We start from the raw sequence: 71095 nt of genomic DNA on the forward strand, positions 1-71095 counted from the left end.
ATAATATTTATTTTTCCATGACTTGTTTTGTTGTTAGATATATTTTTATAGTAATTTTATTATTATTTGTAAAAAAAATAATAATAAGATAAACAGTCAGATATGAATCATAACAGTTCAATAGATTTATATATTTGTGGGATGGGGCGGAGTTTTGGAAGTTTGGAATTCTGCCGGCGGGGCGTGGCGTGGCGGAGTACGCCTGTCGTCTCGTGGCAATGGCATGCAGATGGCAGTACGTGTGTGTGCCACGCGGTGCACCGTGCACGTACTCGTACTCGTAGGCACGCGCCGCTGGCGCTGGTCGCTAGTAGTACACTGTACAATATGCCGCAGACCTGAGAGAGTTTTTTTTTTTGGCTTGTACTGTAGCACGCTGGCTGGAAGCTAGCAAAGGGATCATCGAGTGATACAGCGACGCGACGCGACGCAACGCGCGACTGTGTACATTTGTCTGGCGTGTGTTCTGCTGTACTGTACAGTACGTACCTCGTCGTATACACGCGTACTACTACTCCTATCTATTGTACCGTACGTACGTACTGTGCAGAAGATGACAACACGAGGGGACGAGATGGACCATGGACCGTGCGTGCCTGCTGCAAGTGCATGCAGCGCTTGCATCGGATGCATGTATAGCGTGCCTGTTTGTTACTGTAGAGATGAGGTGATGCGACTATCAAGTGAACATCCCCGCTCAGCTGCCGCGCTTTACCCATTACAGTTTACCATCATCATCATCGTCGTCGTCGTGTATAAATCATGACAAAATGTATTGTTTACGAGTAAAAAGTCATGACAAAATGTATTGTTTGTGAGTAAAAACTAGCAGATTCGGTTGATAGGGTGGAGCGAATTCAATTCGATTCCATGCCGTTGCCGAGAGGACGAGTGTCTTGCTTGCTCGTGTGATGAGTGTTGACTAGACGACGTGCTTGCTATGCATGCATGTGATCGTGATAGAGCTCGGGCCGATCATCATCTCCTTCCTCTTCCATCGTCAGGTTGGTTGGTTGGTTGGCTACCTTCCTTTCACGCACTAGACAGCGTAATTGGCCCATCCAGTGTTGACAGTTACTGCTAGGTCTGCATGCATGGCGATGGCGAGACGAGACGAGAGCCGAATCGGGGAAAAAGGCCGTTTATTAGGACAGGTCAGGGAGCAGTGATTTTGACCGTGCATGCGTGGCGCTTTTACGGCTACACAGCAGCAGCAGTAGTAGTAGCTTGCGGCATGGGCGAGCTCTGCTCTGCTCGGCCTGTAGGAGAGGAGTACGTGCATGCGCGACCTGCCGCTGCCGGACGGCGACCGACGACGGGTCACGGGCGGCAGTGGAGCTGAGGCTGGCCGCGCCGGCCGCCTTGCTTCGCCAGCTGCTGGCTGCTGCGAGCAGTTCAAAGCAGAGCACGGGAAATCCTACTGCTGCGGCCTGCTGCTACTGTACCATACTGCCTCCATCCACAGAGTCAAAACAATTTCAATTTTTTTGATTGAATTTGTATAAAGAAAAAACTATTAACATTCATGACACAGAATAAGTACCATCAAATTAGTTATATAATTTATTTTTATAACAAATTTATTTAGAGCCATATAAATGTTGATACTATTTGCTGTAGTCAAGCTAGTTTGACGGGCACGTTTTCTACGATTATAATTCTTTTTTTTTTCCGACGAAATGATGAGTAGTACTGCCGGAGTAGCCGCAGCCGTGAAGACTACCGTAGGGGCACGCATGCATGCAAAGCTGAAAATCCACTGCTAGCTCTGCATTCTGCTGCTTCGTAACAGCCTCCATACATTACATCCATTCTGCCGCCCGCCCCCTCCACAGCTGCATCAGTGACCCCAGCCTTCAAGGCTACCCACACTAATTGCTTTTCCTGTTCAATGCTGTCATTGATCAGTTTTTAATTTTCGGCATTGTTTAGTTTATCCAAAAACCAAAAACTTTTTAAAATTTTCTGAATCTTGTGGCATATACATTAAGTATTAAATATAAACAAAAATAAAAATTAATTACACAGTTTATCTATAAATTATGAGATAAATCTTTTGAGCCTAGTTAGTCTATAATTGAACAATGTTTGTTAAATAAAAATAAAAATGCTACAGTTCCGAAATCCTAAATCTTTTTGAAACTAAACAAGACCTTCGTCAGATTGATTTTGGCGGGACACTAACGGAAATATAAAATCTATTTGGAACTAAACAAGACCTTCGTCAAATTGATTTTGGCGGGACACTAATACTTTAGGTCTTGTTCAGTTCACGAAAAATTATACAAATTTTTTTTGATTCACTGTCACATCAAATTTTGCGTCACATGTATAAAGCATTAGATATAGATAAAAAATAACTAATTGTACAGATTGTCTATAATTTGCGAGACAAATTTTTTAAATCTAGTTAGTCCATGATTGGATAATAATAATCAAATACAAACGAAAATGCTAGAGCAGCCTAACCCAAAAAAATGTCACCACACTACTTAAATTGTCCGCCAACTAGATACTCTTTCCATACTTAGGCCTTGTTTAGTTCACCCTGAAAACCAAAAAGTTTTCAAAATTCTCCATCACATCGAATCTTGTGGCACATGTATCAAACATTAAATATAGACGAAAACAAAAACTAATTACACAGTTTAGCTGTGAATCACGAGACGAATCTTTTGATTCTAGTTAATCCATGATTGGACAATATTTGTCACAAACAAACGAAAGTGCTACAGTACCGAAAACTTTTCACTTTTCGGAACTAAACAAGGCCTTAAAAAAGTCATTTAGAAAAGTAACATAGTCTCTAAAATCTAATATTGACTCCTTATTTTAATATATATATATATATATATATATATGTATGTATATTTTTAGGAAAGTATATTTTTCAAGATAAATCTATTCATATGGTTATTACATTTTCAAACTCAACAACTTAAAAGTTATTCAAGATTTATATTTCCAATATTCAACCCAAACCTTATTCAAAATGACTTTCTTTGTGAGTATGGAGTAGGGATGAAAGTGGTGTGGATAATCCTCCACTCCGATCCGATCCAAAACCGAATGTTGAGGATGTGCTGAAGAATTTTTAATATCTATGAGGATATGAATAATCTAAATCCGACTGTGTGCGGATATAGAGTAGGATATAAAATCGGCAAATCCGCGGAATATGAATTATCCACAAACTCTAAGTGGATTATCCGATGTTTATAATAGGATATCCAATTTTTTTGTTACTTGAGAACTCTTATTTTGAGATGTAGATTGTTTGATGTTATAAATTTTGAATTGAAATCTTGGTTACTGTATTATTACATATTGACTAATAACTTATCATTTACGAGTAAAGATAATTTGTTAAGTATTAATTGTGTTGGTGTTATAGGCAAAACATAGAATGGAATGAAGGGTATTGTCTATTACGTGTTATTGATTCTTAAAAAATATTTTTTGACAAGCATGCAATTCTCTAATTACGCACATATGACTCCACTATTTAAATCCGTAGCTGATCCGATTCCGCTCCAAATCCTTAGCACTTTTGACATCGAAAAAATCCATATTCGCATCCAATGCTCTCCTCTCCAAATCCGACAAAGAAAAGTGGATTAGGATAAGAAAAAAAACATTATCCGCTCCGATCCGATCTGTTATGAGTGGAGTAGTAGAAGAGGCTATGCGCGAGAGCAAAATCTCGGATTTAAATCGCACCGGCTACGTACTGCACGATTTTACGCGAAAAAATACGTGACTTCCGTTTTCTACTTTCTATAGGCGGTTCTTACTTAACCGCCAGTGTAAAGATTTGTTTCTACTGGCCCCTAGCGCTGACAGTTATGAAAAATGTTTTTATAAATATGTTTGGAACCGCTTGTACAGAGTTTATTCTCCTAGTGCTAATTATACGGTTTACCCTTAAATTAATGAGTTTTGTATTATAAATTTTCAATTGGAACATGGATTCCTCTCACTCCTAAATGTCCCACCTTGAGCTCCTGACTTAGGGCTTATTTAGTTTACCCTAAAAATAAAAGAACTTTTCAAAATTCTCTATCTCATCGAATCTTACGGCATATGCATGAAGCATTAAATATAGATAAAAACAAAAACTATTTGCATAGTTTGCATACTGTAGTGTTGTAAAAAAAATTGATACTGTAGTGTACTACGTGCGTGTGCACTGCATGGCATCGCTTTCGCTTCTCAGGCATGTGGCAGCTGCATGCATTGCCCTAGCTGGGCTACCTGTAGCTGTGGCTACGGCGTGTGTGTATGTGTGCATCGGCCGGCCGCGGGCGACAGCGCGCACCGCAGCGCACGCCATGAAAAGCCGGCCAGCCTCCCTCTTTCAGCTCTTCTCTCTGTGAAGACCAAAGACTGACAGTAGTAAGGCCTTGTTTAGTTCCGAAAACTGAAAAGTTTTCGGAACTGTAGCACTTTCGTTTTTATTTGACAAATATTATTCAATCATGGATTAACTAGACTTAAAAGATTTATCTCGTGATTTACAGTTAAACTGTGTAATTAGTTTTTATTTTTGTCTATATTTAATACTCCATACATGTGACGTAAGATTCGATGTGACGGAGAATCTTGAAAAGATTTTGGTTTTTGGGTGAACTAAACAAGGCCTAATTGTTACCGCTACTACCATGCAACTATGCAAGCAATGCAAATGCAATGCAATGGTACTTTCAGTGGCGTTTAATTGGTTCTGGGGGCACAAAAGATTTGCATTGCATTGCATGATCTGAATGGCGTTTTTATGTATGGGATTCCAATTCCAAGCTAGTAATAAAATGCTAGTCAAATTCAGGCTGGCCCGGTGCTGTCGCAGCACGCAGAGAATTCAACAAGGACCACTTTGGCATGCATCATGCATGGGCATGGCAGGGCAAAGGGAATATTTGGATATATACGGGGCATCAACATCATGCGCCTTTCCTGTGGGCCTCTGCTTGCCCTTGCCCGTTTCGTCCACTCCATTATCAGTTGCTCCTCATGTTCGTTTGAGCTTTTCAGTATTTCTCTCGTAACAATTCAACAAACAATACTCTACTCCTACCGGCTTGTTGTGTTCCGTTGACAGGGGCCGGAATCCATCCATGGCGTCCAAGTCCAATCCAAGCCTTCAAATTCTTACCAGGATACATATGGAAAAAGGAGACCCCTGATCGGTGAGCTTTTCAGAGTCCCCAATGGGGCTAATTAGTGGGAACCTGCTACTGCTAGGGATATCATATTCATATCATCATAGTTTTATCACCACACTGACACTGTCTGTGTGACACTGTGTGCTGTGGTAGACGCCGGCAGTGGCACGGTGGCACCGCGCCCATCGAGCTGCCTCTGCCTGCCTGCTGCCCTCGCGTTAGGGGCAGCAGCAGGCAACGCGTGCGTGCGTGCATCAGGCCGATGAGCTCAAGATAAACAACTCCTGTGATGGCGACCAATTTAATTAAGTAATGGAAGGTTAGCATCTGACTCTTTTTTTTTGTTTTAGAACTTTTTAATATGTTGGGCTTTGCTTGGTGATGCGGCTGGCTACCATCCTTTCACCAAAGGGTTGGATGCCACTAGCTCCACATTTGCAGGCTTTACTTCACTGTCTTCAGCTCAAAATGTGCCTCATATTCAGGTAGAAAAAAAGGAGCAAGATTTCGGCGACGAAATGCGTAGGAACTTAAAGAAATATGCAGATTGTTTGCACGTGGATGAAAATGATATGTCATCCAACCGTCCTACAGGAGGTTAATTTATATGTTATGGGAAATCTTTACTCTGAAAGTACTGATTCTTCGCAGGATTTCGAGCAGTGTTTTCTTTTTTTAAAAAATAGAGCTCTGGAGAATGATTTCGACAATTCAAATTCATGGTGTGTCGATGAAATGTGCAAGATGTATGCTACAGATCCTGTAAACGTGTCGTCTCTGTCACCGGATGCATGTATGCAAAAACTGAGACACGTTCAATTCGGATCTGAAAACGTCCTGCTATTTCTGCCCAGACAAGGAGTTCATGGTTTATGCAGCAGTTGCAACTGTCCATCAGGCATCACCTCCGTGCCCATATCTATCCACCAGTTGTGATAGGAATACTTTTAATTTGCAAGATCTATCATTTATTTCACCAGCAACAGCAAGGATCTGAGATGAACAGCCACAAGGAAAGGAAACAGCCCAAGATCAATTCAGGTTTCCAAACCCACGTATACTTCTCGCAGCTTTCAATCAATTTCCTTACAAGCTACCAAACGTATCTGCAGGCCAAGATTTGTCCACAGCGAAGCTTTGCACTTGCACTGCATGCTGTTGAGATTTCAGAGAGGGACGCATGCAGGCGAAATGTATGGAGTAAGGTCTTGTTTAGTTCCCAAAAAATTTTACAAAATTTTTCAGATTCCCCGTCATATCGAATCTTTAGAGGTATGCATGAAGTATTAAATATAGACGAAAATAAAAACTAATTACACAGTTTGGTCGGAATTGACGAGATGAATCTTTTGAGCCTAGTTAGTTCATGATTGGACAATATTTGTCAAATACAAACGAAATTGGTACTATTCACATTTTGCCAAAAATTTTGGAACTAAACAAGGCCTAACCCCCCTCCCCTGCTGCCTCATTTCAGAACGGCAGGTCAGGCGGGCAGGTCGGTGGATGCAATGCAAGGTCCTGCCATACATTGAAGCATCTGGCGCAGGTCAATGGAGGTGCTCATGGTGGATGGTCAGATGGAGAAGGAGCAGCTCTCAGCTCTGCGTCTGCGTTGGTTTTGAAATGGCAAGTTCGTTCGACCTCTCTGTCTCTCTGTCATTGCTGATGCAAAGGCTGAGATCGACAGACAGAGCGCATTGCATAGAGAGCACTGTGCTTGGAGATGAATGCGCTGCTTGTTGTTTATACGGAGTACTACTATACACTTGTTTTATTAAGTGCTGACCTGGCCAATCACATGTGATTTGGAGTCGAGTTCAGGGTAATACACTAAACCCTGTTCATGATGATGAAGGGATGCAGTGATGCAGGCCACTGACTTCATTCAGCTCAATCAACTGCTTGACCACCAATAGGTTGTTCACTTGTTTGCTTGCAGCCAAGCCACGTCCACAGCTCAGACATCACATGGAGATGGAGTTGGGTTCAGAGCTCATGAGTTGCTACTTTCTGATGGCCAGTTTTTGCTTGAGGGAGAGCAGTCAGTAGTGGCAACACAGAAAGAAGTGACTTTTGGCCGCGCGTGTGTCATGAAAAAAAAAGGGTGTCATTACAAACAAAAACACCCTTTCAAGATCATGCAGCCAAATGGGCACCACATTCATTTCAGCATTTGTTTGCTGGTCATGGAATATCTCATCTGGTTAGTGTAGTGGTGTACAACAGACAATCACAACCTTAACCCCTAGAACACCCCACCCTGCATGTTGGTCCTGAAAGCCACTTTCTTGGCATGAAGAGAGAGATGGGCACCACCAACCATCACTTTCCAATAAAATTCTTTCACTCCTCTCTCTCTCTCTCCCACTCACTTTAACCCTTTCACTCCTTTTTGTTTTTCTCATTTGGGTGACATTTCAGAGTGGCTGTCCACCCATCTCCCTTCACTTCCAAGATTGTCACTTCCTTTATCCAGATGAGAGAGAGAGAGAGGAATTGAACAAAAGCACCATGCCACTTTCTACATTCTTGATGGCAATTTTAGTTTTGTCTAAGGTTGACATATACCCATAGCAAGCAAGCAAGCATGCATGCATGCATGGCAGTATCTCCTTTATTTTTTGTGCTTTTTTCTTTTCGATCATGAGTCCCATAGCCGCCCATGCGTTCCTGCAGGCATTTTCTTTGTCAATTGTCAGCTGAGGGCAATCATACATGCTGCTACTGCCAGTACTAGACTAGACATATGTATATATGTCGAACTCCCTCCATACCAAAATAATTATTATTTTGGATTTTTCATATCACAATTTTTGTTTGTTCCTCTTACTAAATTTTAGCTAACTAAGCTTTAATCACTTTAGTAGCTAAGCTTCTAACACACTAACTAAAAAGAAGTTAAAATAATTTAGTTTCACTAGTCATCTAAAAATAGCTAAAATATTTTTAGCTGGCTAAAATTTAGTAAGGAAACCAAACAAGCCTTATTAAAAATACGTGCAACATTTGTATTTTCATATAAATTTATTAAAAACTAGATTCAAAGATCTTTTCGATGATGCTAATTATATATCATAACTATTAATATTTTTAAATATGTATTTAATTAAAGTTATTCTTTTGAAGCGAGAACGATATCTATTTTGGAACGGAGGAAGTACATGCTTGCAACCGAGAATCAAAGTAAGTAGTAGCAGAGCAAACAAACAAAAAAAGAACCAAAGCCGCCACAAAGAACACTAGAGAATGGTACCACTTAATTTGGACTAATTATGGACTAACTAGGCTTAAAAGATTCGTCTCGCGATTTTCAGCCAAACTGTATAATTAGTTTATTTTTTATCTACATTTAGTATTCCATGCATGTGTCCAAAGATTCGATGGGATGGATGAAAATTTTTTAGGTAGGGAACTAAACAGGGCCTTATAAATACAACAAGAACATAGAAGGAAGGCTCAAGCTTATAAATGCAACAAGAACCTTAGCTTCTCTCGTAGTACAAGAGCCGAAAAATATTGTTCGCTGATTTGTTATGAGAGAAAAATATAAGTTCAGGCGAATAAGTTTGTAGCAGCTACCATAAACTAAGGGCCTATTTGACAGAGTTTCTCTCCGGCTTCGGCTCTGGCTCCTCCAGAGGAGCTCTGCCAAATGTTTTTCTAGAGAAGTCATTTTTTATAAAAAGCAGAGGAGCCGGAGCCGTTTTGGCGAAGCCATAATTTATAGCTTCACCAAAACAGCTCTGCCTCCTCTAGAGGAGCCGCCCGTGAGGAGCTCTACCAAACAGGCCTTGTAACAGCAAATGAATGAATGGGTTTTAGCGAAGCCATAATTTATAGCTTCACCAAAACAACTCTGCCTCCTCTAGAGAAGCCTCTCGTGAAGAGCTCTACCAAACAGGCCTTGTAACAGCAAAATGAATGAGTGGGGCACGATGGATCTTGATTCTTGAGAGAGAGAGAGGTCAATGCATGTGCCAACTCTTAGTCGTAGTAGTACTCTACATTAGAGTGCAATGCAATTTGCAATGTGATGCATGCTTGTCCCTTGTCTACACTGTCTATTGTGTGTGCCCCTGCTTTGCCTTGCCCCCTTGCGAAGGCAATGCCATGATGACAAGCAAGGGCTTATGCCACTTTTCACATGCCTATAAATAGACCAGGGCCTTGTTTCCTAAAAAATTTTGCAAAATTTTTCAGATTTCCCGTCACATCGAATCTTTAGACGCATGCATGAAGTATTAAATATATGCGGAAATAAAAATTAATTGCACAGTTTGGTCGAAATTGATGAGACGAATCTTTTGAGCCTAGTTAGTCCATAATTAGATAATATTTGTCAAATACAAACGAAAGTGCTACTATTTCTATTTTGCAAAAAATTTTGGAAGTAAACAAGGCCCAGAGCAACCGCATGGCAAATACCAAACAAGAAACAAAAAAAAAAATAAAAGGATTTTTTTAGATGAAAAAAAGAGAAAAAATGGATTGGAGAGACGCATCGACGCATGGTGCGGCAGCAGCACTCTTGGAGATTGGAGATGGGGGTCATCAGTCATGGCCCCCCGGTTTTGTAGTGCAAGCAAAGCATGTCAAGAGACGAGCTTTCACTGTTCCTCGATCGGGGAGCTCAACTTGTCTCCTCTTTTTTATATCACACTTGCCTTTGGGATGTCTGCTTGCCTGCCTGCTGCCTATCTTAACGCTGAACCGACCTCAGCAGAAAAGCTACGACTGAACATATTATTTCCTAATTTATATTAAAAGAAAAATACTTCTAAATAACCGATAGATTCGGTAGATAAAGTTAAACGAACAAGCTGTCAGAAACAGACAGTCTGCTCTTGATTGATTTGGAGAAGGAAGCTTCCAATGAATCAATCTCTGCTCTGCGTTGCGTTGGCGTTGCGTTGCATGCATAGATGATGGCAACCAATCTACGTGAGAGTCGTATGCATGTATGCAGGGCCAATTTGCATATATATGAATTCCTATATATATGCAATGCATCATGGCGTCAGGCCGTCACTCGTGTGCTAACTGCTAACCATGTGTTAGTATAGTGCTGGCAGCTTGTGGTTTAAGCTACGAGTACGGTAATCTCTAATTGCACTTTTGTTAAGAAAAAGGACCTGATCTGATATATGATCACGGCAGAGTACGTCCTTGCTGTCTAATCTGAGATAATCACGGAGTACTAGGCCCTTTTCATGTCTGAATGAATCGGAGTTTTACTGAGGGCCTGTTTGGTTCCACCAACTAAATTTTAACTAGCTAAAATTATTTTAGCTACTCTTGAGTGACTAATGGAACTAAACTATTTTAGCCTCTTTTAGTCAATGTGTTTGGAACTTTAGCTACTAAAGTGACTAAAGTTTAGCTAGCTAAAATTTAGTTGGTGGAACCAAACATGGCCTGAATTCGGAGTTTCGGAAACATTGCAGGGTTTCATAAAAACACTGCGCATGCATGTGCTGGAGATTTTACTGAATTTCTTCGAGACACTGAAAACTTGAGAACCCTATATCGTCTCTCTGTTTCGGCTCAATGTTTGTAATAAGGTGTTAGTACTTTGCGCCGATCATGCTCTGGTCTGTAACGTGTTCTAAATACATGTCTTTTGATGAAAACCTTTGATTTGTTGATTGAAAGACAGGAGCTTGGCCCTATTACTACTAAAAAAAACTTCAGAATCATCCACGAACTGAAGAGACATTTTTTTTTTTTTAAAAAAAAAACTGAAGAGATTGAGGTCTGTGCAGAAGCAGCACAACAGGGCTCATCCCGACCGTCCATTCTGTTCAGCCGAGACTCCCTCAGCCGCTCGATACCAGCACCTCCCCTACCGCCGCCGTCGGGTTTGGGATTCCGGCATCCGGGCTGCGCGGCCGCGGCGCAGATCAACCAACCACGCAGGCAGACCGCCGCCGCCTCCTCGTCCCTCGGCTCCGCGGCGTCGGATCGACCAAGAGACCCACGCGATGCTGCGCAACTTCCCGCAGGCCCGGAGGCTGCTCAGGTCGGCGCCTTCCCCGCCGCCGGTACCTCGGCGGCGTGCCCATCCGCTTTCCCTCGCGCTCGCACTCGCACTCGCCGTTGCCTACGGACTACGGTTTTCTGATTGTGAGTGATTGGCGGTGGTGGGCGCAGGCGGATGGGGTTCGAGAAGGAGGACGCCTACTTCTGGAAGCAGATGGGCAAGGCCACGCTCTGCACCTACACGCTCTTCGGCGTCGCATGGCTCTGGAACGAGACGTCGCCGCTCGGGTGGTGGACGCTCAAGCCGCGCCCCAAGGTTCCTCCTCCACTTCCTCCTGTGCCCCGTCTTCTCTTGTTCGTTCGTTCGTTCGTTCGTTGGGCTGTGCTGTAACGTAATAGCGTGGAAATTCCCTATTTTGTTGGAAGTTGATTAGAGATAATATATACAGGTTGTGCAGTTGTCACCTGCAATCCTCTTTGTTGGTTTAGATTACGTTTTAAGCCTCCTCCCCCCTTGGAATTTGAATATTGTAGGGCTTACATGATTGAAAATGTATCCCCAAATTAGCTTAACCTGAATTTTATGGCCCTCTTCTAACTCCACACGAAGTAATTCCCTTGCCTCATTGCCAGTATTGATCCTGAGATGAACTTTTTTCCTCATGTGCAAATAAAAGGTGAAACTTTGTACAGTAATGTCAATCCGTGCTATGTGAAAGCAGATACCAAAATGGCTATATCTTGGAATACTTCCAGCCTTTCCATATTACTCCTACTTCAATGTAGAACCAGATGCAGAAATGAACCTAAGGACCTTAAGCACCAGTACTGATTTTGGCAAGGCTTTTCATGGCATGCCTACACATAAAATTTATGCCAGATTTGGACCTCATCGCGTTGCGTTAATATAGATTATTCAGATATGGGATATGCTCCCACTACAGATATGGTAACTATTTTCCATTGTGCTGACAAGAATGCATCTCAAGTATAAATTTTGGATGGAGGCTACGCTTGAAAACATGTTGTCTTTATACAGTGTGCCAAAAGTAACATTGCTGTTAAGTTTTCTTGGCTTTCGAAATGCATAGGAAGTATATGACAAACCTCTCATTTGCTGCATTGTATCATCTTATAGACATAAATGATCAGTGTGAGTGCTTGTCCATTTAAGCCCGCTAGTTTCTGGTCTCCCAGATAAGACAATATATTCCCAACATCTTGCAGGAAGAAAAAGAAATGGCTCACCTTTATGAGCGCAGGAAGTTCCCGTACCCTGGTGATGAGGAGGCAATTGAGGAGTTCATAAAGAGTGGAGGTGCTCTAGGAACCACGATTGGACCCAAGGGTTTCGCTGATGCCAATATGGATTCTGAAAACATGCAGAAGCAGTTGCAGTCTAAAAAGTTTGAGCAGGAAGCACAGAAACTATGGCTTCGGATGAGGAATGAGGTCGTGCAGGAGCTCCAGGAGAAGGGATTTGATATTGAGTGAGGATGTTTAAACCGCTTGCCATCTAAATTGGAGAACTATAACTTAGGAATAAAAGAATTTGTAGCTATCTTTTTAACTGTCTGGAACATTCTCAGAGCTGCTCGATTGTACTGTAAATAAATTTCTCGTCTTGTGGAGAACCAAATATCTCATTTGATCCTCTTTTAACGCTTCTTATTGCCTGATCATCAAGAAGTTGCACTTTTGGAAAGTACTCAAATTTTGATGTTGGTACAAGCAACCTATATGTGCACCATTGAGGATGCGTTGGTACTTGCAATGTATGCTAGTCCATGATTAGCTCAAATTTGTATTCCAAATTGATGATTAGTTCAGATCTATATTCCACATGGCATCACAAGCATTCATGTGCATGGTCTCCCAAATTGTGACCTGGATACTATTTTATATGAGTAAAATATCTTCCTTAACCTATATTATTGTGTCGCCCACTCCCCTTTAACTCTGAAATGGAATTTAGATGTAAATGCAATTGGATGTTGGCGATGTAAGAAAGTAGTAACAAGAGACATTTTAAAGAAAACACATCAGGATTATATGAACTGTTTTGTGGAAAAGCTTTCGAAACATTGTCAGGAGTGTGTGCACCCATATTTGTGACTTCGAGAACATCAACGTTGTTAAGTTGCAGCGACATATGTCAAAGCAGGATGCAGTTGACTTTCAACTTTTCAAGTCCAGTATAGAGCATAGAGATTCTGCAACAGTTGATCTTCTTGGTAATCGTGCTGACAGTATTTCAATGCTCTCGAGAAAAGGCATTCTCGGCGTTCATGTGATGGCCGATGCCAACATGATGAAGTTGCCAAGCCCAAAATGTTCTTCAGGTCATACTCATAGCATCTGGCAATCATCATGCAATTCAACGGACAACAGATAAACGCAAACATCATATATGTCAGGAAGCCAATCCAAAGACAAACCCAAACATACACTGCAGGACAACCGCGAGAAAAAGATCTCTGAATGATCTCCATGTCCAAGCAACTGTGACCTGTGAGGGTATCATTTTTGCAGTGGATGGTTGAAATGTATGCAGAGGAAGCAAAGCTATATTCAGATGAAGTGGTCACATGTCCTACATTAGGGTTTATTGTCATCGACATACACATAGTTAGCGATTATCCTTCGCACTGCAAATGATGACGCAGGACAGCAGGTTATGAAAACCACTCCCAAGCCTCCAAGGATAGAAAACAATGGGGCCATATATGCTACACAGTTAACTTATGAAGCGCTAACTGAAACTAACTATTTCTTATTCAGATCTTGTGGCAGAGATGGATCAATCAGTTCCTATGCATCATGACATTATACCTTTGTTATTTAGTATAGTAGTAGCTTGTGGTTTAAGCTACAAGTACGGTACGATGCCAGGCGTGGCTTTTGTTAAGGGCCTGATATGATTAGTGCTTGCTGTCTAAGGTAATCACCTGGGCCATCTATGTCTGAATCTGAATAAATTGTATTCAAAGTCTCAGATTCATTGTGATAGAAATTTTCTGAATTTTTGACACTGAAACTTCAGAACAGTCCGTGAACAGTTTCATCTCTTGCAGTTGAACTTGCTGAGGATGCTCAGAGGTGTAGTTTTCTGAAACCATATCCTAGAGATTTGCTTAAATAAATTCTATCTCTAATGATTAGTTTTCAGAGGGGTTACACCTTTTGAAGCATAGATTGACGAAGACAATGCATGCAGCATGCTTGGTTCAGGTTCTTCAAGAACCTTACGCTGGAGACCCAGTTTTTTTTTTAATCCATCCATTGTTGTTCAGGGCGTTTACCAACTAGATAGAGGATTGCTAAAAAACAAAGAAAAAGTACCAAAGATGTTTTGGATATGATTTTTTTTTCGCTAGACAGGTGCTATATCTGTGCAGAACCGAGCAAAGATCCTTTTTTTCAAAAAAAAAAAAGCATTTTCCTGAATGCCCAATGCTGTCTGTATGTGCAGACTGCAGAGATGCAGGTCGTTCAGAGTCACTGATCAATGAAGAAAGTTCCAAGTTCAGGTCTAGATGCAGGGACGTTATGCGTTTATGCCCTTTTTTCTGTTATTGTTTTCTTTCTGGTCTTTCCAAGCAAAAAAGTAAGATACGCTCGTGTGAGAAAGGGTGCAAAATACGCTTTGGAGTTCTCGAGAAAGCACATTCTGCAACACTCGATAAAGTACACTCTTCTTGGTAATCGTTGGCAATATTTCAATGCCCTCGAGAAAAGCATGTAAAACGTTCATGTGATGGCCAATGACAGAATGATGCAGTTGCCAAACCCAAATGTTCTTCAAGGCTATGCTCATGGCATCTTTCGTTCAAAAATGCTCATGGCATCTGGCAATCATCACGCGATTCAATGGACAACAGATGGACGAAAACATCATACATGCCAGGAGACCAATCCGAAGACAAACCAAAAACATGCATTGCTGCAGGATGCAGGACAAGCGCAAAATGATCTCTGAATCTCTGACCAATTGTGAGGGTATCATTTTGAAGCAGAGGAAACAAAACAAAGCTAGATTCAGATGAGGTGGTCACATGTCCTACATTAGGGTTTATTGTCATCAACATACACATAGCCAGCTAGGAGTATTATAATTTGCCCCACGAATGATGATGCAGGACAGTAGGGTTATGAACTCCACTACCAAATCTCCAAGTCCAAGCAAAGCAAAAAAAATAAGCCAATATGCTACACACTTAACTTTCTTAAGCGCTGACCGAAGCTATCCAGGGGAAGGGGCACAATAATACTAAAATTGTACAGAAAGGTGAATAAACAGAGGACCAGACCAATACTCCAAAACCTGTCGACTCATCTATGTTTTTTCTATGGAACATGTCCTACAACAACCGACTGACACCATCCCGCTGCTGCCCGCTAGCACTTACTGTACAAAACTGATGCCACATCTAGCGTCAGGGGCTAAAATCTCTTCGGTTGTGAGTTCTGAATCATCATTCACGACTGCCTGCCTGATTAGCTGATGATGCACCGTTGGGAGACGGAGGGGTTGACGGTTGGCCATTGTTGGGCGCAACTCCGTTCTGTTTCTCTTTGTGACTTGAGTCGGAGTTCTCTTCCTTGTCGTCTGACTTTGAATTGAGAAACCGACCTCCAGCTCCCCTGGCCCTTTTCAAGGCATGCTGATGCCGTGACTCATGAAGATAGGGCTGTGCAGCACAGATGTAATCGAGTCAGTTTTTTTTTAAAAAAATTCAGATGACTTAACAATTCACCCACAGAAAGATAAAGGAAATGAACAATCAAGTTGTTTTTATTTCAGATGATATCAACAAGTAAGAAACATTTGTGATCAACTTGCAGCGAGATCATCTGAGCTTGGCAGAACTTTATAGGATTTTCTGAGTAGGTAACTGCATCTTTATATCAGTCTTCCAGTTTTGAGAAATAATCATCATGATACTAACAAATTCAACTCTCTCTAGCTTAAAATCTTGCAGATAAAAACAGAAAGCATTTCTGCAACTTTGTCAATGTGTGGCACCCAATTTACATTCCTAAATCCTTTATGATAAGCAACACCCATGAAGGCATTAAAAACGTGGTATGTTGAAATTTCAGATATCAGGCAAGATTGAAATTAATATAACATTCACCAGAAGATTTATAGTACAACGTGAGGCAGATCGATCTTGAAGTGGAAGTAGGGAAGGTAGATTGGAGAAATTTGCTTGATCATTTGCTCTAGCATCATGGGCAGAAAAAGCTAATTAAAAATTCCAATTCATATGGCAATGCAGAATATGGTTACAAAGATTTACCTTACGGCCCTTGACAAGCTTCCGTTCTGATTCAGCTTTAGCCCGGGATTGACGCCTTCTTAATATGGCATTGTATTGTTTTGCATTTACATACACAGGCTCTTCGATTGCATCAGTAGGCAAAGGTAAGCCAGCCGGATGCATTCCGACTAACGGTGGATGCATCTGAAGGATTATCAATTTTATTAACTCCGAGACATCAGTTTAAATAAAAAATTGTAATAGTACAGAAAGGTCCATGATCATACAAATTATCCATTTCTTACTGTCTGTAAATTCAAATAAACAATACTAGCAAAATTGGCCTACCCTGTCAAGACACACTAGCATGTTTAGCTATATACTTTGTACTGCCTCTGACTGAAACCAGGATTGGTTTGAGGTTTGGGCATACAAAAGGAGTCAAATTAAATGAACTCGGTGCTCTTCAATAATTTCCTAAATAGGTAAATCATAAATGTTCGACAAAGTGGAAACAACCTAGTATTTGGGGAAAATCTAATTGGATTACAATACTTGTATTTGCTAATGGAGAGAGTGCATAAAAGCTTACCAATGGCTGTCCACCGTAAGCCGCATAAAGGCTTCCATAGTATGGATCAATATTTGGATAAGCATATTGACCCTGCCAGACACAAAATATGAAATTAGAAAACATAGGTTGCACCATACTCCTCGAAATTAATGAACCTTGATGGAAAATTGTAGAAAAGAGGAAACAGAAAGGATAAAAATAAAATAAAATAAAATACTGCAACAATCACTCCAGTGAAGGTCTAAAAAATGGTGAAACTAGAAGATCGTTAGCTTAAAAATAATTAGTGAACATTCACAATAAAAAAGGTATACGCAAAACACATGTGAGGTGTAACAATTTAGACTAATAAAGTTGGAAAAAATATGCATTTGAGACAAAAAAAAAGGACATTGGTACCAACTACCAACCAGGTGTTCAGAGTCACGACGAAGAAGCTTTACTATTTTAATTTAGATGTGATGATAGTCAACCATTTAGTGACAATAAGGGATGGAAATAGCATAAGTTTTGAGATGACACTTAACTTCCCTGATTAGCAACAAACAGTCTGGAATCTGGATTAAAAGAGGAATGGGGTTTTTTTTCACCTCAGCCAACAGGGAAATGGTGTATAACTGTACTCATCACTTTATAGTTTTGGTATGAATATGTTGTGTTATTATTACTTTTCAAGTAGAGTTTGAAGTAGGGAAGGAGATTTGACACCACATATGCTATCACTTAGACATCACACTACGACCAAACCTCCACCTTTTCCTAGACATAACTCAAATGAAAAGAACCCTATTTATCAATAAGTAACAAGTGAAAGTTACAAGTGTGGTACCATTGCATGGCTCATGTCATGAGGGGCATAGGGTGCCACATAATCTGTTGATGGTGTGCCCACTGTTGGTTGGCTATCTGAACTAGTAACTGGTGCTTCTTGCTGGTCCCCAGGTTCAGCTTGCTTCTTCTGATGGTGTTGATCCTCAGCCCTGTGGTCACCTGCCCATGAAGGGACATGAATGATCAAGATTGACTTAGATGTCCTCAAAAAGGCACACTCACACGTGTTAAAAAAAACAAATAGCCACATTAATGCATGCCACCACTGTTCATAAACCAACAAGTAACAAAATTCTTAAATTCACAATATAACATTTTATACAGTAGAAATTAATTTAAATGACAGAGAGCACTCAAAAAATTTCCACCAGCTATAAATATATTTGGTAGCAGCAGGGTGTAACTACTATATAACATATAATGACATGTATGCACATGAGAACGTTAGATACAAAACTACATAAGATATCCTGGTTTACTCAAAGAAAACTGTTTATGTTGTTTTCGGAATCCAAAGCGGAGATCATGCATTAAACTCTGCTTTGAGCCCAACAGTCTCAGCTGCCAGCACAAAGCACTTTTCTTTCAGCGACACAGATACAGTGGAAGGGCTTACTCAAAGCACAAAATTGGTGGCGCGAAATGCAACTGACTGCTTACCAATCTGTCTTTGCAACACATACATAATGAAATATTCTCTATAGTAATTCACAGTACAGAACAGGGTGGCATGTGTTTCGAACACAGTACACCATGCACATGCAGTACTCTAGTGTTAGGGTGAAATAATATATGACACAACTTTGGACGCATCAAGCATACCTGAAACACTCTGAACAACAGAGGTCATGATTCCTTCCTTTGCAAGGCAAAGCACAATCAGGACCAAGCACGGAGCAAAGCCACCCACACTAACTGCAACTACTCATGCGATATCTTCAGCTCTTCATGGGTGAAGCCACATATAAACTTTCCTGAACCCAAGCACAAAGCTCATTAGCAAGTAGCAACCCATGGATGAAGCCGACCAAAAGAACTGTAAACCTAAGTGTGACGAATCTCAGAGACCACAGAAATTGTTTTTCAACAACAAATCAGAGATTAAACCTCGTTACGGCAAGAAATTGATGGGGAGTAATTCAAATGAGTGTAGGTGAGAAATCTAATTACTACAAGTGAAGTGCCTGTGCCTCTGCAAACAGCAAGGCACACACTCTACAACCCCCAGCCACCATAGTAGCTCGGCAGGCGCCACAATCCACGGCTATGCACAAAATTTCACGGCTGTTTCGCAACTGAGAGCAAGTTTAATAATACAGCCCACTTGCTGGCTGTAAGAAACAAGCCTTCTCCCAGCCCACCCATACAATAGCTAGCTATTACTGGCCCACTTATCTCTCTCACAATACAAAGTTTCTTGTTTCCCGCCTGTAAACTTACAGTCAGCTTCTCTTCTCTCCTCCCTTCTCTCCTCAACCTCATTATTTAGCCAGCTTACAGCCCACTGAATTCCCCTCGGTTACTGTGCGAATTTGAACCGTCTGTTCCGTACGTGAAATTGGTGCGTCCCAACTCCCCAACAGGCCCCAAATAGATGCACAGGAGCGACCTACGACAAGAATTCCCAAACGGGAGGACGCCAGCGACACAGGGTTGAATGGAAATCCCTAAAATTTCCGGAAGGCAAACCTCGCCGCCGCGCACCTCGGCGGGATTGGTCCCGCGCGGCGAATTGGATGAGCCGACTCGAATTATGGCGGAATTGGATTGCGCGGGTGCGTCGGCGGGGAACAAACCCAACGGCGAAGTGGACGGGGAGAGCGAATTCTCCGGATTGGACGGGCAAAAGCGCACACAACCTACGCCAAAGCACAGGGGGAGGCGGAGAGGGTTGGGGGTGCGGAACGAAACACTCACCGACGAGAGGAGGAGCGAGCGGGCGGGCTCGGACCCAGGCGGATCTCCACCCGCTCCTGGCCGGACGAGGGCGGCGGGCGCGCGGACGGAGCGGGAGGACGGAGGCGGCGCCGGTGGGAGTGGGTGGGGGTCGTCGGGGCCGTGGCCGGCGGCGTGTTGATGGGGCCGACGGGGGTTTGGGCCTCAAATTTGAGAGCAGGCTTGGAGGGGAGGAGGCTGGGTGGTGGGGCCCACCGCTGGTGATCTGTATCAGAGTGGTCGCGTGGACCTGGATGCATCGCAGCCACAATTTTTCTAGCCAATTTGTATAATTTTTTAGTCTCCCTTGTGCCTCTTTATTTAATTATTAAATATTAAATTATACTCCTCGGTAGACTGGTTTCTACTTTATACGTATCTACTATTAAAATAATATCTATACGTCGCTACTAGAATTGTAGATAAAATTATACTACATGTATTTATTTACATGAATGAATAAACACCATAATACATAATTACATGTGCTATAATGAATATTGATATGAACAACTTGTATAGCGAGATAGAATACTACTAAGGCTTTAAAATATATAAAAGATGTAGATATAGATATATAGATATAGATATAGATAAAGACATAGTACTAGATAAATAAATATGCTCTTGTTAGTTACAATAATTATATTGTGAGTAGACTTGTTCTTTTAACTTTATCGTTAGTTTAATTAATAACCTCTCACTCTCAATTCTCAAATATACTCCCCCATACTCGGAAAGAAAATCGTTTTGATAAGGTTTAAGTTAAATATTAAGAATATAAATTATAAATAATTTTTAAGTTGTTAAATTTAGAAATATAATAAACATATGAATATATTTATTTTAAAAAATATTCTCACGTATATATATAATTTTTTTAATAAATATTTTTATAAATATAGGAAATTAAAGTTATATTTTAAAGGCTGTATTGTTATCTAAAACGACTTTTCTTTTTTGAGAACGGAGAGGTAGTAAATAATCCGTGTCACTAGTGACGTGCACGAACAATCGTTTGAATGAGGCGACGCTCCACCAATAGATGTTTCGAGTACCACCATACAAATTCCACGTACGTCCATCGTTCTTTGCCAAAAGAAAAAGCCATGTGCTCTCTTTTCTCGATTTTATCATTTTATAATAACAGCACGGTAATTCTGTATTGGTAGATGGCGTGCACGAAAGTTTGGATCCATGGGAGCACCCTCATAATTTTTTAATCAGTATAGTTTAATCATTTAATAAAAAAGATGCATGCACTTTTCCTTACCTTACCATTTTATTAACAATAACAGCTTTACGATCACGAATGCTTGCGCTCAGCACTATGTTAATATATAACTCATCCTGTTCTAAAACTAGGAGTGTTAACAAATCCTAAATTTAACTAAGTTAAAATAGGTTTATGATTTATTGTATAAAAATATTCCATGATTAGTGTAGTGATACTTATTTACGTATAATAAATGGTAGAAGTTTTTTTTATATATTTAGTTATTAAACTTAGAGTTTGTTTGGCACAACTAAACTTCATTAGTAAAGCTGTTTCTTTAGAAAAATAGTTTTCTGAGCAATTTTCTAAATAAAGCTGAACTGTTTAAAAAAATATTTGCTAAAAATAGCTCCACCAACTGCTTCTTGCATAGATGATAGAGAGAAATAAGAGAGACCTGCAATAAGCTATTATTTTAGATTCATCCCAACTCATATCTTTATGAGAGGAGAAAAAAAATAGCTTTACCGATAAAACTATTTTAAAAATAAGTATTCGAAAAAAAGGCTCACAATAGCTTATGAAGTTGTTGCACAATAGCTCATGAAGTTATTGTGAGTTGTACCAAATAGGCCCTTAATATTATTTGACTTTCTAGAAAGTGAGATTTTCATTTTCATTTTTTGGACTTAAATAAAAGAATATTACACATTGTAACTCTAGCGTCTTACATCTGGACCTTGTTTAGTTTTTTTTTTGCAAAATGGACATTGTACTATTTTTATTGTATTTGACAAATATTGTTCAATCATGAACTAACTGGGTTCAAAAGTTTCGTCTCACAAATTACATGTAAACTATAATATTAGTTTTCTTTATCTATATTTAATGCTTCATACATGTGCTATAAGATTCGAAGTGACGAAAAAAATTTAAAATTTTGTAAAATTTTTGGGAAGTAAACAAGTCCCTAGTGGATGATCCAGACTATGTAGATGTTTCTATATTTTCACGCGAAATTCACTTGCAAAATTATGTAGGATCTCGGGACAAACTTGGAATTTTTATAGACGCGTGGGTAAAAACGGGAGGACGGTTCATGGCAAGGCGAACTTTAACAAGGTTTTGGCAGGTAGCGAAGTGGGCACCACGCGCGGGCACGTGATCGCGGCCGTCAGTTCGCGTGGGGCCGGGCCGGACCGGGCCGGAGCCAGATGGACGGTGAGCAGACGGCCCACAAAAGAGTGCCAGGGCCCTCGCGTGACGTGTGGCTGCGGAGGCGTCCCTGTCTCGGCGCGGCCAGCGCAGCCACTCGCTCGTCGCCGTCGTCGTCTTCTTCCGCGATGCCTGCCAACTGACCAGTAGTAGCGATGGGCTGATGGCGAGGACAGGAACGTGTCATCGCGGGCGCTTAAACTTAATCACACACCTGACAGCGACACTGCCACAATTACGCATCCGCTAATCCACCGCGTGTATTTATTTATATTTGTATATGCATGGACCAAGAACAGGTCTCTTTTGCCTTCTAAACCGTCACACCAAACAATCGATTTTTTTTAAAATTTACTAGCATAATTTATACCTTTTGCTAAATTTTAGCTACCTAAATTTTAATCATTTTTGTAGCTAAACTTCTAAACACATTGACTAAAAAAAAGCTCAAATAGTTTAGTCCTATTAGTCACCCAAGAGTAGCTAAAATAGTTTTAGTTTGCTAAAATTTAGCAAGAGCAACCAAACATGCTCTTAGATAATTCATGACTTCAGTGTAGTGATCGTGAGATACTAAAGTACGTGTTAGCGGCACACAATCTAGAGGATGAACAACTCTCAAATGTTTTACAGAATAGCTCGATTCAGATACAAATTGGAGTACACGAACTCCAGGGAAGGGAGATCTGGAGCTTAGCAAAGCAATCTACTCACTCCATCCTATAATATATGCAAGTTTATTTTTTTTTTCCAAAATAAGTGCACATCTATATATAAAACAACACATAACTCTATTTGTTTTCTTCTACTCTCTCTTCCCAAAGTGTAATGATTGCATCTTTCAAGGAGTATATTTGTAATTTCTCACTAGCATTGTTATCTTCACCAAAGTTGTAGAAGTGCACTTATTTTGGAACTCAAGTAGGCGGAGGAGTGGAGAACTAGAACATGGGAAGGATGAGAGTTCTAGACCTAGAGATGGAGGCTCAGGGAGGAAGAAGCACGCAGACTCGAGATGGAGATGTTTTGTCTTCTCAATAACCGATGCCTTCCCCTTGTTGTTCCTACGTTCTTGTAGATGTCCTCTAGTGGTCTAGGCAATACTCCCCGGCCAAGGGCCAGGGCCCGTATAGCGGCCCAAGCATAGGTAGCCTCTGACATAGAGCCATTGCAAGAGACTTGCAGAGATAATCTTTCCCAAACTTATATGCTTATTAGCTTCAAACAATTATTTACATGACTACTTGCTTGTGATCTTGAAGCTATCATAATTGGTTTCCAGATTAAGAGATTGGCATGGCGGTTAAATTTAAGAGCCACTTGAGAACATAGAAGCCAAAATACAAAGAAGGCTAGGTGCCTACAAATTCGTGCCTATCTTTCTAGTGCACTTAACGAGCGATCTATTTATTTCCTATAGTGTATTTTTATATATAGAGAGGGGGTGACAACATCCTAAAAATACTTAGGTAGTGGCGAAGCTAGAATGAAATAAAGGATGGTTCACCTGCCTTATGGGTGCATAAACATGTCTCATGGGGGTGCATATATTGTAAAATCTTAACTAATCTCATTGTTTTTCTATATTTTGGGGGGGGGGGGCATTTGCACCCGCTGCTTACAACTTAGCTTCACCCCTACACTTAGGCCTTGTTCGGTTGTTTCATATTGAAAACATGTCTCTTTTTCTTCTTGGGCCATATCAAGTGGATCCTAGTGTGTCACTCAAATCTTGTCCATCTCTATTCCGATCCGGACATACGTTGGTCCTAGAAGGGAAAAGAAATGCATGAATAAACTAATTTTTGTTCTAAGCCATATCTAATGAATGGTTATTCCTAGTTCAATCTAATTTTGAACCAGAATCGATCCGAATATGCCATGGTCCACGCCGTTCCAGGCCAAAACGAACTAAGGCCTTGACAAGTGAAATCACTCTCTGGAATCCAGATGCACTGAACCTGATCGCTATGTGAAAGAGGAAACGAAGAAATTACTCTCTCGAATGTAGATACACTGATGGTCGTGATGTGAGAGAGAGCAAGGTGGCTGAATAACTAGGCCACAGAGGAAACGATGTGGCCTTTTTTTCCTAGCCCAGCCAGCCCAACTGAAAAGTTACAACTACACGGGCGTTCATCAAGCAAGCCCATACGGAATGTTCCTTCTGTAAGATTTGGGCTTTGTTTAAGTTTAGTGCTGCTTTTACCCCCAAAAAAATGTGCAAAATTGATCCTAAATAAAAAATAAATGTGCAAAATTAAATTATACAAGAAAAATAGCTTGCATCTTTGTGTTGTGGGCAGTGGAGGCCGACACGCCTAAAACAATCGTCTTCCAGGTGGACGACTTTCAAAAGTAGTTTCTACCGGTGGACAAAAACTGTATAAAAAATATCTCATTTTACGGGCGCACAATTTTGTTTAAACAATGGTAGAACATCTATCTCTCAATTATTAAAACGATTTTTAAAGAATTTATGTGTAGCTTAAACATATTGCTTTATTCTTTCATTTGTAGTATGCATAAATGACCTTGAACCATCTTTATTAACAGTAGACAGATATCATCTCTCTTCTTGGTTCGTTTTTTAAAAAAGCTTACAAGTAAGGTCAAATTTAATCTAAACGGTTGATTACCAACACTATTTTCAGTTTTCTACTAGAGATAGCCTCTAGTCTGAGGCGTGGACATTATGATCTCCGCCAATCAAATTAGTGGTGACCTATGAAAAGCTCAACAGTACAGAACTGTTTATGCTGACCGTATTTTTTTTAATTTTCACTAGCAATTTTCTAAATGTGAAAATGGTGGTGTTTTTACTGGTGACACTTAAAAACCTCGAGGTTATGTAAATATTTACACTTATGATTTTCTTAAGATCACCATTAGTATAAATTGATCTATACTAATGGCATGCTTACACAAACCGTTAGTGCAAATGGTTTTTCCGAAATTTGTAAACCATGCCAAAAAATAGTAATAAAATCTAGGAGAAGCCCACCTAAGTAACTTCTATCTAGTTAGTGAATACATGATGCAAGCAGATACCGAAGATCAAACTCACACCTCAAACCTCACGTGTTGATTGCCTAACGTTGCACATCAAACTCATCCTTGCCACCACCAACCCCGATGCATGCCATCGCACCCTGCACGACGCAGCCTGTGTCCACCGTCCATCATGACGTAGGGACTTGGCCTTGTACGTTGCACTGCTCGACGTGCTCACTATAGGTGTGACTGGTTGTTGTACCAACCGGACATATGGGTCGCACCACCCATTCATGCTAGACTTGGGCAGTCATAGTGTATGCAACAATAGGTTGTTTGCTTGTCTGTCAATAAAAACAGGCTACACAACAATATTGTTTGTCTGTTAGCTTAATTTCTGCTTTGTAACTACGCTTTCTCTCACACGCCACTACGTGTGAGCCCTCACAAGCCAGGCTTAGAAGAAACAGAAACGAGAGAGCGATGCTCGATGCACGTTATAGATGAATCTCACACTTCTATATGCCTCTGTTTTCTTTCACTTCTCTGAAAGGTACCACGCTTACACTTGCCAAATTTGTTTTTCACAACACATATGGAAGTTAACTTGTGGCGATTCCAAATCATGTTCTCTACTTTGCGCATCTTGTATATGTTGTGGTATGCCTATATATATTTATGGCAATGTGTGTTTCTTAATCTGTCTTTTACCATTACCTAGTTGTTCTTAAAATGCTAACTCTCCATGATGTGGTTGCATTGTGAGCAGGTTGAGAAATACGAGTTTTGGATCTATGTTTGTATGTAAAACTACTTGTTAAGGATTGGTTCAAAGCATGAAATTCACACTTGAAGGACAACCGCGGTGTGAGCACTATTCTGCTGCTAATCAGGTGATTTGCGCATGGCGTAGTGGATGGGCTTGATGGCGGTTAGGAGTCCAATACAGGTCTTGTTGCCCACCTAAGCCAGCCAATGCATGGCCCTTCCCAAGTTCCAACATTCCAAGAAGCCCTTGGTGATAATGCAACCATCAGGTCGTGTGTGGCCGGGCCGAGTGGGCAACAAGATAGCAAGGAGAAGCCCACCAACTAACACCCCCTAAATGCTTTGCACTTATGGTTTTCTTAAGGCCACCATTAGTCTAAATTGATCTACAGTGGTGGCATACTTGCACAAACCATTAGTACAAATGGTTTCTCAAAATTTGTAAATCATGCCAAAAAATAGTAATGTGTATAATCTAGGAGAAGCCCACCAACCAACCCCCTCTAGTTAGTGAATACGCGTGCAAGCGACCATCAAGGAACAAGCGCACACCTCAATACTCACGTGTTGATTGGCTACCATTGCGCCTCAAACTCATTGCCACCACCAACCCCGATGCATGCCATCGCACCCCGCATGGCGCACCCTGTGTCCACCGTCCATTGTGACGTAAGGACCTAGCCCCCGTATGTTGCATCGCCCGGCGTGCTCGCTATAGGCGCGAGTGGTTGTTGTACCAACCGGACTGGACTCGCACCACCCAGCCAGGCTAGACTTGGCCAGTCATAGGTATGCAACAACAGGTTGTTTGCTTGCCTATTAGTAAAGACAGGCTACACAACAATGTTGTTTGGCTGTCAGCTTTCTGACTTGTAGCTACGCTTTCTCTCACGTGGTGCGTGAGCCCTCACGAGCCAGGCTTGGAAGAAACAGAAATGAGAGAGGCTCGATGCGTGTTGTAGGCCGCTAGATGAATGTCACGCTTCCATATGCCTATGTTTTATTTCGGCGGTAAATTACTTCTTAAGGTACCACACTCACTTGCAAAATTTGTTTTTCACAACAAGTATGGAAGATAAGTTGTGGCGACTCTAAATCAGGTTCTGCTACTTTGCGCATATTGTATATGGTATGCTATGAATGCATATGTTTATAGCAATGTTTGTTGCTTAATATGTTTTTACCATACCTAGTTGTTCTCAAAAAAGCCAATCGAGTTTTCGATCTATGTTTGTATGTAAAACTATTAGTTAAGGATTAGATCAAAGCATGAAATTCACACCTGAAGGGACACCAACACTAATTTGAAGTTTGAACAGCAACATATGTGTATGTTTCATAAGAAAGATCATCGGGGCAAACATTTCAAAATCTCAATTGAATTGGCTGCAAACATGAATCTCACGATCAGGATCTTTAGACAGAACAATTATTCATCGCAAGTTCACGCGACTGAAACCAGATTACCACAACATTATTCATATTACATTATTCTCGAATCTCGAGTTCTCGACTCATCACCCTCTTGCTACTACTACTACTGGCTTACAGAAAGGTTATTCCTCCGGCTACTCCACAGCGGCCGCGGTTGCCCTTGCCGCCGCCACTGCCGCTACTGTTCTTACCTTTCTGGTAGCTGTCTCCCTCTTTGGTGTGAGCTATGGCAGCACTGGCAGCGTTTCCTCCGCCCATCGCATGCCAAGCCGTCGCCACATACAGCGGGCGGCCTTGCCATGCCAACGCGAGGCCGCCGGAACCCTGCAGGATGTCGAACCCGGCGCCGGAGAAGGAAGACTCGTTGATCAGTTCAGTTATCTCCATGTTGGCCTCGCTGAGGTTGAACTCCACCTGGGTGAACCCCGCACGGGTGAGCCTCTCATTCCAGGCGGTACACAGCTCATGGCGCTCAAGGCGGGCGTTGCCCTCACCGCAGATGATGTCGAAGATCTCGCCCCGGAGGTACGCCTCCGCGAGCGAGCTGGTGGTGCTGGTGTTGGTGCTGCTTCTGGCGGCGGCGGCGCTAACATTGACGGCCGAGCACACGGCCTCCAGGGAGTCGAACATGGTGGCATAGTGGAAGAGGGCGTTGGTGAACCTCTCCAATAGCCGTGGCTTATTGTGATCCGCTTCCTGCTCCACCACCGTGAAGATCTTGGGCTTCAGCTTCACGACCAGCTTGAGGAGGATGTCTATCGGCGCTGGCATGGTCGACTCGTCAGCGTCCGGGTCGACGAGGAGGCGGTGGAGCTGCAGGATGGAGTTCATGGCTAACGCCTCATCTGGTCGGAGTTTGAGGTGAATCCAGGCGGTCAGATGATCCAGATGGTCGGCACAGACTCCCTGGAAGGTGAAGGGAATCTTCATGTAGCGCGCAAACTCGGCGAGGCGAACGCCCACCTCATGGAGCTCGTCGCGGCCACTCGTCGGGTTTGGGCCGATGCCGGTGATGCGGAGCTCCGGCGGCCCGCCCTCACGCTTGGAAAGCTCCTCCATGAGAGCCGGCCACTGGAGCCCCTGCATGAGGGCAAAGTCGATGATGTGCACGCGTTTGCAACCCTCGAACGCCTTTAGGATGGCTCGGTTTGCCGCGGAGTAGGCGAACTTGAGGTACGGCCCTGCGTCGTAGAAATGGTTGTAGGTCGCCGGCGGCGTTGCAGGAGGCAAACACGACGGTAGCGCTGCCGCGTGCGGGTACGCCGGGAAGAGGCGCTGCGCGAGCGCGTCGGTGAAGTGGGTGCCTACACGGCCGATGCCGGTTGAAGTCGGGATCTTCTTGAGGATCGCACGTGCCTCAGTCAGGTTGCCGTGAGCGACGGAGTAGTCACCGGCCTGGATGGCGCCGGTGCAGGTGATGAGGAGGTGGACCAGGCGGATGGATGCAGCTTCTTCCTCCTGGTCCTGGCGCCGCCTTGCTTCCTCGGTGGCGGTTTGGACGACCGCCGGCTGCATAAGAGATGCGTGCAGCCACGAGTTGAGGTAGTAGTGTTGCATGGCGGCGGCATCAGTGGTGGTGGTAGGGGTAGGGATAGGGATAGGTGCGGCCGGGACGGCGGCGTCGGCGGTGAGCGTTGCTGCGGCGGCGTCGGGGTTCATGGGTAGCCAGGTGAAGGGGATGTGACCCATGAGCGAGCGAGCGAGCTCGTCGGAGGTGAACACGAAAGTGGAGTGTTCTTCTAGCTAGCTAGCTATTCAACAGTGTGAGCGTCGTCCATGGGTGGCTAGGCGAGTGGTGTTCTTATAGATGAGGACGGGTGCAGGTGCAGGCAGTGACATCAGCAAACAGGTGGATGGAGACCTAGTGGTTGTGCTGAGGTGGAACACGGGGTGTTCAACGTTTCATGTTGGATGTGGATTGACAGGCTAGTATGGTTGGTGGCAGTATGAATCTCGATGGATCTGTGGGTGATTTGTATGTTTGCTGAGGATTTTTTGGTGAAAAAAGAGTAGAAACTGTTTATGGTTGGAGCTTGAGTGACGCCGCATACATAGCTGGTCGTCGCAAGGTAGCAATTGGACTATTCATGAATTAAGTGAGAGATATTTATCACTAGAGCTTGAGTGACGCATGCATAGTTGTATAAAGTTAGCAATTAGATCCCAGTTCATGTACTATGCAATCATAGTCCATGTATCTTTGTACTCTCTCAGTCCCTAAGTATCTGTTGTTTTTTGTTTTCATGGCGTAAGTTTGATTGAATTTATAGAAAATATATAAAATATTTATATATCTAAATAAATTTATTATGAAAATAGATTCAATGATCTATCTAATGATGTTTATTTTTTATTTTTTTAAAATGGTTTCTCAAGAAACAAAAATGAACGGAGGGAGTATAGTACAACTACCAGTGTGGTGGGTTGATCACTACCAGTTAAGGTAGTGACGTTGAGTATACAGATGGAGAGGAACCTAGAGGTGGTGCTGACGCGGAGCGTTGAATACCCATCATTACATGTTGAGTGAGTAACTGGCTGGCATGGCTGGTGACGGTGACTAGCATGGCCAGTAGGGATTTTATTAATAAAATAAGGTAAATATTTATTGCTAGAGCTAAAATAAAAAATATATAGTTGTAGTAGTCCAACTGATTAATGACATGTTTAATCTCAACGAGCGCGTATTGTAGATTTGTGTGGTTGATGTATGTTATGGGATCGTAACCACAACTAGTTACTAGTGGTCAATTAGTAGTTGATGTGTGGGACTTTGGTTGTTGTTAGCACTCAAGACATAAAGGGGTTTATCCTAGTTTAGGCTTTGAAGCTCTACATCCACGATGGGTTCTTTGTATTAGAATGCTCAAGCGAGTTTTTACAATGGAGAGGGAGGAGCGTGCTGCTAGCTCAAATCTAAGGTTTTGACTGAGGTTGGAGACATCCTAACGATTTTGGAACAAATGGGTATCCTGGTATGCTCTATGTGTTCTATCGTCGCCCTAGCAGTGTTCCTTGCCTGTCTTTATATCTCTAGAGGACAAAGAGCATACATAACTGGGGATTTCTCTAGATGTCTTTCCCTCCAAGTAAGTGACCTAGGATTCTTCACCTTCGTCTTGTAGTGTTGGTGGCATTGCTATGGAAACCACCCACAGTAGCCATGGAGATGGTTGTGTTAGGTCCAGGCTAACCGGTACACTCCGCTTCGCCTGTCACTGGCTCACCCACTCTTGGCACTCCTTGCTCGCTAATGGAGACTAAGCCTAGGGAGGCTGAAGAGTGGGTCTGATGCTGCCCTTGTCCCCTTGCATCATGCCCTGGGCATGACCCCTTGCCGAAATAGGTGGGTGATGACATAGGGGTATGTTAAGTCTCCAGGAAGAAGAAGCCGAATGATGGACCCTTTGACCGATCCCACAGATCGCTCGGGGGCTATACTCATTGGGTACGCTTGCATGCACCCTCTGGAAGGAGTTATGACGAGCCAGAGTGCCTGTGCTGCCATCACTTAATGCTCTAGGGCTCCGCCATGACCATGTCCTTAGACTACCAAGCAATGATAACCAAAGCCTGACCTCCACCCAGTGCACACCTGGGCTAGCTCTCGGGTGGCAACTGGTGCCCCAAGCTACAACTAGGATGTGGCTTATGAACTTGTGAAGAACCAAGAATGTGACAGGTCAGAGATAATACACCGCCTGCTTGATCCACGGATGTGAGGCCCCTATCAGCTGCTTTGTTGGTAGGGTCATGCAATGGGTGTGATACAACAAGATAAATGGCTGCACCAATTCTAGGAGCGAAGAGCTGTGTGGCCTGCTCGTTAGCTCCTCTAGGCGTGGGCTACTTGCAAGCCAAGGAAGCCTCAAGAAGGCTTACTAGGGAGGCCGTGTCACAGTAGGCGGCCTTTGACGGTCAAGTACCAAAATAGAGGCAGCAGTGTCAAGAGGCAATTGTGGCGCTGTTGGCTCCTCCCTACATGACAAGATGACGTCCAACAACACCATAACAGAGGACTCATGCACCCAGTGCATAGATTATAGATTAGAACCAACCAACTTGTACACCATGCCCTCCTCATCAGGATATAGGGGGAGCCACAACTTCATGTAGAGAGGATTCAAATTGATCTAGACTCTAGGAGGGACTAAGAAAGAACTCCGACGAACTCTAGGATAACACCTTGTGATCCCCTACAATCTCTCTTGATTTTCACCATTGTAACCTTGACTGGGCATTCCTAACACGAAGATCACTATACTGCTAGACGTAGGGCTCAGAAGATTGAACTAGGAGAAATCAAGTTGTGTCCCTTGTGTGTTTTGAGCGTCCGAGCCACGGGAGACCCATACATCGAGTCTGACTAACAACCATGATGCTCGCCATGGTTATGAACTTGTGATAGCTGGTAGCTCCGTGTTGCGATAGAGGGAACTGTGTCCTGGCAAGCCTGACCACTCTACTCCTCTACACAGGTGCCTCTAGATAGGTGTCAGGCTCTTGCTGTGTGCCAAAGTCTTGTCAGGTGCGCCGAGACATCTTCCCAAGCTAGCTTTCCAAGCCTTGGTCGATTGATTAGGGTCCTTTGAAGGTGGGGTCCTAGGCTGCCTTGGGGACTTAGCCTTGTTTTTGAATTAGCTTTGCTCAGCCATGTCCCTTGAGCGACAATGACTCGGGCCTCATGGTCTCTAGTTGGGCCCTGAGCAACTAATTATGAGAATTAGTTAGAGGGTCGATTATGCTATCATGATGTTATTTTGGAGGTTTTCGTAACTCTAGTGTTAGACATTGATTAGAGCATCTCCAAAGGCTTTGGCAAATTGACTTGGCATTTGTTATTATTTGCAAACTTCCATAACAAAATGCAAAAGATAAAAATAGGTCATCTCCAAGGGAATTGGCATTTGGACTTGGCAAATGATAAAAATAGAAGGTCAACAGGCGTGCGCGCTTTCCTCGCGCGTGACTTTGCTCGCACGATTGGGTTTGCAAAGCCATCCACAACTTGGAATTTTTGCCAAGTTTGTTCTCTCATTTGCCAAGTTGCCCAAATTGCAAACTCCAAATGCAAAACCGTTGGATACCTCTTTTAGAGCTTTTTGGCAAATTACTCAAATGCAAACCTCAAATGCAAAACCCTTGGAGATGCTCTTAGGAGTGCCTCGAGCCCCTCGTGGTCATTCCGAGTCATTTTCATGATGACGACGAGGGGATAAACCCTTTTTCAACCATTCATCTGACCAAACTAAGGCCCCTAGATTTAGTTTGATGTTGTGGAGTTGAGTACCCATGAGAGGTGAGTCACATGTTGGTGGAAGGTGCTTGCTCTAGCCAATTAAGAGTAGGACTGATGCCTAGAAAATAGGCATTGTAAAATGTCATGCCACACACTCCATATAATGTGGGGCCCATTCTGAAGAGTTATTGTGGACTACACAACAATTTAAGAAAAGCCCACACAATTAACTAGAGAAACTATGAAAAAATGAACAGTGGAACCAAATTTTGAAACAACACTAGATTGTAGAAGGAATCTCAGGGTTAAACAACAAGAGAACAAATAAAAGCATATAGATGATATAAGAGTGAACATATGCGCAAGGGAATAGGATTACAATACCTCATAAACAATATCAAATAAGATCTGAAGCAAAGTACAAAACCTATATAAATGAATAACTAAAATAATTTACAAGAGACAATAACATGAGCAAAATAAACAAATCCATACAGGCCTAAACAAATCATATGAGATGGAATTGAAAACTAATAGTAGCATGTCATCAGCGATTCAGATACACAACCCTAATCGTGAAATGATTTAATGTTCGAAACAAATAACAGCGAGAAACAGTGAACAAATGAATTAAACAAAAAAGAAAACCACCAGATCTATATGAGATTGAAAGGAGAAAACAAAGATATGACCCAACAACTAGAACTGAATAGGCGGCACCGAAGCTTAGCACATAAAAACTCACCTCGAGATGATATACATAGAGGTGAAGAAGACAATACTACAACTTGAAATAACTGAAAAAAATACATTTAATTAGAGGAAGAAGGGCGACCACTAGGTCTATGAGATTGGAATGGAAGAAGCTGACAAAAGCTGAGAAATTGTTGTTGTTGTAAGTTGTAACGTGTGCAAATTAAATGACCCTGACAAATGTTCAGATAAATGTTCAGATAATGAGCGTACGTATACGAAAGTCACTTCGAAATTCAACAGTGTCAACTTATTAAGCTAGCTATATTTCTCTGTACACATCAACTAATCATATAGTACTAATAATAACAGATAAATTTTAGTAACTCCATCAGCTCAGCTCAGCTCTGCTAACTCTCTAAGGCTCGACTTATATGATATGATGGTCAGTCACTCATCAGTTTACGTTCAGTCGAAGCGGCAGCCACCGACGGCGACCTTGCGCGCACCTTCCTCCACCCTTGCGGCCTCGGCCTCGGCGGCGACCGCCTTGGCCGTGTCGTAGGAGGCGTGGAGCCCGACGAAAAAGTAGTAGGCGAGCAGCGCCGCCGTCCAGATCAAGAATCTCATGAAGGATGCGCCGTCGATGGATCCCAGCAGGAAGATGTTGATGAAGATGGACGCCGACGGCAGCCATGGCACGAGCGGCACCCCCCACATCTTGGGCGCGCGCGCCTTGGGCACGCCCCACTGCAGGTACGCCGTGGCGGCGAGCCACGCGGCGACCGTGACCACGTACGCCACCCACCCACCGCCGCCGGAGCTCGTCACCCCCCAGCACGCGGCGGTGGCCGTGGACGAGGCGACGATCACGGCGAGGCACGCCACGAGCTTGTTCCGGTCCGAGGCCGTGGTCTCGCCGGCGACGTAGTAGCGGCGGACGAGCAGGGCCATGGCGACGAGCGTGAAGATGAAGAGCGTGGAGATGGAGAGCAGGTTGGAGAGGATGCCGAGGTTGGTGAAGAGCGCGATGACGGCGGTGGCGACCATCATGACGATGGTGGCGTACACCGGTGTGCCGAACCTCGGGTGCACCTGCGCCAGGCACGGCGGCACCATGTGCGTCCGCGCGATGTGGGTCAGGTACCTGGCCTGCCCGACGGCGCCGACGAGGAGCACCGTGGTCATGCCCTTGAGCGCGCCGAACGCCACGATGTACTTGGCCCAGTCCATGCCGACGGCCGTGAACGCGACGCTGAAGGGCGCGTTGGCGTCGATCTCGGTGTAGGGCTGCATGAGGCAGAGCACCAGCGCCAGGAGGCAGTATACGGCGGTGGTGAGCGTCATGGCGCCGACGAGACCCACGGGGATGTCCCTGGCGGGGTTCTTCGTCTCCTCCGCCATGGTGCTCACGGCGTCGAAGCCGATGTACGCGAAGAAGAGCACGGCCGAGGCCGCGAAGATGCCGCGCGCCCCGAACGGCGCGAAGTCGGCGGTGAGGTTGGCGGCGTTGGCTTTCGTCAGCCCCACCACGACGATGAAGGCGATGACGACGAGGTGCAGGATGGAGAGCACGTAGTTGAAGCGCGACGAGCCCTTGGTGCTGAGCACGGCCAGCGCGCAGATCGCCGCCGTCACCGCCACCGCGATCGGGTCCAGCTCCGAGTAGCCCTCCGCCAGCGCCGCCGCGTGCACGCGGAAGTCGTCCGGGTGGTGGTTCAGCAGCGTCGCGAAGTAGGACGTCCACGACCGCGCCACCGCCGCCCCGCCGATGCAGTACTCGAGGATGATGTTGCCCGCCGCGATGAACGCCATGAAATCCCCCAGCTCCACCCGGAGGTACGCGAATGACCCGCCTGTTACAATTTCATGCAAATTCATCATGGAAGCAAAAATTCATGGAACGATCTGTAACGAAATGACAGTATGACACACGTTGCATGCAGATTCATGCATGAGCTCGTGTATGTGTACCTGCGACGGGGATTTCGATGGCGAACTCGGTGTAGCAGAAGACGGCGAGCATGGCGGAGACGCCGGAAATGGCGTAGGAGACGACGACGGCGGGGCCGGCGGCCTCCTTGGCCTCCTGTCCGGTGAGCACGAAGATGCCGGCGCCGATGACGGCGCCGATGCCGAACCAGATGAGGTCCCACCACGTGAGGTTCCGGCGCATGTCGGCGCCGCTCCGGCCGCGGACCTCGTTCACCTCGGTGGCGTCCAGGGACCGCGCCGTCAGGCGGTCGCGCAGCCGCGGGCCCGTCTCCAGCAGCGCCCGCCCGTACGCCGACCAGCTCCGGAACGACTCCTCCGGGAACAGCGTCGTGCCCCCGCAGCACCCACCCTCGCCGCCGCCGCCTTTGCCGCCGCCGGACGCCGCCATGGTGGAGTGGAGGAGAGGAGGGAGGTTAATTACTGATCGATTAGTTAGGGTAAGCTGTTGGTTCACCGATCGATGGTTCTCGTTCCCGTGCGCGGGCGTGCCATATATATAGTGGCGCGTGCCCTAGCGGCGGGGGATCTCGGCCGTCGGGTCCTCTCCGCCATTGACGGCGGGTGGTTGCGGGACGCGTCGTGAACGAAACGAGGTTGCAGTTGCAGTTGCAGCGGCGTCGAGCTGGTGGGTCCGCTCGCCTGGAACGAGATTCCGCTGCGGATCAGTGGACGGGAGAATCTGGTGTGGGTGGGCCACGTGGACCGCTTCCACGTCGTACGGAGAATCTGAATCTGGGCCGGGATGCTGACGGCCCAACGACTCCATGAACAACGACAAATTACAGGCCTGTTTGGATGTAAAAAAAAAGGCGGAAGCGTTTGCCACATATTGTCTCAATTAATAATATATTTGAAATTACAAATAGATTTAATAGGTTTCCTAGCTATTTAAAAAAATGTCACAAGGGAAGAACATATATAAAGGGAGAAAGATAATTAGAATTGCACTGCACACACTATGCTACTTAATTTTAACATGAACATGATCAACGGAAGGGACAAATATTAGAAAATAAATAATATATTAAAAAAATTACACACTATGATATAGTTCCATACTTTGATCACTGTGATTACCATGCTAGGCAACCATGGTAGAAAAACCTCAACCTACCGGGGGGGGGGGGGGGTTATGACGGTTCCGAGCATTTTTTTAAGGAATCTTTGCCCTCTGTGTTGATGAAATATGATCGGCAGTCTAGGAGCATGTCTAAGGTAGTAGATTAGGTGGAGTAGCGCGAGGCAAGGAACCAGATGATGATGCAATACGAACACAAGAGTTTTTATTTAGGTTCAACCGCCACTTCCTGCGTCTCGTTTGTATTGCTGTATACTCCCTCCATACGCATAAAACAAGTTGTTTTGGACAATGGCACGGTTTCCAAAGTCTAACTTTGACTTCTTGTTTTTATAAAAATATTTATCAAAAAGTGGTATAGATATATTTTTATGAAAGTATTTTTGAAGACAAATTTATTCATATGGTTTTCATATTTTCAAACTCAACAACTTAAAAGTTATTCATGATTTATATTTCCAATGTTTGACCCAAACCTTATCCAAAATGACTTATTTTATGGGTATGGAGAGAGTAAATGAGATGAGAACAGAAGCAACACTTCTTATCCCCTTGCCACTGCCGTCGTGCTCAGTTATCCTTAGTTAAGATTACTCTCTTGTATAAGTACCACATAAAGACTTTGATCTTAAGAGGTAGTTTAAGCTTCCAGATTAGTGTTGTATGGTATAGCTATATATCGTTCCTAATGAGGCTCTGTACATTGATTTAACTTAAAACAACCCATTCTGATGTAGCCTCCATACAAAACGGTCTTTCTGATTTGTTAGTTGTACATTTACAACCATAGCCACCACTTCTTGCCATGATTGCAAGTTGACACCCATTAGAGATCTCCTAAATGTTATATTTAATGGTATCCCAGACAACACTGATCTTACAGTTGCACTTTTTCTTCTTACAGTGTTATATAGTGCAGGAAAGAGCAACTTTAGAGGACGAGGTCTTATCCATGAGTTCTCCCAAAATCGCACTTGAGACCCATCACCTAGATCAAACTTGCCCAACGATAAGAACCCCCCCTAACCTTCATGAGGCTAGCCCAAAACTGAGAGTCCTGGACAAATATTGAACCTGTGTCAAAGTCTTTTATCTTAGATATTTATTCCTAAGCAATTGTTGCCAAACCCCGTCTCCATTCAAAAGTTTAAAAAGCCATTTTCTTAGGAGGCACTTATTGTGAACATCTAAATTTAGTACTCCCAACCCTCCTTGGTCTTTTGAAGTACATACTACCTCTCACTTAGTCAATCTATATTTTTTATGTTCATCACTCTGCCAAAAAATCCGTGATCTAAAGTAATCCAATTTCTTCAAAACCCCTCTAAGTATTTCAGAAAAGGACAACATATACATGGAAAGACTACTTAAAACAGAATTGATTAGAACAAGCCTCCCACCTACTGACAACATCTTAGTCCTCCAACAATTGAGTATCTTTTGAAATCTTTCCTCAACATGTTTCCAGTCCTAAATTCATGACTTTTCTATGGTGCATAGGAATTCCTAGATATCTAAATGGGAACGACCCTACATTACATCCAAAAACTTGTGCATAATCATTTTGATTATCTTTGGCAGCATCAAAGGAAAACAATTCACTCTTATGGAAATTGATCTTGAGTCCTGATAAATGTTTAAATGTCGAAGCTTTGTTTGATTCTTGGATATTTTTCTCATAAATCTTGCGGTCTAGACGGTGACATAAAGGTTCTGAAAGCTGCCCACCCATTGAGATTTCCACTATTTTTTTTGATGATATTGCTTGGCAGGTTTTCTTGAATTTTCTCTTCATGTTGTATTTATATTCTTTGAGTTTTGATGATCACTGGTGGAACCAGGGGGGCTAGCAGGGGCATTGGCCCGCCCCAAGCATAGTGATTTACTTAAAGTACCTATATAAATATTAATATTTATAGCACAAAAAAATATTAAATTCACCTTTTTTTTTGTTAAAATATGATGATTTTGGTAAGAAATAGTGTAATATTGTTTTTAAAAAATTCTTCAATCATATAATTATGTATATTTTATCACACTAAAAAAATATAATCATATTTGTTTGGCCCCCTTTAATTAAAATCGCTGGTTCCGTCACTGTTGATGATCCATGTGCACTTTTAGATAAAGCATTTTGACTGCTGTACCATGAGTCCAAGCACTTGCTAACTGTACCTGAGAAAAGAGATGTACACTCTTTCACAACATCTGCATGTAATCTTTGCCGGCAAATCTGCAAGATGTAAATCTAGAAATTACAGGAATATAGTTCATTAATTTTGAAGGTTGGTATGTGTTTTTGCCAATATGCGGTGAAGGAACAAAGCCAGACTCCATTCCAGGAGGCACTTCATCAAAACTAGCCCACTCAACAGGATTCACTTTCTCGTGCATAGACACTTTGGCTGAAATGGGCGACTCCGGTGCATGAATAGGGGTACGAATTTGTTCCTGTTATACACATTTACCAAAAACAAATTGTGGGAATTCAGGGATATTAACAGTAATCAATGTAAATTACTTATCATTGTCAAATCACCTGATCAATACTGTTCTCAAGTCCAAAACATAAGCAATTCGTTATCTCCTCTGCAATAACCTCCTCAAAATAGTGAAATAAAGATTGCTTTGATGAGATATATAGTTCATTCGCCAGCATCCTCTGGGGTACTGCTATAAGGGGGCAGAAAATGAATTTATGGATCAACAAAGGCTTCTTTGAAATGCAGGAATTTTATTGTTTAGGAACTGTAGAAGAGTTTTTTAAGAATCAATTTATTTTCATAGGAAAAATATGCGAAACAGAAAAAATTCCAAGGCAGCCTAAGGCTGTAAAAGAGTTTTTTGTTCATTTTTCTCGCAGAAGTTGCATTACTTTCTCAATGCTGGCAGATGAACTAATAGCTCGGTTGGTGGCTCCTGGTTGTGGGAAGCTCCAGGAGAAGTAATTTATTCTACGGGTTGTCCTTGAAAAGTTTAAATTTTGCAGGAGAGCAAGCCATACAGTTAGGCTGCTTGCATCGTTTTTTCTCAAGAAAGTCTCAAATTACAATTGTATTGTATGTTACTGATATGTGGAAACTCAAAGAAAATCGTAAGCTTGATTCAAATTGTCTTGGGACCATTAATATCTGTATTAACTGGTGTTTGCAATAAAAGAAGTGTCAATAAGCACAGGCTTCCCACATTCGTTCTGTCAATTATTAGGTGTCCAGAGTCTCGAGTGTCGTTTTATTCACAGTACAACTGATCTCTGCATGTCTTTACAACCTCCGCAGGAAGGAAGTATGAGGCTGGGCATTTCTGTTGTCAGTCTATTGGGTTTCCTTTGTCACTTATTTCGTCCTATGGAAATCCTACAAGCATGTGTCAAATTTGAGTGCTACTGCAAGATCAACTCCAGATGTTAAACCAGAGGAGTTTGCGGTTTTGGCGAGAGATGTTCCTAGACTGTCTCCAAATGAAACTATAATGGACTTTGTAGACTCATATTTTCGAGCACTATACTTTCTACAGATCAATGGTTGTGACAGATTACACATAGGTACCTCTACTCTTGAATCTTGATATATATAGAAGGATTGCTTCGCTGTTGTGCTTTTGTTATGTTCTTCATGTCTGCTTGTAAGACATGTCTAAAAATACCCCCACGGAAAAAGAAACAGAAGTTTATTCTATTTTAATCACATTGTGTTGCAGGCTGATAAAATATATATACCAAGAGATCGAAGGTCACAAGCAGAAATTTGGTCGTGCTGAAGTCATATATGCAAACTCGAAAACTGAAAGTAATCCTGACGACACAAAGCCTTCTCATATGATTGGGTTCCTTGGTCTTATTGGTAAAAAGATTGACACAATTGAATACTGCAGTGAGCATATTAAGGAATTACTGCCCAAACTGGAGGCTGAACAGAAGACTACCCAAACTGTAGTGAGCCTGGATCCCTTCGCAGAGCCATGCAGTCAGGGCGGCATCAGGAAAATATTTCTTTTTCATTGTTTTCAATGTCTTCCTCGGCTGTACACTTGGAAGCACACTGTTCAAATCTTTGACAACCATTCTCGATCACCCTGCTGGGATTGTGGATATGCTTGTCAAGAGCCTGCCTAGAAGTGCAACGTTCTTCCTCACATTTGTCGCGCTGAAGTGCAACAACCTATATGTCTGCTGAACATGTGTGGACTATTATAGGTAGCTGCTGTGGATATTACTATATTAGTGGGTTCTAATTAAGTTTGTCTTCGTTTTCATCCATGTGCGTGTGTTTACTGTAGACTATCTGCTGTGTTGTTGTGTAGGATACTGCTGTGTTGTTGTGTAGGATATCTGTGAATTGGTTTGCCTGATGCTCCATAACTCCATTTGACCAAACTACTCATATATTATTATTGTAGGACACTACTACGGCCTGTGTGCGCAGGTGCGCGGAATACCATCTGCATGCCTCCTCCTTCCCTGATCCCCTTCTTCCTCGCGTTCGTCCTCCTCCTTGTGACCCCTTCCTCTCCCACCCCCGCTTCCTCCCCTGCCACTTGCCGTGCCGCCCATCTCCCGGACCTGCTCCTCGAACCCCCTCCTCCTCATCCCCACCACAACCCATCACCCCACTGCGGGCGGTGGTGCCTCGCTAGAGCTCCAGCGACGACCTCCTCCTTCCCCTCCCCCTCGTGTCACCGGAACTCTAACACCACCCTCTCGCTATCCCCACCGTCTAGCCATCCTCCCTCCCCCGAGCCCATCTAAGCACGCCGGAGTTAGTTGTGTTTTTGATGGAGCGGCCCCGAACCTTGTCGAAGCACTCATCTTGGCTGGCGAAGAACGCCTCCTGTGGTCTATGGCTGGGGCTCGAGGGCTTTCCTTCTTGACTGGCCTCCTCCCTGGTAGTTAGAGTGTCTAGCTCAGTTGTGGTCGTCTTATGTATTGGTGTCACCGGCTCGAATGTAATCCTAGAGTCTGTTTGTGTGGGTGTGTGTGGTGTTGTTTGGGCTCTTGCCCTTTTCTCTCTTCTTAATATAATGAAGTGCAGCTCTCTTGCATTTTCGAGAAAAAAAAAGAGAGAAGACGCGAGGTCGCGCCGTTGCGATACAACGCGACCATCTCCAGGGCGAGATATGTCTTCTTGTGTGTGCACGCGAAAGCGTTCCTGCAGCATGTGCGGAAATAAGCATTTCCGATTATTGTAAGCCGTTGATGAAGTTCATACTGAGTGGGGGGTATCTATCAGATCTTGGATGATTCCCTTCATTATATTCAGTAAGTAGTTGCAGCAGTATCAGTGTCCTGTTATTCTGTTGGCTCTTTGCACCTATGCTGTTTGTTTGATTCTCTATCCATGAGAAATAAAACTTGTACCAAAACACAAGTAATGTCAGCTAGTAGATCTTATGTTATTTTGTTGAAGATTCATTTGCTGCTGGACACCAAACTGGGAAACATATTTGGTGTTATTTTGTGTGTGTATCCTGCCAGGTTGTCACTCGCCGTGCTGGTAAAATCTGTCTTTGCTTAGCCTTGTAGGAATTTATTTATATAAACAAAAATTTGGTTAAAATCTTAGCCTTTCACTTCAGAGTCAAATTTGAAAATTTGTTCGACATAAATTTGTGAGTCTGATTTGAAAAACTTATAAGCCAATTGGAATTGTCCTGTCCGCAGCAATTTGACGTGAACATGCACCAGTTCCTCTCGCACCTTTTCCTTCCGAAACCGCATGGAAGCCGAGCACGCCTCATGCTTGACGGCGCGTGTGCCCGCATGCTGTCGACGCACCTGGTGCTGCACCACTGCGTTGTGCTCCTCAGCCTCCACTTCGCCGCATATGTGGAGAGGTGGTACATAGTTGTGTGCGATAAGGAAAGATGTGACTGGAGGGTCTGTGCTATTTAATGATGCAGAATCATTATAGCTGCAGCTTCTGAACGCTCTGCGTGTTCCCCACTTCACGTACCAATTAGTGATACAAGTGCCAATGGGCAAAATTTGTCATAAACATGGTAAACCTACAGTAAAAGTATCAGATTAATTCAGAAGTATATTGTGTCGAGAATTAAAAGGCTTATTTCATAATGGCACTTGCATCTAGATGCACACCAACTCGTAGCTTATCTTGATCATGACTAGAACCGCCATGTACCTGCTGTACAAGCCCAAGACGATGTCATCGCTACTGGTCTCTGACGTGAGACAGTGGCCGGGTTCACTGTGGTGAATGCCGGCCGTAAAGAGCATCGCGGTGAGCACTGCCATCCTAATTCGTTTCCTCCCCAATGTGCAACACTTACAGCTTCATGCCAGATTTAATCTTGATTTATTCACGACGAAAACAATTCAGGAAGACTCTAGTACATTCAAGAAGGCGAACCACCACGACCCACAGCAGATCACTGCAGGTGGGGCCACCTGCAGACCGACTGGCCTAGGGGCCCCACCAGCCAGCCTCGCCTTCGACAAATTGTTAATAAAAGGCAGGGAAGACTGCCACAAATTTCAACAGAATCTTATCTTGGGTTTTCTCATACATTTCATGTAAACCTTTGACAGTCCTACGCTGCACATGGTATGTAGTATTAATATGATATTCAACCTGATTGAGTTAGCAAATCACCTGTACGTGCCAAGAATGAGAATAATGTGAAAGAATCATCATATCTGCTGTGATATGCTAATCCAAAATAAAGTGCTAGGTGCTGAATACAATGAATGAACCAAATTTCGAAACATTCTTTACCCGCACAAGAGAGAAATTCCTCTAACCATCACACATGACGTTAGCATATCTAACACCTGAATATATGATCAAATCATAGAGAAGTGTCTCATACACAAAGGAAGTGCATGTGCAGTTGTGCACACACCATTTTTTTTTCTTACACAAAGCACTAGTGTGATCTAGAAAGGTGAATTATGGGAATTCAGGGATATAACAGTAATCGAGGTAAATTACTTGTCGTTGTCAACTCACCTGATCAACACTGCTTTCAAGTCCAAAGCATACGCAGTGCGTTATCTCCTCTGCAATAACCTCCTCAACATAGTGAAATAAAGTTTGCTTTGGTGAGATATATAGTTCATTCGCCAGCATCCTCTGGGTACTGCTAAGGAGTTAGAAAATAAACTGGTGCTTGATTCAGAATTCACACCAATTTTGGCACCTCCATTGACTTCTAATAAGGATGACGAGAGAGAGAACTCTTAGCACATTCCCAACATGGTCTGACATGATATGCCCTCATCCATCCATCGGTCGGCAGCCCTACATATGTCAGACTGTGACAAGAGCCGTGTTGGGGGCTGGCCGCATCCTTCCCCCTGGCTGTCTCGGAGGATAACCTCCGCCCGGAGAACCTTCGTACGAATATGTGCGGAGGTTCTGAGGGAGACTAATATTAACGCGTCTCTTGTGATACTGAGCAATTGCAGGGGCTAAGACAACGACGGAGGTCATGAACGGAGAAGGAAGGAATTGGCCGCATCCTTCCCCCTGGCTGTCTCGGAGGATAACCTCCGCCCGGAGAACCTTCGTACGAATATGTGCGGAGGTTCTGAGGGAGACTAATATTAACGCGTCTCTTGTGATACTGAGCAATTGCAGGGGCTAAGACAACGACGGAGGTCATGAACGGAGAAGGAAGGAACCTCCGGACCTTCCCGTGACGGAGGATGGACGAAGGAAGCGCGAAGGACGCGGCGGAGGGGACGAGCCTCCGGCGCGTCTGAGCCGAGGAACCTCCGGCGTGGCCAAGCCGTGGAACCTCCGGCATACGTGCGTCGAAGGTTCGATGATCGGGCGGAGGATTCAAGCGTTCGACGAGTTGAAGCCCCGACCGTGGAGCGCGCGAGGAGCTCGTGGTGTGAAATTACATAAATGACTTGGGGTCAGTAGACTGTAACGTAGGAATATGCCAGGATATTCCCCCACCGTCACGGGGCATTTCTGTAATTGTCTTAGGTCGGTTTTTGAGCCCTGTATAAGAGGAGCGATGCCACCATTAAGAGAGAGAGCATTCATTGTTTTCACCTACTGTTGAGCCCTCTGTTCGTTACTGTTTGTCCTCTCACTGCATCGCGTGAGAAGGCTCTCGATTCACCGTGTTGCTGGGGAGTGCAATGCGCATTTTCCCAACAAGCCGCCTTCCATTGGATTGAGGTGGATAGATATGGGCATCCAAACAAGGCCTTAAAGAAATCTCGTCCGGGATTAAGTGGCGTCTAAAGTCTTGGGTTGAGTAATGGAAAAGGAAATGTGTCATACACTTTATTTCACATATGACCTTCAAGATTTGTCCTAACAAAACTTGCTCTCTGATCTGAGATCTACGATACTGCATGAACAGGGGTACAAATTTGTTCCTGTTATATTCATTTACCAAAACAAATTATGGGAATTCAGGGATATGACAGTAATCGAGGTAAATCCAATGCTTTCAAGTCCAAAGCATAAGCAATGTGTTATCTCCTCCGCAATAACCTCCTCAAAAATAGTAGTGAAATAAAGATTGCTTTGACGAGATACATAGTTCATTCACCAGCATCCTCTTGGTAGCTAAGGAGCTAGAAAATAAACCGGTGCTTGATTCAGACTTCGCACCAATTTTTGCACCTCCATTGACTTCTAATAAGGATGGCGAGAGAGAACTCTTAGCAGATTCCCAACATGGTCCGACATGATATGCCCTCTTTCATCCATCTTCCAGCGGCCCTACAGATGTCAGACTGTGTGACAAGAGCCGCCGTCCGTGTGACTAGCATTGCTTGCCGCTCGTGCTACCGGTCCAACAGTGCAGAATTTTGACAGAGTACTTTTGGTTGGGGATGATGACATACTAAAGCAAAAATAGTTTCGCCTTCATGTGCACGGCCAGGCAGCTTTCTGTATGGCCCCCGCGTCTATTCTATGTATATAAATATAAAATGTAAAATCTATGGCCAGACTGGATGGTCCTACTACCCCCACATCTATCACCTGCACAGGAGTAAAGAAGAGAACCATGCTTTACCTGCTGCTTCTGTGGCTCCATTGGCAACCTACTGGGTGCCGGCGATGGGATGGCAGGCTCGATCTAGGGAGCGGAATAGAGGCCGGAGGGCGACGGCGGGCTCGATCTGGTCTCTGTTGCTACTAGGAGTGTTAATTTCAAAGAATCAAGCTAGCTGGTTTTGTCATTTAGCGATGAGCCGTAAGCCATAGTTAGTTGTGTGAGTATGTATCATCAGAAGGCAATGACTTATATGTACAGAGTTTAATTAATTAGCATATTGAGCAAAACAAAATTTCAGGTAATAGGCAGTAGTAACTCGGTTTCACCTCCTGTGCACTGCCCAAGTTTAAACATGTGCACCAGGCACAATTGCTGCCAGACATCTCTTGAGTGTGCAGTGCACTCAAGTCATTCAAGCTCTAGCTTTGCCCGAGCACAGGAAGAATCATCTCTTGAGTGTGCCGTGCACTCGAGTCATTCAAGCTCTAGTTTCGCCCGAGCACGGGAAGAACATGTACAAAAGAAGCGCATTAATGCGCACAATTCCAATAACTTGTGGGGTGGGAATCAAATCCGAACCTCTTGTGTTGGGAGAAAAAATGGGGCATTTGGTAGGGAACAAAAACTCGCCACACTGCAATTTAGTCATGCCAGTTTCACCTCTTCTTGTTGGGTTTCCTAGGAAGGAGAAGGTGAAGTCTGCTGCCCACGCGAGGGAGCTAGCGGCAGGAGCAGACTTGTGTGGAGTCTCGGCGTGGTGGATTTCTCCCTTCCCCATGGATTCTAAGATTCCGAGGACGGGCAGGGGTCGGAGGAACTGGTATCTGCGTAGGATCCGTTGGTTGCAGCCGACTCAGCGATGCGATTTATATGTAGCGGAGGCCCAGACGATGCCAGCTGCTACGCCGAGGTGGAGGAAGATGTCCTCTAGGATCTCATCTAGGAGGACATGGACCTCATGCACCTTTGCAGAGGTCGTCGACATCACGCTGCCATCGGCGTAGTTGGTGAGACCGTGAGATTGACTATCGTTGCCAAACTTCTAATCTAAGCAAAACCTGAGCTGCTCTCTGTCCTACCGTTCTATTACAACCATTGTGGAGAATCTCGATCCACTCTGTTTGGTTAATTAGAAAAATAAAAACTCAATCCCCATCGTTTGATGAAAACCACCTACATGGGTGAAGATATATCAATACACCCAAATGCACTGACACCAGGGTCAAAATAAAACTTCACGTAATAGGCAATAGTAACTCAGTTTCACATCTTGTACATTGCCCAGGTTTAAATATGTGTGTCAGCCATAATTGCTGCCAATCTCTTGAGTGTGCAGTGCACTTGAGTCGTCCAATCTCTAGCTTCGGCTGAGCACGAAAAGAATGTGTACAGAGGAAGCGAATTAATGTGCGAAAATCCAAAAATTGTTGTGGGGGTGTGAATCAAGTCCCAGCCTCTTGAGTTGGGACTTGGGAGACAAATGGTGGCACTCGGTAGGGAGGCAAAACTTGCCACATTGCAATTTAGTCATGTCAGTTTCACCTCTTCTTGTTGGGTTTCATGGGAAGGAAGGAGAAGGTGAAGTCTGCCGCCTACACAAGGGATCTAGCAGCAGGAGCAGACTTGTGTGGCGTCTCGGCATGGTGGAATTCTTGTGGAGGGTGGACGAACTGGAACCTGCGGTTGAACTGGTGATTGCAAACGACTCAGTGATACGATTTGTAGGTAGCGGAGGCCCGGGGGACGTCAGCCGCAGCACCGTGGCAGAGGAAGATGTCCTCCAGTATCTCTTCTAGGAGGATGAGGACCTCATGTGCCGTTGCCGAGGTCATCGACATCATGCTACTATTAGCGTGGTTGGTAAGACCATGAGTGACGGTCGCTGCCAAGCTTTTAATCTAAGCAAAATCTGGGTTGCTCTCTGTTTGACTGTTACTACTAGTGCCGTTGTGAAGAAGCTCGATCCAGTCCATTTGGTTTATTAGAAAATAAAAACTCGATCCACACTGTTTGATGAAAACCACCTACATGGGCGAAGATATGTCAAGCCACCCGAATGCAAAGACACCAGGGTCAAAACAAAATTTCAGGTAATAGGCAATAGTAACTCAGTTTCACCTCTTGTGCACCGCCCAGGTTTAAACATGTGAACCAACCACAATTGCTGCCAGTCTCTAGAATGAGGTTTTTCCCTGTGTGCCATTAAGAAAGATGATCCCTTTCTCCGTGTCACTAAAAAGTTAGAGCGGACCTCTATATCATGACACTTTTCTTTGTTGCCTCACAAGCCATTCTGCCCATATTCACTGCTAACGGTGGCTAACGGATGCCCCCAGGCTAGAGAAGGGATAATGTTTTGTTTTCCTCTGTGCCACTCATTTTTAGGCTGCTGGTTCCTCTGATCATTGGAACACAAATTTGGTTGGATCCATACACATTTGAAGCTGCTGATGAGTACACAATTTCTTTTGAATAGAAATTACACTGGATGATTATATCATGCTTGGGATCAGATGGTATCCTGATCCACACCAAAAAAACTATCACAGAAACTATAACAGAAATGCTGGTGGTAGGTAACAAGACCCAAACATTCCAAGACTTTGTACAGATCAACTGCTTAGATAGTCAAATCTACAGTGAATTCACAAAATCACCAACCAAAGCCCTCAACTATCCTGATGCATGTACTGAACGAAACTAGGACACAGGAATTCAAACCGATCGCAGGATCTAAGATTGAATCTTACAGCAGGGAAGCGTGTCCAGCTTCTTCCTCATGGCAACCAGCGTCGGAAGCCTCCTCAATGTCAGTGAATGCCGTGGCCCGTGGTTCAATTGCCGTGGGGAGCGCTACAACTAGGGGGACATTGGATCGGAGGGGAAGAACAGGAACATTAAATAGCAATTCAGTAGGGATTTGGGGGAAGCTGGAGCGTGCCACCATTTGTCTCCCAACTCAAGAGGCTTGGAAGACAAAAAAGAAAAGTGTCATGGCACAAAGGTCTGCTTTATCTTTTTAGTGGTATAGAGGAAAGCCTCCTCTAGAATGACATCTCTTGAGTGTGCAGTGCACTCGAGTCATCCAATCTGTTGATGAAAAGAGGCAGTATCATCTGTTGACACTGATAATAAACCAACTGAGACAACAAAAACTTTGAACATATACTACTAGGGTTATTGAGGAAAATTTGGATCAGCTGCCTGCTATGGGGCCCAAGGATTCTTGTTCTTCGCGTGACATTTTTGGAAATAATCCTATGTATCTAGGTGCATACATAGCAGCACTTGTGAAACATGTTGATATAGTTGATGTGGCAACACCATTGGATTATGAAGACAAGGAGAATGCATCAAAGGTGAAATGTGTTACGCGAGCTTCCAAAAAACGCAAACATGGTGACATGGCATATGAGGGCGATGTTAGTGAAGGGCGGCATTTCCTCCGTCACTTCCACTTACTCCCATAAACCCAATCTAGCAAAATTGTTGTCAAACTTTCAGAAGAAAGAAATGAAAACTGGTCTCAAAGAGCTTACAAACCCAGCTAAAACAAGCCGCCAAAATCATTTGAATAATTTTGCATCTTGCATTTGAGATTTCAAAGAGTCCACAGACACTCTGAAATCACCCTCGATTGATCCAACTTAGCAGATGGTGCTGTTTGCTCGGTTGCTGCTGCAAATATGAAAACTCCAATAATCCAAGTGCACACATAGCTAGTATCCAAGCGACAAGCTAGCTAGTTGGTATCCCATTCCCCATCTCTGCTCAGCATCCCGAATGCACCAACACCAGGGTCAAAACAAAATTTTAAGTAATAGGCAATAGAAACTCATTTTCACCTCTTGTGCACCGCCCAAGTTTAAACATGTGCACCAGCCACAATTTATGCTAGTCTCTAGAAAGACATCTATGGAGTGTCCAGTGCACTTGAGTCATCCAAGCTCTAACTTCACCCGAGCACAGGAAGAAAGTGTACACAGGAAGCGAATTAATGCGTAAAAACTTGCTGGGGGTGAGAATTCATTGCCAACCTCTTGGGTTGGGAGACAAATGGGGGCATTCGGTTGGAAGCCAGAACTCGCCACACCACAATTTAGTCATGCTAGTGATGCCAAGGTTTAGACCTATGTTACTTCCTGAGCAAAACTTGCCACTTTCTCAGCTCGGCTCATCATGCAAGGATAAGCAATGCATCGCTTGCTTGTCAGGCAAGAAAATCTAGCTGTTCTTACCATAATCTCTTTTTCTCCCCCTAACCCAGCTGCTTTGAACCGATAGCTGCTGTTGCCACCACCACTCACTGTCATCACTGATACACTACCAAGCCCAGTGCTGTGCAACACTCCCAGCACAACCAATTCTTCGCAACGAGGGAATCCATTTTGCCTAGTTCCCTCGCCAGCAAACTTTGGAAATCGACAAGTTTTAACAATAGTATCTCTTTTCTGGTCTCCCCCTTACCCTGCTGCTTTGAACTGACAACTGTTGTTGCTGCCACCACTCAATGTTGTCACTGGTAAACGGCTACCATACCTAACACGGAGCAACACTACCAACAACCAATTCTTCGCAACCAATTCTCCCCAAACCAGTGCTTCACCCAAGCACAAAAACTCGAGTCGGCAGGGAGCTAGAACTGGCCACACCGCAATTTAGTCATGTAGGTGATGCCACAGAAGGTTTCGACCCCTGTTTATTTCATTGCAAGACTTCAGCATGCTGCCAAAAGTTAGGCTGCTTGGATACTTCCCTAAGCAAAGCTTGCCTTTCTCAGCTTGGCTCGTCATGCAAGGATAAGCGACGCAAGCGTCACCTGCCAGGCAAGGAAATCTTGGTGTTACCATGAGTCTCACTTTTTCACCTTACCCTACTGCTTTGAATTGACAACTCTTGTCGCTGCCACCACTCAACGTCGTCACCGGTACACTGCTACCAAGACCAGTGCCAAGCAACACTACCAGCAACCAATTCTTCGTGACCTTGGGAATCCATTTTGCCTAGTTCTATCGCAGTAAACTCTGGAAATCGACAACAATTCCAACGGAAAGCTTGATTTGCAACCAGGCTCGTCCCTGACAGTGGCACCAGCAGGAGAATCTCAAATTCGTGACCCGCATAGCCAGATGCTCGATCCTAAAGGGGATGCACTGGTTTGGGGAGATAGGCGCACCACTCCGATGAGCTCGAGCGGAGAAGCTCGATCCACACCGTTTTGTTAATAGAAAAAGAAAAACTCGATAGGCATGCCCGTCCGATGAGCTCAAGTGACCTATATTGATGCCAAATATGTTGTGAATAGTGCAAATTGAATTTGTAGGTTCTTGTACAAGCATAATAGGTAATTACTGTTACTACTATAATTGAGAAAGTTGTGTTGAAAACAATTATAGTTTTGTAATGACTCTTCTCATTGTAGGGTGCATGCTATGATGAGAGAAAAGATTGGTGGGGAGCTCATTAGGTGGAATGCCACTATAGGTTTGGCGCACTTTTCATATTTCTTCAGAGTTTCTGGGATAGACAAGATAAGTTTAAGCAATGGATGATATCTGATGATTGGGAGAGTTGCAGGACGGCAAACGAAGAGCAACATGATTACACATATAATTGTTTGACTTCCAAAAGATGGAGTGAGATGGAATTGGTGTTAAAAGCTGTCTCACTGCTCTATTCTGTACTTTGTTTTGCTGATCAGCAGAAGGGTACTTCAATATCTGGATTCCTTCCCAAAAATTTAAGTTCTATAGATGACATATGTGGCAACCTAAGTCATAATCCTGATCTCGGTTACAAACTTATGCTTGATAAGTTAATGGAGGTAATCAAAGGAAGGCTTCAATATCTTGTCAATGATAATCTTATGATTGCAGGTAAGGGCTAAAGTGAAGCTTGTTCAATACATGTTCCTATTTCAAGCACTCCACCAATTTCTAATGTTGCTGGACTTATTTCTCATCTTAACTGCTGCACTTAATTCACAAGCTTGCAAGAACAGAATATAGACATCATGTCACATTTGCCTTCAAGAAGCTTGCAAGCTCATCTTCAAAGGCTTCTGCTGCAGTTGACCAATATACTATTTTCAGCAAGCAAGGTGGGTTATTTGGGAGGAGAGGAGGCTCGAAGACCAGCACTCAGTGGCAAAATGCGTCCAGGTAATTGCATCTAAACTGCTGGTGGTAGTGAATTCAGCATACTTTTGTCTTGCTGGTAGTAATGAACAATGATTTTATCTTGCTGTTTTCATAGTATTATTTCAGCATACTTTTGTCTTGCTGGCAGTAATGAATAAGGTTTTTAACTTGCTGTTTTCATAGTATTCCAGGATACTTTTGTCTTGCCTGTAGTAATGAATAAGGATTTTATTTTTCCCTTTTTTAGCTGATTGGTGGGATCAATATGGTGGAGCTTGCAAAGAAGTAAAGAACTACAAGAGCTTGCACGACATATTGTATCATAATGCATATATGTCCCTCTAGTGGGTGTGCACGAAATTGGAGCACATTCGCCTTAGTTCATACCAAATTAAGAAATAGATTAAATTATGAGAAGCTCCACAAGTTGTTTTATGTGCAATACAATCTGAAGTTGTGCATCAAGCAGTTTGAAGACGAAATGCAAAGCCTTCACCAAATGCAAAGCACTAAACAGTTTGAAGACTAATGGTGGTCAAGCTGGTAATAATGTATTTTTTGCAGTCATAGTAATTGTTATTTTTTATCAAGAGAACATTATCTTAGAGAATCTTGAGAATCTCCAAGAGTGCCTCATATTGTTCTCCCCAAAACTCCATGTTTTCCAACTCCCAAAAGGGATATGGGGTACTCTTGGAGATGGGTTTATATTCTTTTCCCCAAAAAACATGGATGATAGTACTCCTCTCTATCATTTGAGCAAAAAAACAATTCCAATAGTCTCCATGGTCTCCCCTATTTTTGCTTTGTTTCCTGCGCTCAATACTCCTCATATGCCAAGCCGAATAAATACGTTGTTGCTGCATTCCCGTTGAATTTTGTTTGCTTCCCTTCAGGTACGCCAGCTAGCCTCCGCATGCAGCATGCAACGCTTGCATGTGGGAAAACGGCGTTGCATCTTAGTATTGCAGAAAACTAACAGACACCAAGCATTAAATGGAGAGCTGTGATTAAAGAAGGATTTGCATGCCTCAACGCTTCCTTGGTCAAGGTGCCGGAGGCTAAAATGAAGGAGACTTATGGACGGAGGGAGTACAATGCTAGGCAAACATGGTTCTTAATTGAGCTAAGCATCTCAGATCGTAAATAAGTTGGATCCAGGATAGCTTAAGTGCTGATTTATTGAAGTTACAGGTTTAAATTCAGTTCATAGGTTCTATTTCTGTCCATGAGTTATAACCTAGATCTCTACAACTAAAACATCTCGGTAGCAATCGTCCACTGGCAGACGAAACACCGCTCCACGGTTGTTCACCCGGCAGATGACGCGCACTTAAAAATTCACGCCCAATCCTGGCAAGGCGTCACCAAGGTTTTCTTTTTCGGTAGGAAAATTTTTTTCGGCACCTGCCGATAAATAAGAAATTTCGGACATTTCAGAAATTTCGGATGAAATTTAAATAAATTCAAATTGATTTTTTAAAAAATTTGACATCATTTTACTAAAAAAGCTTTCTAATATATCACTCATCACAAATTTATATAATATTAACGAAATAACACAATATATTATTGCGGTAGTATAGCGGGCTGACGGTGGGCGAGCTGCATATGCTAGTGTCACGGAATATGTGAGTGAGAAAATTAAATAATTTTGAAGAAATTTAGGGCTTTGATAAGACTAGAAGATATGGTGGGTCATTTTATTGTTGTTTGGAGTAATTTTGAAGCGAAATATGAATTTAACCGAAAAATTTGACCGATACAAAAAAATTTTCGGACCTCACTGAAAAATGCGAAATTTCGGAAATTTCGGCGAAATTTCGTCGAAAAAGAAAACCCTGGGCGTCACGGCTCCTCCTCGTGACAACGAGCGACGGCGGCCGGGCGGCAAGGCACGGCAGCTGCTAGCGTCCGAAGAAGGCGGGCTCCATCTGCCCTGTGAGGCCACCTTCCCGGCAGAGCCGCGTCACGGCGGCAGAGGCGGCGCGGCATCCCGACGGTGGCACCGCGCAAGCAGCAAGGGCAAGGCGTCCCGGCTCTTCCTCACATCTCTGACTGACGGGCGCGGGCGTCGGCAGCAAGGGCAAGGAGGCACGAGCGGTGTGGCGTGTACGGCGCGGCTCCTCTACTGGCGGCACTTGGCCCCCTTCCCCGGCAAGAGGCACTCGATCACCTCGCCATGGCAGCAGCACGCGGCACAGCGAGGGCAAGGCGGAGCGGTGCGGCTGTTCCTCACGAATCTGACCAACGGGCGCGCGGGCAGCACGGTTGCGGCTCCTCTAGCGGCGGCGCTCGGCCCTCTTCGGTGACCTCGAAATCTCGCTCCCGTGCCCGCCGCTACCCGTCCGGCCACCACCATACGGCCTGCCGATCCTCAGCGCCGCTACCCAGTACCCGCAGAGTCTAGTAGCTGCTAACATTGGCCTGTCCCAACTTCCTAGCAGCACACGCGTGACAGCAACCAAGTAGCACGCGGGTGACAGGACAGCGGCGGTGGCGCGGAGCGGGCGCTGCCATGGACGCGGAGCGGCGCTCGGCGTGCGAAGGCAGCTGGCTGCAGTGCAGCATACGAACCGAGCAAGATTTCGTATTTTGCTGCATTATAGTACTTTTTTTTGTTTTTAATGATTATTGTACTTGAAACAGAAGGAAGAGAGATAGCTGAAAAGGTGGATGGTCATGGATTTGAGGGTGCTTCATCGGCTGAGCAGGTAGTCTGAACTCTGAAGGGTGCATCTATTTCAATTTTGAACTGAAGAAACTGGTTTTTTTAACTTAATAGCCATTGTTATTTTCGAGCAGACTTTAGTCAATGCCCTAATGCAAGCAAGAGAGCATTTGGCGAAGTCTCTTCTCATGTGATGCTGTGCTTTATATTTTGGGGTGACGATGGAGTATCTATTATTGTGTCTGGATAACACATTCTTTTTGTTAGCAATGGAGAAAGAAAAATGTCTCAAATCTTTTAATGTGTAGAATGGCATGTTGTTTCCGAAATTCTCATGTCCATTTGTAAGCCTTTCTGTAGCATGTCCAAAATTCTCATGATCGTTTCCCTGACTCCATAGCTATGAGCTTGAAGTTATTGGAACTTGATTTAACTTAATGTGCTTATCTTTAATCCAGCCTCACTATCCTCTATTCGGCCTTCACTTATCTCAAGAAGGCTCGTGGCCTTGAGAGCGAGAAGCATCACCCCCTTACACAGGGACTAATGGCAAATGCTCAAGTAGGTGGGAGGGTAACGAGGGATCTAGAGCTTGTGCACAAGAGCCATAGCACTGTGGTGTAACTCATTGTTGTGATTCTACCTTTCGGATCATTTATTGTTTGTCATGATAAATTATTTTACGGAAAAACAATTTTAGTATTATTTTCTTGTTACAGACACAGATTATGGTATATTTTCTTCTCGTTACAGACGCAGATTATGGTATTATTTTATTTCCACTGCAACGCACGAGCATGATCCTAGTATTAAAGAATTTTTAGTTTTGGATGATAAGCAATAGGGTTGATGCTTGAAAGCTGATCTAGTACATGAACATATGTGTGCTAGCTAGGAGGCTTATATTTTCTACATATTTTGTAGGTGCTAGATATGTGCAAGGAGTCCCTCTCCGTCCAAGATCGAGCCTCTATGGAAGGTTAGATAAATCTCTTCCCTCAGGGACTACAAATTTCCTCAGGAAAAATTGTCCGAGAAGAAAACGATAAATAAACCGATTATCGGTGACCTCAGGTATTTTTTTCCTAGCCGTAAATCGAACCCTTGCTGGACGTAGGATATCGGGCTCGATTGACGCGGCTACGTGACCGATCCTGGATGATTCGACGGGAAGCTCCGTCGGTGGAGTGGGGGCTGGACTGGACGCCCAGGATTCAAGCGAGCAAGTCATCGATCGATCTAGTCGACGGGGAGAAAGCGCTCACCGGATCGGAGAGGTCGAGGCTGGGAGAAGAGGACTCACCTGATCGGGTCCGGAGCGCTCGTGCCGCATGGAGACGAGGCGAGCTTGGGCGCCGCCGCGCGCAGGGTCGGTTGTAGTGTCTCGCGGCGGCCGGCGGGGATGGCCTCTTCTCCGACTGGGATGGGGATGGGGATGGGGAGTGGAGACTGCCGCCAGGCCAGACTGTGGAGAAGAGATCGAGGTGTGGATATGAGGCGAGACAACGTGGGGGCAAATTTGACCGCGTGAGAGGAACTGATGACGACGGCGTCCAAGGTCACCGGCTCGCCTCACATATAGCCAACGTGTTTACACTTCAAAAAAAGACATCATCTTTCCACGGGTAGAGATCGCCGGTTCAAATGTAAACCAGGGACGGATGCAAATTAACCTGGCAATACTAGTATAGTGCCCGTGCTAACGCTACGGCTTTTTTCAGAATGCACATGAAAACAACTAAACAATGATAGTTTTCTACAGTTTAAGTCTCATGCAATTATATGTGACCATACATATAATACAAAAAAATACTCATGCATAATGAGACATAATAAAGTCATGTCTCGCATAGTATAATTAACTTATTTAATTTGAAGCACGGGACACATTAAGATAAAAAATTGAAAAGGCATAAAAATCTATAGCCGGCAACTGTACAAGCTGTGATTAGAGCTAGTTAACCCAGCAAAAGTTGAGGCGAGTTAGTCCTGACGGCCTTCACACCCCTTTCCATCCTGACGGTCTTCACATCCGCAAGTCAGTACACAAGAACATTAAATAGAAAATGCTTTTAGAGAGTCTGACGGATGAGTGCAACTGGTGAATGCAAAGTCCAAACTTGTTCTACAAAACAATAAAACACATGAATATTAGATTTAGTCAGAGAGGAACTGCGAGCCTGCACCACTGTTGCATGAAAATGAGGAGGCTAATATCAGTACTAATAGGCTGCAGCCCTACGCCAATATGTTGCAAGCAGCATTCATGTACTATATCAAGCAATTGAATATGTATATCGAAAATATTAGTCAATTGGCTATAAGGTAGGCAATAAAAAAATTATCACTGACCCACCATACAAATTCCATCATAAAAAGCTGAATAAATAGTGCAATTTTTAGTACATCAAAAATAAAATTGATCTTGATATCATAATAATTCCATTAGCAATCAGCAATACAACAAGAACCTTCCCACTACTTTAGAGGGATGCCTTCCAACACGAACTCTAGGCTAGCATGAACTTCAATTAGCTTGCAAATAACTCACCCTTCATTAATATCGATAGGTTTCCTATCATACAAATCAAACTCTCTTGCATGCATACCTATATTTTTACAGTATAAAAAAGTTTACCCACCCCGTCATGGATCCAGACCAAGTATTAGCTGGTAAATTACTAAATTGTACTAACATAGTGGAAATGTCATAAGATAGAAGAAAATAAAGTAGATCAACCCAGGATTAAGTTCTAGTTCATGTATTCTTGACCAAGTACAGGAAGCATTGACATCTTATAAACTGTATCGTCAAATATTTAACCTGAAATGCAGAAATCACATAATTGTATACTGAAGAAATGCAGAAATATTAGTACTACAAAAAGCAGAGTTCTAATTGTCAGGACAACTATTCAGTGTAATTCAGAGTTCCACCTTTAATGTCTTATTTTGTGATTCTTCTACGTACTGTCACTTATCAACACTATCCTTGAGCTGGTTTTCACACAGGGAAAAAGGAACTACATTTACATGCTTGTCAAAAGTGTAAGTGATTTATAGGAAGGAAACTCCTAATACAAGAAAGCCTCATGCAATTCTGTAACCAGTCAAACTCACATAGACAGTAGAATTGCATTTTTGTTTCCTATCACTTCGTATATAAACTACTTAAAACAGGTTAGTTGATGCATATTAGAAGAAGATGCATGATGATTATTGAAGATGGAGGCATACCATGCAGCATGCACATATCAGACCAGCGTAGACCCTCTTGTCTGTAACTCTCGGCAATCTGGAATTGCAGCAGTGCTTGTACTGCAACATTGGAACTGCTGGCCAAGTAAAGACTGAAACACCAAATAAAAAACAGAAATCAGTAACACAAGTAAAAACTTGTTTTGGTTGAAATGCAGAAATCACATAATTATATACTGAAGAAATGCAGAAATATTAGTACTACAAAAAGACAAGCAGAGTTCCAATTGTCAGGATAATTATTCAGGGTAATTCAGAGTTCCACCTTTAATATCTTATTCTGCGATTCTTCTACATACTGTTCAGAGGTCGTTGCCAATCCCCAGTGTGCCTGCTACAGTAACATACAAAATAAGATAAACATTATAAAAAAATAAAATGAACAATCAAAATATCATTAAGATTCAAGGAACAAAACCCTGCAAGAAAGCCAAGAGTGTAGGTGTGTATTTCAACTCCCAAACATGAGACAAGCCGTTGATTTCTGAAAGTTAAAACACTTCAGTAGTACCAGTGCAAATTTGAGGCCAAAAGTACCAGTGCAATGCTATGTTTCACTGTGAAAACAAATAATTTAAAATGTGTTGATTTTATTATCACATATTAGCCATCAATTTTGGCACTTCCCAACATGTTTGAACTCTGTAGCATCTCAATCCTGCAAGACCACAAAATATGACAAGATGCTAGTTGTAAGATAAGAACAAAAGATTTAAAACATTGAGCCTCTCTGTCATGAAGGAAATACATGTAGCTCTAGTGAAAACACAGTTATCCATAAGCTTTGGCTTTATATGTTGTAGGGGTGATGGTAATAGTGATCGAAAACATACTCAACTAACAATTTCTCTATTGCCATATATTATATTTGTCCATATTAGGGTGGGTTAGAATTCAGATTTTGTGTCAAACCTTAAATACATGGAAACTGACATCGTTAAAGAATATATGGTTTACAGAACAGAGAGGAAGCGAGCAAAACTTGCTTCTTTCCTAACTCTACAAAATTAATCAATTATTCTTCAGGCTGCAAACAACCAACAAACTAATGAATCAGCCTAAGGTGGAGAAAAATTCCAAATCACCTAGAAAGCGAAGCAACTCACCTTCTCGATCTGTTCCGGATCTGCAGGAGATTGTCCAAGGAGAAAAACAGGCCGTGATCGATGGCATTTTCCATTGTCCCAGTCCCCGTGGGTGTCGGCGGCCTTTGCCCTCTTGCCGTTTTGTCCCGTACTGGCAGCCGTTGCCCTGTTGGCCCTATCTGTATGCACCAAATTAGGATGACGCGAGCCTCCACGAGTGGGAAATCCGGCAGAGAGAGAGAGAGAGAGAGAGAGAGAGAGAGAGAGAGAGAGAGAGAGAGAGAGGAGCAAACCGATCAGACGACGGGAGGTCAAGCAGAGCGCCTAGCGGTGTAGAACACCGGCACCAGCCCTCGCTAGTGTGGGTAGGGGGAAGCCGGGAAGGGGGCAGCCGTGGCCACCAACGGCGCACCGCCTGCGCCACGCCGTACCGGGGCCGCCAACAGCAGGGGCCACAGCCGTGGCCGTCCGAGTGGTGCCGGTGGCGGCGAGGACCTTCAGTATGGGCACCGGCAGCGGAGGATCTAGGAGGGCCGCCATGGCCTGCTCGTGCCAGCGCGCCGCCTGCGAGGGCGCCGTCGCCCTACGGCCGCGCCTCCTTGGGACTTGGGAGAGAGATGGAGGGGTATGTGAAGGGAGCAGGAGATGAGGAGTCGGAGTCACTTCGGGAAATAAAAAATTACATGTGCAGGAGGTGACGTCGGGGAGAGACCGAGAGAGGGAGTTGCGCGTGGGGTCGCTGTGGGATGGGAGGAGTGATGAGCTTTGATCCAAACAATTTGGTCCGTTGGATATGAGTGAGTAAGAGAAATGAGTGATTAGAGTTAATCTTGTCCCTTAATTTCATAAGATAGAGCTTTCTGGGTGCAATTATCTGGGTGTATTGAGTGGAGTTTATGACTATAGTAGTGGGTTATGGGGTGCATTTAGCTAAGTTCTCAACTGGTGGATTATATAGTAGTGGAGATATGGTGGCGAGACGATGAAGTGGCAAGTGGAGGAGAGAGAGAGAGGATGGCAGAGGGATAGCAATAATAGACTTATTACCAATAGGACGAGATATAATGCGGCGGCCGTCTTACTCAGGTAGGATGCCGACGATCAATAGTTTCTCCATGTTTCTTCTTTGAGATCACGGACGCGACACTAGTATTGGAGCATATGCAGGCGCGGGTCGCCATTTTCGCCTCCTTGGAGCTTTGGGGGAAGACGATGTTTGGCGAAGGCGGGAAGGAGGAAAGCGGAGTATGGTACGCTGGGCCGGCCCAGCTGTGGTGCCAATTGATGAGGTCCACAAGCCCAACTGGCCGCACGAGGCAACATAGCCGTTGAGCGCAGGGTCGATTAGATCCATGCCATCTATAGCTTTTCCTGTTTTGGAGCATGTCACTCGTATATCATCATTGTCATTTGTAATTTCCTTTTTGTTTTAAAAACCTCACTAGCTAGTACTTCCTCCGTTCCTAATTATAAGTCGCTTTGACTTTTTTGCTGCCTTTCAAGTTCCAAACGACCATGACGTGAGGAGGAACTGATGACGACCTCCACGGTGGTGTGATGCCATGATCCTTTTGTCACCGGCTTGCCGTCTGTGCTTCACGCTTCAATCACCTCACAACCAACGTGTTTACACTTTGAAATGTCTTAGACATGGTCTTTCCAGAGGTAGAGGTTGGCGGTTCAAATGTAAACCAAGAGAGAGCAAACTTGGAAAAGGTGGTGGCACGGTGAGGTGGCAAGTGGAGGAGAGATGATGATAGAGGGATATATCAATAATAGATTTACCAACAGGGTAAGATAATGTGGCAGTCCTATCTAGGTAGGATGCTGACAGCGAATAACTTCTCTATGTTTCTTTTTTGAGAACGCGGGCGTGGTACCAATGTTGGAGCATATGAAGGCCTAGGCAACCATTATTGCGCCTTGGAGCTTTTGGCCAAGGCGGGAAGGGTTTAAAGTGGGATGTTACGCTGGGTCGACCTAGTTGTGGTGTCGAGTGGCGAGGTCCAAAAGCCCAACTAAGCCCACAAGGCAACATAATAAGCGTTGAGCGAGGAGTCGATTAGATTTAGATCCTTGCCATTTGTAGATTTTCCTATTTTAGAGAATATCACTCTTGTACCATCATGTCATTTGTAAATTTCTTCTTGTTTTAAAAATAATCACTAGCTAGTACATGTTTCCCATCTCACACTAGATACAACAACCTAATGAACTCATCAATATCATACTCAAATCAACCATCAACAACCTCATCTGCTTCTCTCCCCACTAATTATCTATCACTCCATCTTACAATAGTGGGTCACATATCTAGTCTCTCTAATGAAGTCCCATTGAGGATGAGATTAGTCTGTCAAGCTAGACAATGGCAACAAACAATGAGGGTTTATGCAAGCCCTCTAGCCACTTCCAACCACTTCTCGAGACTTTGTCACTGTCTTTACCTGGTTTTTATATCATCTCCACCTATCGAGATCCAGCAGCTATGAGCCTTTAATCTGTCCTAGACAGAGGGAGTATAATGTATTCTAGTTTTTAAGAATTATGGATTTGATAAGCCTATCCACAATCTTGCTGTTTTTTTAATTAATTTTCAATCTCTGAAGAATATTGTTTTAGAGCTGGGTCATGTTAGTTTCCTCTAGAGATTGTTTGCAGCCCCCGTTCCCTCGCCTCCGACCTTGCTGCCGGTGGTGACGTGGAGTGGGGGTCCGTCTCGTTTGCAGTTCCCTGTCTTCGTAGAGTCTTGGTCGAGTCCACCTAGGTCTAGGGTTTGCTCACCGTCGATGTTTAGCGGCGGAGTTAGGTTTTGCTGGAGGAGTGTGACTCCTTTGCGGCTTGGTTTTCCTAGCGAAGCTGGTGATGCGGAAGCGGCAGCAGCGCAGCGGAATAATTTCTTCCAGCCTTTTCTGTTCTCCGATGGCTATCTACTCCGACGTCAATGGAGAGGCTGGGGAGACCTCTCTTGGAGTCAAGGGCCGGCGCGTCGTTGTCTTCCTCAGGTGATGATGCTGTTGACCCTGTGAATCTCGAGGAAGATATGTGTTGGTGAAAATCTAAGCTTTGCTCGGGTTGCCGGCGATGGAATCGAAGGATGCGTCGTGGGTACAGGAGTTGGCCGATGCACCTAGAAGGCAACGTCGGCTGATTCGCCTAGAAGTAAGTCCTCTTCTGCGGCCTCCACCTTGTGGAGTTTGGCTCTGGTGCCCGACGACAACTGGGATGCGGCTTCGATGGTGGTGACGGATAGATCTCTTAAGGCTTCGAGAAAGATGAACAGGAGTTTTCAACTTTTTTGTAATTTTCTTTTTCTTTGGCGTGCTGTAAAAGGACCGGTGTAATGCGTTAAGATCAATACATGTTCCTTTAAAAAAACAGAGGCAATCATGACACCACGACTAAACATCAAATTTGAGTTTTGAAAATGTTTTTGTACTATATATGCTTATATGTACGCAACGCGACACGGCCTTCTCCCCTGAACCCTGTGCTGTGGTGCACTCACTGTCGCCTGATCGACTGAGCACACCAGCCTGCCGGCTCATCATCAAAAACAAAAGAGGAAAAATCAACAAAAAAAAAGAGCAGCTTTGGAAGCCCACGGGCTTCCTGTTCGGATCGGGTGCAATTCCATTGCACTTGTAGATAGTGCCGTGAATATAGAAACCCCCATGTAGCCCTTCTTTTTATTTATATAACAAGTACAGGTACTTAAGGTATAGTTTGGAAAGATAGGAATTAAATCTCAGTGAATATAGAAACCGCATGTAGCCCTTCGTATTCAGCCCTGGACCTGCTTGGCAGGGGTGAGAGTGTTCAGTTCAGCTGGACGAGAGAGGCTGCTCTGTTCTTACTACACCCACTACCGGAAGGGGGGGGGGGGGGGGGGGTGAGGGGGGGTGTTTGTCGTGTGTCCGGCGCACACGGTAAAGCCCAAACCGCACATGGCGAAGGCTTTGTCGTGTGTTGCTCATGGTGAAAGAACACACGGCAAACCTTTCCACAGTGAACCTTACCTTTACTTACGGCCAAATTGTGGGCATACGGCGAAGCTTTGCCGTGAGTCAAGGGGGCGGGGGTGGGGGGAGGGTTCGCCGTGTGTCTGGCGCACACGGCAAAGCCAAAACCACACGCGGCGAAGGCTTTGCCGTGTGTTGCTTACGGCGAAGAACACACGATAAACTCTTCCACGGTGAACCTTACCTTTACTCACGGCCAAATTATGGGCACACAACGAAGCTCACCGTGAGTCAATCTTGAAAAGTTCCAAATTTCCATGGGCACACAACAAAGTTCCAAATTTTTTTTTTTGTCTATGTGGCCCATGGGATTCAAACCCATGACCTCTCTCTCTCGCTTGTCTCCACACTTAACCACTACACCATACTATGACTTATGTTTATATTGCATTTTGGTTCCTCAAATATTATACCAAACTATGTGTAAATTGATTATTTGAGGTTCTAAATGATTTCAAATCAAAAGGTTATCAACTACAAAGTTTCATAAATTTTTGGGATCTACAATTTTTATTTAGGGAGTTTTTCCATCCGAGGTCGTTTACAAAATTTAAATTTCAAATTTGAAAAATTCAAACGTAGTTTTTACATGACAAGATGATACCAAAACAAAGAGTTGTCAACAAAAAGTTTCATAACTTTTGAGATCTATAAAGTTTATTTAGAGAGTTTTTCTATCCGAAGTTATTTAAAAAATTCAAAATTTAAAATTTTCAATTAAAATGCTGAAAATAATTAAGCAAATGATTCTAAAAAATTTCTAAATTTGGACACGACACAACCTATGTGGTGTAGTGCCTAAAGAAAAAGTTTCAAATCAAACTCCAATATGAAAGTCAAATCTACTCCAACTCATGCTCCTTCACTCATAACTCTCTGAAACTTCTCTAGAGATTGTTTGATTTCTACACATCATATGTGACAACTTGTTCGAAATCTTTCCAAACTTTTTCTATGGCCTCTATGTGATAACATGACATATGTACACGTTTCAGGATTTACGAAATAAAATAGCATTTATTAGAATTTTTGAAAAGTACCGACACACGTTCGGCGTCGTGTCTCCTAACCACAGCATTCGAAAGTCATTTCTATTTCAAATGTGTGTTCTCAGACAGGGTTGGGTAACATGAATATCATTTTTCTAATATTTTTTCCAACTATTTCACTGACTCGTAGTTCAAATTTGACCGCATCCAGAAAAATGAAAATAAATGCTGTTAATAGCAAAAATATAGCAAACATGTTTCAAATTTTATGAAATTTGAGTATGGAGTTACAAATGGTGAGTGTGTAGAGAAGAAAAATTTTGGAGGGCAAAATCTAAAAAAAAGAAATTGTTTGCCGTGTGCGCACCCTGACACACGACAAAGTTTGTGTTTGTCGTGTGCCAGCCTCAAGCACACGGCAAACCCAGGCTTTACCGTGTGCCTAACGGCCACAACACAACAAACGTTGACGGCTGGAGGTGGACGTTAGCGTGGGGTTAGCTTTTGCTGTGTGCCCTGTTTGTGTGTTGCTCACGACAAAGGTTTGAGTTCGTCGTGTGCCTGATGTTTGCCGTGTGCAACACACAACAAAGGCTAGGTATACCGTGTGCCTGGCGTTTGTTGTGTGCGTGGGCTGGGCACACGGCAAACCCGGCCTTTGCCGTGCGTTGCACACGGCAAACAGGCGGGCACACGGCAAAGGCCGGCTCTCCGGTAGTGACCATAACCCTTAATCAGCGACTGACTTGAAGTTGTTCAAATGGTGTATAGCAATGGATAATCCGTTGCTAAAGGCTATAGCAATGGACCCCTACAGTTGCTAATGAAGCCGTCGTTGTATGTCTACAGCGACAGACATCTTATTTAGCAACAGATTCTAAGAGAACTTTTGTTTCTCTTTGTTTTCTTCTAATCCGAAGAGAAATGCATTGGGATGGTTTGGTTGTGCAGGGGTGTACAAGAGCAGCATCGATGTGGCGCTGGGCAAGGTGATCTCTGGGATCATGGACCTGGAGACCATCCTGAGGAAGATCCAAAAGGTCTGGAAACCGTGTGCGGCTTTGGGGCGAGAAGCCTGGCGTGCCCTTGGAGGTCCAGCTCCACAAGCTGCAGCTCGGCGGCGGTGGGAAGGGGAAGGGCCAGCAGCTGGCCGAGGATGCCGATGGCAAGGGCTAGCAGAAGCAGTAGCAGCAGCCCAAGGACGCCGACAGCAAGGGCCAGAGCCAGCAGCCCAAGGGTGGAGTTGGCGGTGGTGGCGCCGGTGGCGGTGGCGGCACGAAGGAGGCGAAGACAGTGGCGCCAAGCCTCGACGACGACTACGAAGACCCGGCGATGATGACAATGCCTATGGGCATGCCACCTAGCTGTCGGCGGTGGCGACAAGAAGGCTGGTGGTGGTGGCAATGGCGGCAAGAAGGGTGGCGGCGGCGGTGGCAACGGCGGGGCCAAGAATGGTGGAGACGCACAACAGCCGCTGCAGAACGGCAAGGGTGGCGGCGACCCCGCCCGTGCCGGTCTCGACAGGCCCATGATGGGCGACGGCGCGCCACCGCATATGGCGGCCATGATGATGAGGTTACCCAACATGATGGACGTGGGAGGCATTGCCGGTTTCCCTGGCATGGGCCAGATGGGCGGCGGCATGCCGATGGGCCACCCCCACATCGGTGGCAATGGCGGCGTGCATGGCAAGCCGGCTAGTGGCATGCCGAGGGGCGGCTACCCTCACATGTGTGGTGCCGGCATGCATCAGGGCTGCGATAGCAGGGGCACCGCCACAGCATGTCACTAGTGGCATGCCTGCGGGTTCTTTCCAGGCGGCAACGACATCAAGCTGGTCGGGGCAGAGATGCTGCCCATGTCTCAGCTGCCGCAGCAGCAGCTGCTGCAGATGGCTGCCACCATGCAGCAACAGCAGCACAGATGATGCTGAACGGGCACGGCCACCACCTCAGTCACCATGGTCATGGTGGTCAGGGGTATCCGCCGCCACCGCCGAGCTACGGGTACAGGTATGGCCAGCCACTGATGCCACAGTAGCCGCCACCGCCACCGCACTACTACGCGATCCCTCTGCAGCATCACCCGCAGGACAATATGTTCAGCGACGAGAATCCCAACATGTGCTCAGTCATGTGAGGTGGATTTCAAATTTCAGTAGATCACATATGTTAAAGGTAATTTATTTTATTTTACAAACTCAGTCAAATAGTGTCTTATATACTCTACAAAAGCCAACTGATATGCACTGTTTCTACTTTGTATCAATATGTGGAACATTAATTTGGAAGGAAAAAAACAAGAATTTTCCAAAATTTAGTGATGGATGTCCGGCAGGTAGTCTCCAAAACCAAAGAGGACATCAACCTATGCTCTAGGGTCTTCAACAACCTGACTCAGACCTTGTATCTATCCCCCAGGATGTGTGTGCTGTGTGCTTTACTTTACCTTTACTTTACTCTGTGTGCCCTTTGGGGATTTTTGTGCTGATGGCACTTTTTGAGTTTTTGTATATAAACTCTCTTTCCTTTCTTAATTGAGAGGCAGAGCTCCTGCTAGGTTCCTTCAAAAAAAGATTTATAAACCTTGCTAACCACCACGCTCTTGTGGCATCGACCTGCATAAATTAAGAAATTTGAGCAATGAACGCTAAAAAGAAAATATATAGTGCAATTGCCCCAGAGTGGCTTGAGAAGACATAGCAGTAAAATTATGTTGCCAACTTGCCATCCATCGAAAGAAGCATCATTGAGAACTTGCCATCCTCTCGTTGCGGTCTCTAACTGTCCCCTGCAGCAAAATTTCCTTTTATATTACCAGGGGCGATGGAATAATTGTAGAGGTTAAACTCAACCGACAATTTCCCTGTATCCATACATCTCAGTAGTCCATAACAGGGTCAGACAGGATTCCATCCCATATATTCTTCATGGTTCCATAATAAATTATCTGCCAAACTTCTGATAGTGTACCAACAAACTTATCATATACTGATGTAAATTGAATAGACACTGAAGGATTTGTCATCTAGCGATGAGTTGTAGGCCATAGTTAGTTGTGTGTTTTGTGAGTGTATGACCAGAAGGCAATGATTTGTATGTACTGCTTTTAATTAATTAGCATGTTGAGCAAAAAAAATCTTAGGTAATAGGCAATAGTAACTCAGTTTCACCTCTTGTGCACCGCTCGAGTTTAAACATGTGCACCAGGCATAATTGTTGCCCATCTCTAGAAAGATATCTCTTGTGTGTGTTGTGCACTTAAGTCGGCCAAGCTCTGCTCCCACATCTATCACCCACACAGGAGTTAAGAGAGAATAATGCTTTACCTGCTGCTATCGCAGCTGATCCATCGGCGTCTTGTTAGGTGCCTGGGCAAGACGGCAAGCTTGATCCGGAGAGAGCAGGGTAGAGGCTGGAGGGGGACAGCGGGCTCGATCTGGTCTCTGTTGCTCAAGTTTTGTGTGCAGTGTCAGTTTTATAAATCAGTTACTTGGAGTGTAAATATTTCAAAGAATTAAGCTAGATGGATTTGTCATCTAGCGATGAGTTGTAGACCATAGTTAGTTATGTGTTTTGTGAGTGTATGACCAGAAGGCAATGATTTGTATGTACTGCATTTAATTAATTAGCATGTTGAGCAAAAAAAATCTTAGGTAATAGACAATAGTAACTCGGTTTCACCTCTTGTGTACCGCTGGAGTTTAAACATGTGCAGCAGGCACAATTGCTGTCAGTCTCTAGAAAGACATCTCTAGAGTGTGTAGTGCACTCGAGTCATCAAGCACACTCTTCTTGTTGGAGCTATTTAATGCACAAAAATTCAAAAACTTGTTGTGGGGTTGGAATCAAACTCCAGCCTCTTGGGTTGAGAGACAAATGGGGGCACTCGGTTGGGAGGCAAAACTCAGCACACTGCAATTTAGTCATGCCAGTTTCACCTCTTCTTGTTGGGTCTCATAGGAAGGAAGGAGAAGGTGAAATCTACCGCCTATGTGTTGGAGCTAGTGGTAGGAGCAGACTTGTGTGGTGTCTCAGCGTGGTGGAATTCTCCCTTCCCCATGTATTCTAGGAATCCGAGGACAGGCGGAGGGTGAATGTACCGGTACCTGCAGAGGAATCGGTGGTTGCACACAACTCGGCGATGCGATTTGCAGGCAACGAATGCCCAGACGACATCGGCCGCAGCGTCGAGGCAGAGGAAGATGTCCTCCAGGATCTCATTTGGGAGGATGGGGACCTCATGCACTGTTGTGGAGGTCATCGGCATCATGCTACCGTCAGCACGTTTGGTGAGACCGTGAGAGTGACGGTTGCTGCCAAGCTTCTAACCTAAGCAAAGACTAGGTTGCTCTCTGTCCGGCTGTTACTACTTGAGCCGTTGCGGAGAAGCTCGATCTACTCCATTTGGTTAAGTAGAAAAAGAAAAACTCGATCCACACCGTTTGATGAAAGCCACCTACATGGGAGAAGATATGTCAAGCCACCTGAATGCACTGACACCAGGGTCAAAACAAAATTTCAGGTAATAGGCCATAGTAACTCAGTTTCACCTCTTGCGCACTGCCCAAGTTTAAACATGTCCACCAGCCACAATGGCTACCAGTCTCTAGAAAGGTATCGCTTGAGTGCTAATGTGCAGAAATCCAATATCACTACTGAATACAGTAGGTTCGCCGAGCGCCAAAAACGCTCGGCAAAGAACCCTAAACCGTCGGCGAAAAGTTCGCCGAGCGTAGCCGTCAGCGAAGCTCGCTCGGAGAATTTGCTGTCGGCGTAGACGCTCTTCGCCGAGCGTCGAAACACGGGCTGTCGGCGAACGGTCGCCGAGCGTCCTCCCCCCTCTCGGCGACACGTTGTCGCCGTCACGGCGGTGTTTGACGGGGACGGCGCCTTCGCCGAGCGCCCTGTGCGCCGCGCTCGGCGAAGGGAGGGACCCATTTTCTTTTTATGTTTTCTTTTTTTTTGTAAAATTCTTTGCCGAGCGTGAGGTTGACCGCCTCTCGGCGAACAGGAAGCCTTCGCCGAGAGCTTTGGCCAATGCTCTCGGCGAACCTGGGAACCTGGGACATTTTTAGGTTCTCTGTCTCCAGCTTTGCCGAGCGCTTTGGCCGAAGCGCTCGGCGAAGCGTGCCTTTGCCGAGCGCAGCTGTCGGCAAAGCTGGGAACCTGATTTTTTTTGTTTGTTTTGCTTCATATTTATTCATATCTCACATTTACAAAGCACAGATCACATATATCACCACAAGCACAATCCCAATTCACATATATAGCCGAAATCACATATATTATCACACGATATATCACAATCACATATAAAATCCATAAGATCATCACAATATCTCACAAGCACATAAGTTCATCACATCCATCGCATCACGACGTAAGGTCCATACATAAGTTCATCATGACAGAAGCGTAACACATGTCCACACAAGTTCATGACAACATGTCCATAATCCAGACCTACTCACTGCGTCCACGCTGGCCACGACGACGGTGAAGGATTGCCTGTACCAGGCTGCTGCGGCGGGTTATTAGAACCCGCGGACTGAGGCTGCACGAAGTAGGAGATTGACCGTGAGATAATCCAAACGGAACCGGAATTGAGATGACATGTGTATAAGAACCATGTTACTCACAGGAGTGCCTAAGTGGAGCTGCTGCTGAGGCTGAGGCTGCGGCGAAGGAGTAGGTTCGACGAGCAGATCATCCACCGATATCCCACACTGAGGGCCCAGCCTGGCGACGATCTAGATCAACTGCGCCACCCACCTATCTTGGGCCGCCCGCTCGGCCCTCTCCGCAGCTAGCTGGGCCTCGATGTCCAAGGACCGCTGATCCGCTGCCAACACCCGCGCCTACAGAGTAGATGTCAGTATAGGTCGGTATGTATGAATGTACAAAGAATGGAACAGAAATAACCTCGAGTGCCTCGACCCGCTGCTGTGAAGGAGTCGTCCGTTGGCGTATGGGGACGCTGCCGTCCGTGCTAGCTGCTCGGATCTGGAAGAGAGTGGGAGTGGAGGCGGTATCGATGACGGAGTCCGCAATCCAGTACCGTCCGTGCTTCTTGCCTCCGCCTAGCCTCATCACGAGCTCGGTGTCGAGCTCGTTCCTGGTCGGATCCCACTCTGGCCCATGGACTGACCTTCCCGCCTCCGTGTACTCAGAGAGACGGGAGTGCACACTCGCGTTGGTGTACGCCTCGGGCGGGTCGCTCGGGTTGTAGGAGATAGAGGACGAGGCCTTCCCCTTGTGGGCCATGGCGTAGGCCGTGAACTCGTTCACCTCCTAGCCTGGGTGTGCAGCTGCCTGCAAGGAAGACATCAAGAACGTTACAAGTAATGCAGACTTATGGGTTAGCATAAAAAAATGAGTTCTCATACATATGCTTGGGCGTAGGCGGCGAGGTTGCGGCTGCCTTGGTGGTGCGAGACACCTGGCATCATCATGCGTCGGCCGCGTGCCTCCTGATGCTGCGCGGCCCAATCCTCAGATAGCCACTTGTCCACGATCCTCTCCCAACAATCAGGGAAGGCCTGACACCAAGGTAGGATCATCTGCACATGAACAAACACAAACACCAAGGTAAGATCAAATTATAGTAACTCATTATAAAAACGAATCCATGGAAAGGTTCGATGGCGACCTGTATGTACTCGTCCCAGGTCAGCTGCATGGTCCTAGCGTCTTCCTTGGCGATCTTCTCTCCAAGGATGGCGCGGTGCCAGTTCACTATGCACTGGAGACGCCCCTCATGGTGCAATTGCACGACTAGTTTCTTGCAGGATTTGGTGACCACCAACTCCGCCGCCGCCTGCGTTCCCTCCTCGAATTTGTAGTAGTTCTACACACATAAATAGGCAAAGAAGGCATTAATGATTTCAATTACAATACAATGCATGGATGTGACTTAGTTCCAAGAAGACTTACCAAGAGCTCACCCCTCACCCGCTGGGCCTTGTTGCCATACTGGGGGTCAGAGGCCGCGGCGTAGTGGTCAAATGTGTAGGCCGGCTCCCTCACACTAGCCAGCTGCAGTAGGCCACGGTAGTTGTTGCGGACCAGAAGACCCAAGATATGGTTCACGGGACGCCCTTGCCCCTGCACAAACACCCAGTTCCTACAAAAACGATTAAAAACAAATATTATAATTTGTAAGTAATATTGTAAACATAGCATACGAATTAGTTTGGAAGTAAACTTACTTGGCCCCTAGAGGGCGGATCGTCGGCCGTCGATCCTCAGCTACCGCGAACCGCGGGAGGCTCGAGGGGCCTCTCAAGTAGGGCCGCTGCTGTGGACCAGAACTAGAGGCACCGGACCCCTCCCCCACGTCGGCCCCGCACCCCTAGGTGTCTAGGTCGTCGTCCTGCCCGCCTCCCTCGTGGGTGTCCTGGTCGGGGTCCTGCCCGCCTCCCTCGTGGGTGTCCTGGTGGGTGTCCTGGTCGGGGTCCTGACCCCCCTCGTCGTCCTGGGGGGAGGAGGAGCAGGAGTAGGACCAGGAGGAGGTACAGGCTGCCTCCCTGCCCCCCTGGCCCTCCGGGTGCTCCTCCCCCTCCTCGG

The 71095-nt window shown here is 44.5% G+C and overlaps 5 protein-coding genes and 1 long non-coding RNA gene across 13 annotated transcripts; 1 reads left to right on the plus strand and 5 right to left on the minus strand.

Moving 5' to 3' along the window:
• Window positions 10928-12879, plus strand: LOC8084397. Its single transcript, XM_002442480.2, has 3 exons — window positions 10928-11184; window positions 11316-11460; window positions 12372-12879. Exons 1-3 carry the CDS (start codon window positions 11147-11149, stop codon window positions 12636-12638), a joined length of 450 nt encoding a protein of 149 aa, XP_002442525.1. The 5' UTR covers window positions 10928-11146; the 3' UTR covers window positions 12639-12879.
• Window positions 15150-19942, minus strand: LOC8070158 (nuclear transcription factor Y subunit A-7). Its single transcript, XM_002443504.2, has 6 exons — window positions 19731-19942; window positions 18636-18787; window positions 17812-17972; window positions 17001-17072; window positions 16448-16612; window positions 15150-15835 (listed from the first exon to the last, which is right to left on the minus strand). Exons 2-6 carry the CDS (start codon window positions 18661-18663, stop codon window positions 15620-15622), a joined length of 642 nt encoding a protein of 213 aa, XP_002443549.1. The 5' UTR covers window positions 18664-18787; window positions 19731-19942; the 3' UTR covers window positions 15150-15619.
• On the minus strand, window positions 27341-29144 carry LOC8084398 (DELLA protein RHT-1). Its single transcript, XM_002443505.2, has one exon. It carries the CDS (start codon window positions 29062-29064, stop codon window positions 27487-27489), a length of 1578 nt encoding a protein of 525 aa, XP_002443550.2. The 5' UTR covers window positions 29065-29144; the 3' UTR covers window positions 27341-27486.
• LOC8084399 (cationic amino acid transporter 1) lies at window positions 33547-35829 on the minus strand. Its single transcript, XM_002443506.2, has 2 exons — window positions 35282-35829; window positions 33547-35163 (listed from the first exon to the last, which is right to left on the minus strand). The coding sequence occupies exons 1-2, from the start codon at window positions 35688-35690 to the stop codon at window positions 33776-33778; spliced, it is 1797 nt and encodes a 598-aa protein (XP_002443551.1). The 5' UTR covers window positions 35691-35829; the 3' UTR covers window positions 33547-33775.
• LOC110429685 lies at window positions 38569-59166 on the minus strand. Of its 8 annotated transcripts, none has more exons than XR_002446795.1 (6): window positions 58810-59166; window positions 57697-58695; window positions 57411-57523; window positions 55477-56298; window positions 38920-39050; window positions 38569-38831 (listed from the first exon to the last, which is right to left on the minus strand). It is a non-coding gene; the product is annotated as an uncharacterized LOC110429685 (long non-coding RNA). The 8 variants fall into 8 exon arrangements; XR_002446797.1 differs by having other exon boundaries at window positions 38920-39053; XR_002446800.1 differs by lacking the exons at window positions 38569-38831; window positions 38920-39050 and adding an exon at window positions 42673-52909 and having other exon boundaries at window positions 57697-58089; window positions 58538-58695; window positions 58810-59163.
• On the minus strand, window positions 69195-70130 carry LOC110429545. The gene is made up of 2 exons (XM_021445606.1): window positions 69452-70130; window positions 69195-69387 (listed from the first exon to the last, which is right to left on the minus strand). The coding sequence occupies exons 1-2, from the start codon at window positions 69791-69793 to the stop codon at window positions 69280-69282; spliced, it is 450 nt and encodes a 149-aa protein (XP_021301281.1). The 5' UTR covers window positions 69794-70130; the 3' UTR covers window positions 69195-69279.

This window comes from Sorghum bicolor, chromosome 8, assembly GCF_000003195.3.
Source record: "Sorghum bicolor cultivar BTx623 chromosome 8, Sorghum_bicolor_NCBIv3, whole genome shotgun sequence".
NCBI lineage: Eukaryota > Viridiplantae > Streptophyta > Magnoliopsida > Poales > Poaceae > Sorghum > Sorghum bicolor.

What these genes read in the sequence shown, in the direction of transcription:
- LOC8070158 (XM_002443504.2), bottom strand. Translation starts at nt 18,663, where the DNA reads ATGACCTCTGTTGTTCAGAGTGTTTCAG. An exon ending in ATGACATGAGCCATGCAATG is followed by an intron (nt 17,073 to 17,811) that starts GTACCACACTTG and finishes TGTGTCTGGCAG; the next exon opens with GGTCAATATGCTTATCCAAA. An exon ending in AGCTTGTCAAGGGCCGTAAG is followed by an intron (nt 15,836 to 16,447) that starts GTAAATCTTTGT and finishes TGTGCTGCACAG; the next exon opens with CCCTATCTTCATGAGTCACG.
- LOC8084399 (XM_002443506.2), bottom strand. Translation starts at nt 35,690, where the DNA reads ATGGCGGCGTCCGGCGGCGGCAAAGGCGGCGGCGGCGAGGGTGGGTGC. An exon ending in CATCGAAATCCCCGTCGCAG is followed by an intron (nt 35,164 to 35,281) that starts GTACACATACAC and finishes AAATTGTAACAG; the next exon opens with GCGGGTCATTCGCGTACCTC.
- LOC8084398 (XM_002443505.2), bottom strand. Translation starts at nt 29,064, where the DNA reads ATGGGTCACATCCCCTTCACCTGGCTACCCATGAACCCCGACGCCGCC.
- LOC110429545 (XM_021445606.1), bottom strand. Translation starts at nt 69,793, where the DNA reads ATGGCCCACAAGGGGAAGGCCTCGTCCTCTATCTCCTACAACCCGAGC. An exon ending in AGCGGGTCGAGGCACTCGAG is followed by an intron (nt 69,388 to 69,451) that starts GTTATTTCTGTT and finishes TCTACTCTGTAG; the next exon opens with GCGCGGGTGTTGGCAGCGGA.
- LOC8084397 (XM_002442480.2), top strand. Translation starts at nt 11,147, where the DNA reads ATGCTGCGCAACTTCCCGCAGGCCCGGAGGCTGCTCAG. An exon ending in CAGGCCCGGAGGCTGCTCAG is followed by an intron (nt 11,185 to 11,315) that starts GTCGGCGCCTTC and finishes TGGTGGGCGCAG; the next exon opens with GCGGATGGGGTTCGAGAAGG. An exon ending in CGCTCAAGCCGCGCCCCAAG is followed by an intron (nt 11,461 to 12,371) that starts GTTCCTCCTCCA and finishes AACATCTTGCAG; the next exon opens with GAAGAAAAAGAAATGGCTCA.